Raw genomic sequence first — 63,294 nt, 5'->3', positions numbered from 1 at the left:
TCGCTTTCGAGAGCTTTTGTTCCCTGAACGCTTTCCATAGGGTTCTGGAGAATGGGAATGAAAATGGCGGCCTTCCAATCTCTGGCTGGAGGAGCTGAGAGCTCGGGGCCCCACTCCTCAGTGTGCCCTCAGAGAAAAGTGCTCAATCACTCACGTCTCCCTGGCCTCCGGCTGTGCTCCGAACTCACCCAGTCTGTGACCAAGCGTCTCTGTCTCTGGCACACAGCCCCACCTGGAGTCTCCGAACCCCGAAGATCCCTGAGCTCTTCCAGGGGAGTCTGCCCGGATCTTGTGGGGACCCCACTCACAGAGCAGTTACCTGTGCCACGGATCACAATAAGGTAACCCCAAGTTGAGAGCTCACTCCTCGCTTCCATCTCTGTAGCTGGCTTCCCTGCTCTAATACTTGTGAGCTCTGTGACACTCAGACACCCCCCATCCTTCTGTGACCCCGCGGGACCTGAGGCCACGCTGTCCCCGTGTGGGCTTCACCCTGGCTTGGCCTCTAGAGCGATGTCCCTCAGTGAAGCACTCTTAAAATTTCTGATTTTGTGCTCTGTTGCTCCGCCGCTTGCCAGGAGCCAGCCCCTCCCCCCAAGGTCTATCTTCCCATCGCTTTGGATTCACTTCTCTGCCAGTCCTACCTTTCAGAAAGTGGTCAATTTTCTGCTTCTAGAATTGCTGCTCTTCTCTTTGCTCTCCTGTTGGATTTGTAGTGTTCAGAATTGTTTGATAAGCTATCTAGCTGATCTGCTACCTGATGTCATCTCAGCCCAATACTTCTCCGCCATCTTGAACTCCTCCTAAATATTTATTTTTTTAGAAGGGGAGTGGGGACAGAGGGAGAAGGAGAGAGGGAATCTTAAGGAGGGTCCACAATCACCCCTCCATGGAGCCAGATGTTGGGCTTGACCTGGGGCAGTGTGGGGAGGGTAGCTGATCTCATGACCTTGAGATCATGACCTGAGCCAAAATCAAGTCAGCTGCGTAACCGACAGAGACACCCAGGTGCCCCAAAACTCTATTATTATTCTTCTTTTACAAATTCAGGAACTGAGTCAGACACTGTAAGTAACTTGACCTGGATCATACAGCTAATAAGGCAGAGTCCAGATCTAAATCTGAGCATTCTGACACCAGAGTACATCTTTAAACCACTAAGTTATAGACTTATAAATCACATCCATGTGCCAAGCACCGTTTTCTGAGATATACATATGTATGTATATATGATATGTAAATAAGATTATACAAATTAGTATGTAAGGGCCTATTCAGCCAGAGCGGGCCCCACCCCAGTTGAACTGCCATTTTGTTGTAAAACTTAAATTGACTTTGCCCCCCCCCCCCCCGGGGAACTTACTTAAAAACAAGTCCCGGAAACCAGTCCAGGTAACAAAGTCCAAGTACAAGGGTGGGTCAGACCAGGTGGAGGTATTCAATCAGTGGGGGTGCATACTGTCTCCTAGCTACCAAGAAGTATGGGACCCCGCCCTTTGGGAGCCTTTTGGCACCAATCCTAACCAAGGTGTGATAGGCTGGTTCAAATGTCTACTAGGGTAAATTGTAATTCAATTGGTTGCCTAGCATCACTGTGGAGTTTCCTGTGTGTGTTACAATCTCATTGGCCCCTCTGTGTGGCCAGGCCCAACCACATGGCCTTTGCTCTATAAAAGTTAGTCTGGAAAGCAGGGAGGGGTCGTCCTCTCTATAAGGGGCGGCCCCGACCGGTCTGTTTGATTCCTGATGCTTGGCACGAAATAAAGTTTTGCTTGACCTTCGCTTTGTATCAGTCTCGCTCCTTTAATCATGGACCCATTATTGGGGTACCCTGTTTTGGGGGGACCCAACAAGTATATACCCATTTAATCTTCATGGATACTATAGATCAAGGAAAAAACCAAAAGGAAAGATACTGAGGGTCTGAACAACAAATTTAACAACTTCACCTAATGGGCACTGTAGAATCTTGGACCCAATATTTGGAAAAATATATACTCTTAAAGAACATAAAATATTTACAAATAGTAACCATAAAACATGATTAAAAAATGTTGAAAGTATCAGAATCATATAGACCACATTGTATAATCACAATACAATTAAGTTGGAAATCAATTAAAAAAAAAACAAACCCAAACTCACATATTTGGGAATTTTAAAGCACATTTAAACACACATAGATGGGGGCGCCTGGGTGGCTCAGTGGGTTAAAGCCTCTGCCTTTGGCTCGGGTCATGATTCCAGGGTCCTGGGATCGAGCCCCGCATCAGGCTCTCTGTTCAGCAGGGAGCCTGCTTCCCCTCTCTCTCTCTTCCTGCCTCTCTGCCTACTTGTGATCTCTCTCTCTCTCTCTAATAAATAAATAAAATCTTTAAAAAAAACAAAAAAAAAACCAAAAAAAAAACACATAGATGGAAAAATAAAGAAAAGTAGAAAAATTTTAACTAAATAATAAAGAAAATACAACATTTCAACACTAGGGAGATGCAACCAAGGTGGCACTTAAAGAAAAGGTGTATAGTTTTAAATGCTTATTTTAAGGAGAAAAAAAGAAAGTTTGAAAATTAATAAACCAGGCATTCAATTTAAGAAGTTAAGAAAATTACAATGAGATAGAAGGAAGGGAAATAAGAAAGAAATAACAAATATAAAAACATAAATGCATAAAATAGAATTCATTCTCAATTAGAATTAGCTAATTCTAATGTTCAACCTCTCTTAGAATGAGAAAATGAAAAGAACAAGAAAAATGACTATCACACACTTTCCTTCATGTTTAGTGTTTTTCTATATTAAGATCCTTAAGCAGATTTTACGAAAGGATGAGAGACTACTTCCTTTTTAAATGGTATTTATTTTTTTCTCACTATTCAAGTAACACATTTTCAAATGAAAATTTGAAAATATAGAACAATGTAGAGAAAAGAAACACAAGTCACAATCCGACTATTAGGGGATAATTATTAACTACTAACACTTAGATATTGTTCCAGTCTTTTTTGGTCTGTATCTGAAGATTTGCTCGTGTCTACATGTAATCGTATTATTAAAAAATTGATCTCACAGTGCACACATAGATTTGTATACAGCCTTTTTCCCTTAAAACTGCATTAGCGGATGTTCTTTAAATAAAAAATGTGGGGTGATTCTGTTAATATTAAATATACTGATACAAATACTCTACTGTATTTGGCTGCAACCTGTTCTTAGACAATGTTTCCAATTCTGGGGTGGAGTTGTTCAGCTGACATCTACTCATGGTCCACTCAGGGTATGGTGCCGTATCGAATCTAAACAAGACTGAGACAGTCTGAATGTGTCAGAGAAACTGGTGGGGCTGACTTGTCAGAAGTCTGTTTACCAGAAGGTTAAGGAGTCATTGGGAGAACTAAGAAAAGTGAGTGATGAATATGACAAGTTTATGCGCTTGGTGGAGTAATCAGATACTCTCTGTATTTTAGCATCCTTTCTCAGCCTGTAATTACTTTCCTGACAGCAATGATTGGGTTGATTCATTCCTGGCTTCCTTGAGATCAAATTCTCAAGGAAGAAGGACCACTAATCTCATTTGGATGGTGTTTCACTCTTGGCTAAATCAGAGCTAGTTAGGTGATGATAGGTTGCCCACAGCTTGGGTGCCCATCCCAGTTCTTCTAGCTGGGTCCAGGCATTGAGGTCATCTGATATATAACATGACTTTCTTTCAAGACACTTATATCAGCAAAGGCTGCAGTCAGGGCAGCTTCCTTTAAAGGAGGATGTGGGTAGAGCAGGCACCAAGGATAGAAGCATGTTTCCTTCTTCCCCCAGGCTGCTGCCCAGCTTTGGCACAGAGCAGGTATTGACAGAGCATTGTTGACAGTGTTCATGGAGGAGAGCAATAGGGAAGTGGCAGAAGTGTTATGGTCCAGTGGGCCTATGGTGGAGACAGGTGTTCAGCATAGTAACCATGAAGGGCAGACAGGCCTGGCATGCATATCTAATGTTAAGTGTCTACCACGTCCTACGTCCTAAGGAGGATGGGAAAATATATAACATTGCTGCTGTTCTCAAGGAGGTCATGGTAACTATAGGGTACAGACAGAAAGTTTCTAAATGTTTCACTAAAAATTTTTTTTCTATTAGTGTAGGTATTGGTAACTCCCTATGACATAGGTATTGCCTGGTCAATGATCACTTTCTTTAACCCATTGAGCATGCCCTCGACTGCTCATTTATTTCAAGTCTACCTCTTTTAGCCCACCACACTCATCATCAGGAGTGAGAAAATAAGGCTAAAGTCTCAGTTAGATTATATAAATTTATACAATTTATTTTGTCTTTCTGTCTCAGTACTTTCATTATTGAACAGATTGAAGCATTATTTTATGATGTTTATAGATACTCAAGGTGGAAAAGCATATATTTAAAGATTGGATAAAAGCAAGCATTTTTAATAGTAAAAATGATGAGTTTTAAAATATGTTTTAATTATAAAAATGATAATGAAAACTTGGGAAATAGAGAAAAGTAAGAAGGGTCGCCTATCATCCAGACAAATGACAGTTGACATTTTTCTGTAAATCCTTCCAGATTGAGTTTTCTTCCTAAATTTTGATTATTTGGTGTTTGTCTTAGATGGTTTGTTTATAATGTGAACATAAGTTTGTAATCTGCTTTTTTAATTAACAGTATTTATAATCTTTAAAATATAATTTGTAATGACTGTGTAACATAATTTGTAGTGACTATATAATATTACAACTAATGTATTACCCTTGACTTAATCTTTCCCTGAAAGTTAGACTTTCAGGTATTTGTAATTTTCTAGAATATCAAATAATATTGTATTATTTGTATTTGCATGAAGTTTTATCTTTTATTCTTATTTATTTCCATAGTATAGATTATTGGGAATGGATTTGTTTGACCAAAGAATATGGATATTTCTGAAGATCCTAACACATATTGCTTAGAAAAAATTCCAGATAGAAGGGTGACATAGCTGGCACTTCCAGTGAGGACTATAAATTTTATAAGAGGCTCAAAAAACATCCAAATGGAGAAATCACCATCATTTGAATATTGCCTTAAGGTCTATATAGTAGATATGAGACAGATAGATGGCATATCTTGATAATGGAAAATATTCTTGTTGTCATTCAAATGATTCCAGGCTATAAAAAAAGAAAAAAAAGTGAATGAAGTAGTAAATTTGGCTTGATTAATGATCCACGACCCAAGTATCAACTTAAATTTATAGTGCATACTCAAAATATGATGAATTAGGAACATATCTACTTGAAATTTATAGGAAGGGTATACATTATTTGTTGTTAAATAAAACACAAGCTAATTCATTTGTGATTTCTCTTCACTCTGGACTTGCTGGGTAGTTTTAGCAATTTCAGTCATAACTAAATTAACATCAGTATTTTAGCAGATGAAACAGAAGTAGTTTTGAAGGGATTAAAAACATATTTCTCCACTTTAAAACGAACTACCAATGATTCGATATAAAGCATGATTATTAGGTTAATGGAAACAGCATTCAGAAGAGAAATTATTTCAATGGGATAACTTTGTGAGCCTTCAATTATCTTATGAACAGTGAAATTCTCAATAAATAGTAAGGCTTCTTTGTGCTTTGGGTTATTTCCACACAGAACACTGCACTGTGGCTCATTCAAAACACTTGTGCTGTTTTCACCATTCAGGACTAAGTACAGATTTTACAATTACTCCATTGATTCAATCTAACTAGGCAAACCAACAGACACATGGGATATAAAAAACATATATATTGAGCTATTAGAGCTTGAGTAAAGATGAGGGCAGTAGGGATGGAATGAAAAAGATGGGAGGCTCAAAACCTTTCAACCAGAGTCATTGGATCTTGGGTAGTGGGGGTAAAATGGAGGAGGTACAGGTGCCACCAGTGGTCTGTTACCTGGATGATAACCGAATAGGTTCCACACAGTATCTTGGATAACTGAGTGACTACTCTGATGAGGCAAACAAGCACCTGAAGTCCACTGAGAGCTATGAGAATGGAAAATAAAATGATGTTCCACTCCACTACATGTGCGGGTTCCAGGCACTCAGTCCACATGCTGGAATCTGTAAGGAAACTGAGAGAGAGAAGGGATATAGTCAACAACAAGACCCATGGCCAAGCCTAAATACTTGGTCCAGGTAAGAGGGCTACAGATGTTTGTATGTTTGGGAAATTAATATATATGATTAATATATATGATTGAAATACATAATATTATTCAATATGAATTAAAACATTTTGAAAAATTCAGATACATATATGGAGTATATAGCATGCACAAAGCATTGGGCTATGCTTATTTTATTTTATTTATTTATTTCAATGACCTTGGATGGTGTTACCCATGCTATACCATCAGGGACAACACAGATAGAACCAGGCAGCATGAGCAGCCAAGTACAGGGTGAGATCAGGGGGCATGACCAGGCACAGGCATTTGTGGGGAGCCAGGAGAAGATGTAGTGTGCACTGAAGAAGAGTCTAGGAAGGCAGCCTTAACTTAGAGGGCTGGTGATGCAGTTAGCTGTTGAGGAACCCAGTCCCGGATCACAGAACACCTCACACTGGCATTGTATCTGCCAGCACCTGTAGAGACAGCTCTAGAAGCAGCAGGGCCCAGAAAGAGATGTAGGAGAGGTCCATCGGATCCTTCCCAGTCCTGTCCTATGCCCAGAATTCTAATGGTATAAATGGAGGGAGTGTCTGGACCACTCCCTAGTGGCATAGGACAGAACTGGGAAGTCCATAGGCTCAGTCACAGGCATGGCTACTGCTGGGGATCCTGAATCTGGTCCATTCAACAAGCATTTGTTGGTCTTTGCCATGTGCCAAGCACAGCCTTAGGTGTCAGGCCTACCTATTCTGGGCTGTATAAATCACGGTAGGGCTCTCAGAGTACACAACATAGTGAGCAAATATATACAGATACCAGTAAGACGGCCTTACAATATAAGGAAGTAAATGCTGTGATGGAGCTCCATAAAGAGGTTGTGGAGAAAGGGAGTATCAGAAATAGCATCTCCATTCCTTCCAGACCCTGCTAGTACATTTACTACTTTGTGGTTTACACGAAGAATAAATAAGTGCCACAGCCCAGGAGAAAAATCAACACCATGGAGGTCATCTCACTTCCAAGTGTTGGCTGATCCGTGCAGAGCGTGTACTTGGAAATCTAGAGTAAGGATCTCGAAGGGATTGCTTCCCTGGTGGCTTAGGCGGAGTTCGAGTATGAGGATGTATGGAGTCGGTCTAGGGAAATGGTAACAGGAAATTGTATCTGTATCAGGCTTTACAGGTTCCAAAGCATTCTCACACACCTTTCACTGAATATTCATATTAACCCCTAAATAAATAAATAAAATCTTCAAAAAATAAAATAAATAAAATAAAATAAAATAAAATAAGCATAGGGGCGCCTGGGTGGCTCAGTGGGTTAAAGCCTCTGCCTTAGGCTCAGGTCATGATCCCAGGGTCCTGGGATCAAGCCTGGAATAGAGCTCTCTGCTCAGCAGGGAGCCTGCTTCCTCCTCTCTCTCACCTGCCTCTCTGCCTACTTGTGATCTCTGTCTGTCAAATAATAGACAGACCACACTTCCAAACTGGCCACACAGCAAGACTGGGGTATTAGAACCATTCAATTCCCAGGCTCCAGTAGCTGCCAGATCACAATAACTACAAAGCTTCGCTCTGAAATTCAGGAGAAACACAACTTTCATTTGGATATCTCCGCATCAACCTCAAAATAGTGAATGCATATGACATTAGAAGACTGGCAGCGGTGCCTAGGTGGCTCAGCTGGTCGAGTGTCTGCCTTCTGCCCAGGTCATGTTCTCAGAGTCCTGGGATCCAGCCCTGTGTTAGGCTCTCTGTTCAGTGGAGAGCCTGTCTCTCCCTCTGCCTGCTGCTCCCCCTGCTTGTCCTCTCCCTCTCTTGCTCTATCTCAAATAAATAAATAAAATCTTGAAAAAAAAAAAAAAAAAGACTGCTCCCCCCCCCCAAAAAAAAGAAAGAGAGAAGGAAAAGCACTGAACAGAGATCTATGTAGGCAGAAGTTGGTCTGAGTATTCCCACATAGAACCCCAAAGTTATCATGGAAAATTATCATAAGCATGAAGCCAGGTGTTTCTGGCTTTCTGAGCCCCTTGATTTGGAGAATTATTTCTTACCGTCCTGCAGTGCCTTCAAAGACGTACTCCCAGCCATCAAGAGTGCGGCAGTATGGACCCTGAACAAGGCCTAGAGCAGATATGACCAGGCAGTATCCAGAGAAAGCAATTCCAAGGGCAGAAAAGATCATCGACAGCAGTGTCTAAATTAAACATAGAAGAAGGAGGTCAGAAAAAAAAAGAAGGAGGAGGAGGAGGTGGAGGTCGGTGCCACAGAATGAGACAAGGGGATATTGTGGATAAATGATCAGATAGGTACCTTCCCCTACTTGTCCAAACCTACTGCATGCAGTCTGTGTGAATGTCCACAGAAAAACAAACATTTAATCCAAACCCATCTGATCTTTAAAATAAGTTTTAAAATGCCTTTTTGTGTGGAATTCCACAGAAATACTAGTTAATTGACTACATTTCTTCCTTTCTTCCGGAATTTCAGTATCAAAATAATGATCAAACATTAATGCAGGGAAGGGGTGTGACTGATCAATCTGTATTTACCAAAGACGTTATTTTCTAGGTCAGGTGGGTTCTCTAAGAATCAGAAGCTAGGACCTTGACTTTTCTCATGTGAAGATGATATGTGGATACCTTCACTTACAGGAATATGAGGGGAAGCATCAGGTGTTAGCCTATATGGCCATATTTATGTTCATGTGAGGAAGGGATTGATGGGGAGGAAGGTGTTTGCCTTGGAGGAGAGAGAACAAGCAGTGTTCCCAGGCAGATGGGTACAAGCAGAATTATAAGGTAAGTAGATTAGTGTGATCTAAGAGAGGGTTCCCACGGAGCATTAGAGAGAAGTTTATGAAGACCAGATAGACATGTTTGCTAATGCTGGGGAAATGGAGTTGTTGGACGCCACCCAGCCCTCGAGTTACTTACAAAGTTAGTGCAACTCGTACCTGCAGGTAGAAGGTGGCTTTGAATGCTGGCTCAAGGAGGGCTGACTTCATCCTTCAGGACAAGTAGCTCTTCCCCCCCATAACCTTTTACTACATTCTTTTTCAAGTCTACTGAAAAGTTGAACATATGGTGTAGTATACTATAGTCAATGTATCTTTGTATACTTTTTATCTAGACTCACCTGTGAATATTTTATAATTTTTCCTTGCTCTCTCTCTGTGTATATATATATCCATGCACATGTATTTATTTATTAACACATTTTTGTTGCCAAACCACTTGAAAGTAAGGTGTAGACACTGTGATATCTCGCTCCTAAATACATCAGCACATATCTCCCCAAAATAAAGATATTCTATTATTCTGCAACTATGTTTTACTTTTTTGTACAGGATCCAATGAGAGTTTATGCACAGGATTACATCTCTTTTATTTCCTTTGATCTACATTAGCCTTACTGCCTCTTTGTTTTTTAGAATATTAAATTGTTTTTGAACAATCCCAGCCAGTGGTTTTATAGAATGTCCCCCACAATCTGGGATTTTCTGATTGTTTCCTCACAACTGGACTTGGGTTAAACATTTTGGCAAGAACACCTGATGGGCATGAGAACATTAGGGGCCTCCCACTGTTATTGGTGATGCTTTTGACCTCTTGGTTAATAAGGTGGTATTCTTCAGGTCTATAAACATACATTTTTCACTTTGCAATTAGTAAATAATTTGTGAGGTAATACTTTGAGACTGTGTGATATTCTATCCCCCAAAGACATTTCAACCGATGAGTTTACCATCCACTGATGGACCTCATATCCATTGATCACGAATTATCACAATGACTGGTTGCAGGGTGCTGCTTATCTCATTCTATCATTTCTTCTGCATTTATAACATTAATTTTCTGCACAGAAGAACTTCCATTTAGTTTCTCTCTTTCTCTCTTATTGTGTACTCATGGATTTTCTAATTCAATGTGTTATAATTCATAACTGTTATTATTCTCTTAGATGCTCATTTGGTCCAAATATGGCCAGTGAGACCATCCTGCCAAGTCAATTCCTGTGTCCTTCGAGATACCCCTATCATTCCTTGAATACTTCCTTGCTTCCCGGCACAAAATGTACCAAGCCCATTTTGAATTTATAAAGAACCAGAATAGCTCTTTTTCCAACAAGCCATGTACTTGGTTTTTGAACAAGGAACTGACATGAGCCAATATATAATTTGGAAAGATGGTTCTGGCAGTGATGGCATGCCAGCTAGAAGTAAGAGAGCCCAAAATAAGGGTTCCATGTGGAGACTTCAACTTGCGGTAACAACAACATGTCCAGGAGGAAAAGACATTGGGTAGGAAATAAGTACCTGGAGATAGACTGAAAAAAGAAAATTCCAGAGTTTGGGACTGGAACACAAAGGACAGAAATAGGGATGCCAAGAAGGGTAATTTGCTTTGGGAGACAATTTAATTTAGTTTTAGAAATGTTGCTTTCAAGTGAGAGTAGAACAGCCAAGTTAGTTGACAATAAATTCAAAACTTGACACCAGAAAAACTGAGAACAACAAACCTGTGATTTTGGGGACAAAAAGTGATCTTACATTATATATATCTCAAATAATTTAACATTATTTTACTGATTATAACATTAATACATGTTCATTATGGAAAATCAGAAAAAAAATATTTTAAAAATCTGGGGGCACCTGGGTGGCTCAGTGGGTTAAAGCCTCTGCCTTCAGCTCAGGTCATGATCCCAGGGTCCTAGGATTGAGCCCCACATCAGACTCTGCTCAGCAGGGAGCCTGCTTCCTCCTCTCTCTGCCTGCCTTTCTGCCTACTTGTGATCTCTCTCTGTCAAATAAATAAATAAAATCTTTAAAAAAAAAAAAACTGAAGAAGAAAAGAACAGGTCTGCTTTTTTTCCTATTGGATATTAATTCATTGGCATCTTCATATATGATTAAAACATCTTTCAAATTATATATCTCGTATTGATTTTAATAGCATGTTGCCCCATCATACGATGAGACAAGCTATATTTTTAACAGATTACTGTTCGTTACACTTCACAAAGAAAATTTACCTATCCACCAATGCTATCTTCCAAAAAGGAAAAAGGATGTTTCAAAAAGATTGAGCTCCTTGTTTACCAAATATGCTCTTAAGCAGTTCACTGGAAAGATCAATGAAGAATTTTTTGATTTGGTGAAACTGGCAACCATAGCATAACAAATATGTATTTGTATACATATACAAATTACAGTGTAATGAGTGGATACAGTTGCACAATTGAACCTTGAAATAAATCAGGAATAAGAATCTCTCTGAGTTACAGTTCCATGTTCTATTAAATGTAAAAGAGGTAGATGATTATACTACCTCCATAACAGGGATATTTCAAAGATTAAAGGATACAATGGATATAAAAATTATTTCAAATTATAAATATAATCACAATATCATCTCTTATTCCAAGCGCCTCTATTTGGCTGGTAGCTGTTTTCCAGAGATAACAACCCACAGGATTTTGGCAGAAAATGAGACAACACAGAAGAATGAATAGCAAACAAGAAGTTAGTGAGGTTCAGGTCACCCCCAAAACATGGCACTTTAGCATACTGAATATCTTAAACTGAAGGAGCTTGAGAAAATGGCAGAAGCAGGATGGTCACTCTGACCCCTCCCAGCCCCTTCACCCTTTTTCTCTTAAAGAGCTCATAAAACTCTGGTGTGCAAGTTACCCTCTCTGTACAAGGAGAAAAAGGAAGAGATGGGGGCCAAGAAACCTGTGAAAACAAACCTCGTTAAACTAAACCTTATCTTCCTTGTTACTTCTCCAACATTTACTACCCCTAGCCCAAACACCTCACTCTTGCCAATTCTTTACAAATTTGTTGTTGTTTCTTGCTACTCTGGTCACTTCTTCAGGTCTTCATTCTCTCATTAAGGCCCCCATGTATGCATAAAATTCAATAAAATGTATATCCCTTTTTCTTGCTCACCTATCTTTGTCAGTTTAATTTTCAGACTGAGCCAGGGACCCTAAGAGGGTGGAGTAAAACTTTTTTCCTGTTACAATATCTGGCACCCAACACGGGGCACCATAGCTCGGGACACCTTCCTTGGTACAGGAGCTACGGTTAGAGATCCTGGATCTGGGAGAAAAGCCACAGAAGAATTCTTGCCATGTCAGTTTCTTGGATCTCTGCTTGTGGGGGACTGGTCTAGGTTAGGTGGTAAGAGTCTTTTCCTTTTCAGATTCAGACTGGCGGGGAAAAAACATTTGTAGAGATGAGTTCTTTGGATTGTGACTCTGGTTAAAATTTGGTTTTGAGTTATCCCTTGGTTATTGATCCTTTCCCTACCAGGAACAGCTGTCAATTTCCTGTTTGTCTTTTATTTGTGTTCTGAGAATTTGACTTTCTGCCTGTCAGGCATGCAAATGCCAGTTCTTGAAAGCAGCCAACTGTCAGGTTGTGGTCCCTCCAAAATCTGCCATACAGAAATTTGGGCTACACCCCACTGCAGCTAGGATCCCACCAATTGTCACCAGCTTTCAGGAGGAGTTGTCTAAGTTTCTTTTGCTACCTTGGGGAGTGATCCTGGATCTTGGGAGGGCTGCATCTTTTGCACTCGCTTTGGGGACATCTCTTGCATCCCTGATTAAGTTTTGGTTTTGGTTTCGAGTCATTTGGTTTAAATATTTGAAATAATTTTTTAGGGGGCTGTATGGTCTGAAGTTGGCCAAATTAAAGGTTGATATTCACATCCTGATAGAAACTTCTAAAATTAAGTTCTTCTCTCCTGAGTAAAATGGAGCTCTGTACTCAGAGGGAAAGAAAAAATGTGGAAGGTTTTGTGAAATAATTACAAGAACATTACAAAGACACACTACTGTTAATCTAGAACCGAGAAATATTCGGACTTCCATCTTAGTTGGAAATCTTCTCCCTAATATAAAGAAGCAGATTGAAAATAGTGTAATTAGATGGGTAGGTCAGGATCATTCGGGCTGTGATCCCCCTCTTTGAGGAATTAAAAAACAATTGCCTTTGTCTTACAAATCTAGTCTTTATCGAACTAGAAATGTGTCCCTTAAAGCAATTCAAAGTTCATCTACCTATTCTTACCACTCCCCAAGCCTCCCCTATTCATCTCAAAATATCTGTAGTTGTTATAAAAAATCAGGACATTGGGAAGAGAACTACCCTGTGCTTCAGAAAAAGAAGGAAAACATTAAATAGTTATTATTCTATGCCTCTTGATAATAGATAAATATGCCACCAAATTCCTTCTAAAAGGAAACCTACATTCTCTACGCCCTCTGAGATGCAACTCTTATGGGGCTCCCGCTCTTTGGAATGTAAACATTCTGGGAGATAATTAAAACACAACACACAACTGCTTGAAACTGAAGGGCAAAAAAAGCAGGGTTGGGAGAGGTGGAGGGGTGGGGAGAGGGAGATGGGGGGAGGGGTGGGGAGGTGGGAGGGAGCAGGGGGATGGGAGAGTAGGGGGGTGGTTAAAAAAAAACCAACTGCTATAAAAATTCCCTCGCCAAAATCTAGTCCACAGCCTTCATAAAATTACTTGTCAAGGGCAGATACAAATCTTAAAAGCCTTCTCCACAACTCAGTAAAAAGCTTTAGCCATCCAAGTGGGTAGCCATAACTTGCTCCATAGGCCAGAAACACAATTTGGACTCTTCTATAAACTGGTAAGTTTCTTATCAATGTACCTAATACATGGCTAAAATTTAAAAACAAAGGCCATAAGATCTCTATGTCTGTCTATATGTTTATTTATACCTACATATGTGTGTTACAGATGTGTGATATTTTTCTACCTCCAGATGGTATTACCAAAATAATTTATAAAATCTGTCAAAAGAGTTCTATTCTAATTGGCGTAGAGGTAAATGAGTGCTCATATAAGTTAAGTTTCTTAAACACAAAGACTAATCCAAAACAAATTTTTTAAGTTCACACAATCTGGGATAATCTTTGGTTAAATAAAGCTATTTTAAAAATTGTTGGGAAAAATAAAAAACAAGCATATCTTCAGAGTTGTCAGCATTAAACGTATCATAGTCATACAATTTTATTTCTACCTAGAATTACAAGTCAAACAAACGTAGTATCTCTGCTAGATCTTTAACAGTATAAAACTATCAATTCAACCTATAAACGAAGCATACACTAAAAAATAAATTGCTGAATGTATGTCAAGCACGGCAACTGAGAGAAAGAGAGAAAAAGTATGTATGTTTAACTTTTTGGGTGCTTTGTTTCTACGACATTTGATGCTTGCCTAATATATATGTCACAAAATTTGTCAACAAGAAAAATAACTTAAAATAATGGCTAACTTTGTCTCTTGTGTCATGAAATTTGCATGAGTTATCTACACATAGTTGTTAAGAGCAAGCACATTAAGTATATGGGTGGTAAAAGTTTATAAGTGAATTTTTCAACAATGATTAAGTTTTATAAAATCCATTTTAAAATACCTTCCAAAATCTTTTTGTTAACTTGAAACCTTAAAGTAATACAAGTTGTACTAAGTGAAGTTAAATAATGGTAATTCATTGAATATGTAAGTCATTTCCAAATAAAATAAATGACTGAAACATTGATTAGTGAACATAACCCTATATTTGTCTCTCTTTTAAAGAGGAAGTAAAGATATTTGGGTCTATTAGTAGATATGTTTTGTGCTATACTGAAAAATTGTACAATGAAGAAATGTATGCTTTAGAAATTATGAAATAGCATACTCAAGAATTTGCCAATCAGTGAGATGTTGGTATCTATAACATTCCACAACAGCTTACTTCCTGGTTTTCACCAGAAATTAAAGTTTCTTTTTTTTTTTTTTTTTAAAGATTTTATTTATTTATTTGATTCAGAGGGAGAGAGAGAACAAGAGAAGGAACACGAGCAGGGGGAGTGGGAGAGGGAGAAGCAGGATCCCCACTGAGCAGGGAGCCTGATGTGGGGCTCAATCCCAGGACCCTGGGACCATGACCTGAGTCCAAGATAGATGCTTAATGACTGAGCCACCCAGGCTCCCTCAGAAATTAAAGTTTCTAAGAGTTAAGAATTCCAATTAATGTATGTAATTAAAACTACTTAAAAAAGTGGGGGGTGCCTGGTTGGCTCAGTGGGTTAACCCTCTGCCTTTGGCTCAGGTCATGATCTCAGGGTCCTGGGATGGAACCCCACATCCAGCTCTCTGCTCAGCAGGGATCCTGCTCCCCGCAACCTCATCTGCCTCTGTGCCAACTTGTGATCTCTCTGTCAAATAAATAAATAAAATATTAAAAAAAAAACTCTACTAAAAAAAAGTTAAACTAGTAGAAATAAAAAGGGAACAACTCTGCATACAAGAAAAAAAAAGGAGGCATTTTGGTTAAAAAAAAGTATGAATTACAGAGATGTGTTTTTGTTGAGGGAAAAGGAAACTTTCAGGGGAAACTTTCTCTCCTCTGTCAAGTGAGTCTTGGGTGACCTTAAATTCCATTACAGAGCTCTGCCATTCCAAATCTGGGCAGACTCGTATTTAGCCTTTAAGATGCGCTTTATTTAATTTTAATGAGAATTAATTGCCACCATGTTGTAAAATGCTCCATATTTCTACTTTCTGCTGAAAACTGAGAAACACTGCCCATTTTTGTCATGATAACAATTGGCTGGACTTGGGGCGCCTGGGTGGCTCAGTGGGTTAAGCCGCTGCCTTCGGCTCGGGTCATGATCTCAGGGTCCTGGGATCGAGCCCCGCATCGGGCTCTCTGCTCAGCAGGGAGCCTGCTTCCTCCTCTCTCTGCCTGCCTCTCTGCCTGCTTGTGATCTCTCTCTGTCAAATAAATAAATAAAATCTTTAAAAAAAAAAAAAAAAAACAATTGGCTGGACTTGAGCAGATCCCTCTCTTCCTTAAACAGAAATTGAAATCTAATGCTTACCAGCCTCAGATCTCTCATTTCCATCAGGAGGTTGGCTCCTGGGGCATATAAACTGGGACCCCTATTCTAAAGCCCTACCTTGAAAGAACCAACCAGGGAATCTGGAGAATCCCCTCTCCTGTCCTCCTGCTTTTCCCATTGAGATGCCAGCCATCTCCTTTGATTTGATTATGAGACGCCATCCAGACTCCACTCGTCTGCAGCGTCCGTTTATGCTGGAGATGCTAATAGTGATTCAAGGCAAATTGGACACATTTATTTTTATTATGAACCTAGTGGCACATACGGTTGTTTTCTAGAGATTCCCTGAGAATCAGAAGTTAATGTTTACCTGAATCTATTGTTTCACCTAGGCAGTTTTGAAAGCTTTCCATAAGTATAATACCGGCAGTTACTGGAGGAAAATACATACACCCGCAATGCACATGCACACGCAGGTGCACAGAGCGTCTTTCCGTTCTTCAAATCTTCTCCACCAAGAGCATAATTCTAAATTTAGCAGCTAATTAAGTCTTCCAACGCCATCTGTCATAAAGCTAGACATGTCATCTCAACTGCCCATTAAAATCTGGTTGCCCCTTGGACCAACTAGCTCAGGGTGTCTGGGGGTGGAATTCCAGCTCCAAATTCTCAGATGATTCCAATATGCAGCCACAGCCGGCAGCCACGGCCGGCAGCCACGGCCGGCAGCAGCCACAGCTGCAAGATATGCCTACCAGGCCTCTGGAAAATTCCTTTTAGTTAATACATCACACAATCTCTCTGAGCCACAGGTAATTCATATAAGTATGAGTAACAATGATCTAATTCCCTGGGTAAGAGTGAAAAAAATGTGCTATGCAAATATGATTAAAAGATGATAACCCTGAGGAGGAGAAGGATAGTGATGAAAATGTAGGAGCCCAGCACCTGCCTGCTGAGCACAGGCTTAGAAAATTGGTTGTATTATTCTCTCTTGATTCTATTTAAATTATTTTTGAAGCCCCATTTAAAAAAAATATACATTGTGTATATCCAACACATGGATAAATCTAATCATGCTGACTGACAGAAGCCAGATACAAAAGACAAATTTTGCATAATTCTATTTACATAGAATACAAGCTAATCTATAATGACATAAAGCAGATCAAAGATCAATGTTTTGGGGGTGATAGGAATGTTCTGTGTCTTGATCGTGATGGTGGTTGCCTGGGTGTATTTGGCTGTCAAAACTCATGAAATTGTACAATTTTAATGGATGCCATTTATTGAATGTAAATCAGACCTCAATAAAGTTGAAAAGGGAAAAAAGTAAACTCATATTATTTTCTAACTCTATGTATCTTTAAATCCTGAACTTCTGGAAGAACATCAACAGTAAACAAAGACAGTAAACAAAATAGAAGTTGGATTTTTTTTTTTTTTTTTTTTTTTTTTTTTAGTAAATTCTTGGGCTCTGAGTTAAAAGGGTCACAGAGAGGGGACAACAGTGTGAATATTTTCTCGTTTCTGAGTGAGAAGAAAGAAAGCAGAGCCCACTCAGCCATCCTCAAGGTACTATTGCTCTTACCATGTATTTTTTGCTGCAGTTTTCACTCTGGCAACATTTGTAGTTGTTATCACTCTCCAATGCAAGAAGAACTGTTGCTACTATAAGCATCTGTAGTAGGGAAGAGAGGAAATATCAGAAACAGAATACTAGTCATAATCAGAGCACAGTGATTCTGAGCAGGAACTGTGGGGGCAAGTGGACCTGGGTTCAAAACCCAAAGCTGCCATTTTCTAGCTGTGTCAGCTTGAGAGTCTTTCCCTATAAAGTGGTGTTGGGAACTCACCTCGTTGGGTGGTCAGGAGGTCATGTATGTAGAATTTTGAACATAGTGCTTGATTTAGAGTAAGTGGTTGTTAAATGTTAGCTATTATTGGCATGGTTATCAGTCATCAAAAACTAATGATTAAGCAGTAAATGGTATAGACGTGGGAATACCACCCCGCAGCAAACCTGCATTTCTCACTGACTCAGTTGCAGAGGTCAAAGGAAAATCATTCACCAGACTTTGATGTTTGCCAGCCTTTCTCCATTTACTGCTCTCTGGGAATGCAAGTGAGAGGTACAGTTAATCGGAATTACATGTCTTAATTCAAAGTAAAGTCAGTTTGTTTTGCCCAAGCATTCAAATCATCTCAGGTTCAAATCTTCAAGTGTGTTTTGTCTCTATCCAGCCAACAGACTGGGAGAATTCAATGTATTCTACTTCCTTTTCTTGGTAGCCTAAGGAAAGAGCTCAAGTTCTGTAAATGGGTTTCTTTTCTGTTATAGTTCCTTGTTTGGGCAGGTATGGACCATGAGTTGCTTCTGACAAATTCTCCACCTATCATTTACTCCCAGTGTTCTGGACTGAATCCTGAAGCAGATTTCATTGTTATTTTACAGCATTTCCAGTTTTACAGCATTTACCATTTTACAGCATTACCATTTTACAGCATATTTACAGCATTTCCAGTTTCCAAATTCATCAGCTTTCGCTTGTCTACTTATTTATTTATCTACATCCCTCTTCTTTCTCTTAAAAATATTTGATGTAGTAACAATCATGTTTTGCAGGGATTCCCTGACAATGGAAAATAGAGAACTGATTCTTTTCTAAGTTTTATATTTTACACAGAATATAAACCAGAGTCTTACATTCTCCTCCTTACAACACCACTAATTATCATAGATTTTAGTAGATTCTAATTTAATCTTATTAATGCCTTGCAACCCTTCTATTGATTCCAGTGACATATTGAGGGAAACAATGAAGAGAGAAGGCATAGTACACCAGGTACAGTAGCTAGCTTCATTACAGTACTAGTGGGAAATAATTAGACCTAGACCCTGGAGTCCTGTGTCAAAAGAGAAATACAGGCATCGCTCGTGTTGAAAAAGAAACTGCTTTCTTTTTTTCATTGTGAAATTATAACTGGAATACAGGGCTCAAGCATAATGGAGGAACATTACCCCAAATCCCACCACCCTCACATGTTTTTATGTATATACTCCCAGGGTATTACCACATGTGTATATTTTGCATAGTTGTAATTGTAACTTATTCACAATTTTTTGTATCATTTCTTTTTTGCTGAACACAAAATAATATGCATTTTCCATGTTACTGCATCTTCATAATTATCATTTTCAGTGCCATAAGAAGTGAATGTTCCACAATTTATTTGACCAATTCTGTGCTAGGAAGCTCCTACAAATTACTTACTATTATAAATACTGCTGCCATAAATATCTGTGTATGTGTATCTTTCCTTATTATGGATTATTTCCTCAGAATGAATTTTCAGGTTTAGGATTACTGAGTCGAAAGATATAAGCATTTTCATGGATATTAATACAGCATATTGAAATCTTCTCCAAAAGGTTTGCATTCACTTATAGTACAATCACCAAACATTCATTACATACCTATCTATCACACAGCAACTTCAATAGCGTTATCAGTACTTTAAAGTTAACTAACTTCATGTGCAAAATAGTAACCAAATGAAAACTGCTTTTCATCATAGCTATTCAAATATTATATTAATTAAGCACCCATGAAGATGTAAAGATAAATTGTAATCCATTGTCTTTTATGTCTTTGGTGATATAGTAAGCTTATAGCGCACAATGTGCTGTTTTTAGAAATGATATGATCAGGAAAAGTGTTTTTTCCTCTGACTTGCCAACATGATTTACTATCAGCTTGTTTTTAAAGAGCACAAATTCATCAGGAAAAACATTCTTGGATTCTTTTTTTTTTTTTTTTTCTTGGATTCTTACTGTAAGTAATTAGATCTCATTTCAAAAACACCCCCATTATGAGGGGTATAATATCAGACTATTTAATTATGATCTGGCCCATTCTTCAACAAGTATTTATAATCACAATATTCGTTGGCTATCTAATACATATCAGCCTCCATGCTGGGCACTTCTTTCATGAGATTTTGTTAAATCCCCACAATTACCCTAAAAAGTAAATGCCATCACTCCCATTTTTCAGATGAGAACCCTGAGGCTCAAAGACATCGAGTCATCTGATCAAGGTCTCATGGTACAAATGGCAGAGCTTGTATTTGAACACAAATTTGTCTGAATCTCCCAATCTCTGCTTTTCCCATGTGGTCTCGATACCTCTCCAGTCTAGAGAAATCATGAGGGCAGATAGAAACTATTCTGGAAAATAGCTCTGCCACTGGACATCAGACAGCTTAAACCAACACACAGGGTTCATGAGGACATATTTCGACCGGCTGGCATCTCACAGACTTTCATTAGGTCTAATTTCCTGCACTGCTGAAGTCACATAAATCAACAGCTTATCGAAGACAAAGCTACCCTCCCAAGCTCTCATGGACGACCTGCCCCTTTACTCCCACCCATCTTCCAAATCCTAAACCCGGGATTAGTCCAGTGATTTTTCCATTATTCATTATTTCTGCTAGGAACAAGACAAAGCTTAGTAAAAACACTCCCTTCTGCAACCCAAGTCTCCGAAGTCACACTTACCATGATACCTGAGAAACAGATTCCTTCAAAATACCACACGTAGTTGGTGAGTTTATTGCTGGATGCATAGGAAGTTTGCCCATTTGGGAAATACAATAATATGTTCACAATTATGCTCCAAAGTGCAAGCGGAATCAGCAGACCACTTAGGCAGCCTCCACATTTCTGAGACCCCATTTCACCCTGCTCAGAACCTGCAGGAGATTTCAAGAGTGTAGAATTACATAAAGCCTAATATGTTTCCTACCTGTCCCCCCCCCCTTTTTTTTTTGAGATTACCTACCACGTTCTGGGTCAGAGCCCTTCACTTCATATTCGTGAGAAGCCCAGGGCTCGGACAGAACTGCAGCCCACAATCTCTGGTGAGAAATAGTGGTTTACTGTTTGGAGAACAATAGACAATGATCTAGGGCTGAAGAGCTGAGCTGGTCTTCATCCTGTGCCAAAGGAATGCGGTGTTTTTACTGCATTTTAAAATAAGTCATTTTCCTCTGGATTACAGCACAAAAGCCTTAACCCTGAGCATATTTTAAAGAAGGAAGGTGGGGCAGGGGTGGGGTTGGAATCGAATCTGGCAAATTTAATCCAACGGTGAACAGGGGGGTTAAAGAGGAAACTACCAAGGGAATTTACGCTAGAACAGACTGTGTGGTGTGTTGACTTTAGGCTTCTGCCCTTCCTTCAGGGTTCTTTATTTTGTGCTCACTATTCACCAAGCTTTGTTCCAACTTCGGGGCGGGGGGCACAAAAAGGACAAAGACAGGGACAGGCTGGTGGGGGAGAAAAACAAGACTTCCCTGTGGGTGAGTTTACTGTCTAGGGACAACTTTCCTTCCAAGAGTTCATCTCTGCGATTTCCACCTCTCTGAAAAATAGTAACAGGAAGAAATTCGCATCTCTCCTGCTGCTTAGGAAAATGGGGAAAAGAATTTGGGTAATTTGGTTAAGACTTTATGAGTAAGAAGTTTGAAACAAGGATTTAAGAATTATTGCTTCCAGGGGCACCTGGGTGGCTCAGTGGGTTAAGCCTCTGCCTTCGGCTCAGGTCACGATCTCAGGGTCCTGGGATCGAGCCCCGCATCGGGCTCTCTGCTCAGCGGTGAGCCTGCTTCCCTCTCTCTGCCTGCCTCTCTGCCTACTTGTGATCTCTCTCTCTCTCTCTCTCTCTGTCAAATGAATAAAAATTAAAAAAAAAAAAAAGAATTATTGCTTCCAAATGATTGCCCTGAATCGAAAGAGCTACAGAGCCTCTCCAATTAGGATGATATGAGGAAAGGATTAAGGCAAGGCATCCTTACCCTGCCTGTTTTTTTTTAAGCTTTAATTAATTAACTTATTTGAGAGACAGTGTGCATAGGCGGAGTGGGGGTGGAGGGCAGAGGGAGAGGGAAAAGCAGACTCCCTGCTGAACCCAGGGCTTGATCCCAGGACACAGGGATCATGACCTGAGCTGAAGGCAGCCACTTAACTGAACCACCCAGGCGCTGCCCCCATTCTTGAAATATTTTATTTATTTATTTGAGAGAGATTGAGAGAAAGAGAGAGTAAGATGACACTATTATGTTAAAGATGATGTGGACAACAGTGATAAGGAATGTAAGGGTTGCCTGACTTTGTTGTCATCACTCTTTGTTGGGAAGATCAGAACCCAACTCAATTTAGCTTTCTTAAGTCTCAACTTTCTCATCTGTGAAATGGAAATTTAAAAAAAAATGATACTTTTCCTAGAAGAATAATGTGAGGGTTAACCAAGATTATGTGTGCAAACCACAATGTCAGGTGATAAGTAGGCAATAAGTCGGAACCATTGTTAACAATAAAAAGAGCAGTTATAGGGACATAATTGTCAAAATAGTACAGAGAGCAGAAGTAATGTCTGTTTATTTACTTCTCTTGATACCCGAAGAGTTCTGTGGCATGAGCTCTTAAAATCTTGATCCCAGAAGTATTTACATTAATTTGTTAGTGTCCTCCAGAAAGTATTAATATTCTATAATAAATATACTTTTCATTCAAGGGAATAAAAACTTATTTTATGTGAATAATGTTAAATTATATTATATTCATATTTTTTTCCAAAAAATTGAGGTCCTTGGATCTGATTTCGGATTCAAACAATCAAATCTAGAAACTAACAGTCTTATTCTATGATGGGTTCCAAAGAGATTTCTTGGCACCCCTGGTGACTGTGATTTTTTTTTCCCTAATGTTTTTGAGCAAAGAGCATCACAAAGTTTGGTCATTAGATTTTTTTTCTTGAGGGACATAGAAGCAAACTAAAATCATATTTACCAGAACCCTCGGGATGATAGGGAGAGCAACAGTTTTGACTGAATATTTATTAAGCACCTCTTATGTGCCAGGCACTTTATTCTAAGTGCTGGGGAGAGACAGATCCATGAAGGAGACAGTCCAAAATTCTTGTCCTTATAAAATATAAATATAAAAATATTCTATTGTGGGGAGACTAATAATTAAATATATATATATATATATATATATATATATATATATATATATGGCTTGTCAGGTAGCAATAAGTATGGCTAAAATAAATCAAGAAAAGGGCAACTAGAAGTGCTTAGAGAATGGTGATGGAGACATCATTTCAAAGAGCATGGTCAGGAAAGATCTTAAAGAGAAGATGACATCTGAGTAAAGATCTGAAGAAAGTGGAGAGTGCAAGCCATGTAGGCAACTCAGGGGAGAAACATTCCAGGCAGAGAGAATGGCAAGTGTACAAAAGCCCTGGGTCGAAATGAATCCTGGCGAGGACCACTGTGGTTGGAGCCAAGTGAAGTAGGGGAAAAGTAGTAACACCTGAGATTAGTTTTGAGTAGGAAAGTGACTTCTTGTTGTGAATTGGTTGTAAAGGATCTGGTTGAAAGAAAGGAGATGAGTTCTAAAGTCATTTCAACAATCCATGGCTCAGACCATGACAGTAGTAGCTGAGATGGTAAGAAAACGCTGGCTTCTGTGTGTGTGTGTGTGTGTGTGTGTGTGTGTGTGTGTGTGTGTTTAAGATTTTATTTTATTTTATTTTACATAATCTCTACACCCAGTGTGGGGCTTAAACTCACAACCTGGAGATCAAGGGTCACATGCTCTACTGACTGAGCTGGCCAGGCTCTTTAAGACAGAATCAAGAGTATTTGGTGACAGATTGGATTGAATATAAGAGAAAGAGAGGCAAAGATGACTACATGGTTCAGAGCCCAAGCAACTGGAAGAAAGAAGTTGTCATTAACTAAAATGAGCAAAACAGCAGGTTGAACAGGTTTGGGAGGGGGAAGATGAAGTGGTAAGTTTCAGACATTCTAAGTTTTGAGACACCTATTAAAATCCAAGTGATGTCAATTAGGTAGTTAGATATACAAATATGAAGTTCAGGGGAGAAGTCTTGGGTAGAGTATATAAGAGTTGTCAGCATTTGAATAGTATTTAAAGCCATGAAACACTATGAGAATAAGAGTGTAGACAGAAAAGAGGCCAAGTACTAAATCCTGGGAAGTCCAATGAATTGCGTTTGCAAACTTGATGGGAAGCCAGAAAAGGAGCCTGAGAAGTGGCCAGTGAGTTAGAAGAAAAACCAGAAGCTTATCCTAGAAGTTGAATTTCTAGCTGAGGAGGAAGTAACCAACTGAGTCAAACGCTGCCTATAGAGCAAGTAATATGGGAGGACTGAGAGTTGGCTATTGGGTTTAGCAACATGGATGTCACCAATGACCTTGATAAAGAAACTGGTTGGAGGGCTAGACATGGAAGGCTCACTTTAGTGGGTTCATGAGAGAATGGAAAGAGAGGAGAGGAGCTCTTTTGGAGAGTTTTACTGTAAAAAAGAGCAGAAAAATGAAGCTGTAGCAAAGTGGAAGTCAAGGGAAAAAAATTTTTTTTAAAGATTTTATTTACTTATTTGACAGACAGAGATCACAAGTAGGCAGAGAAGCAGGTAGAGAGAGAGAGGAGGAAGCAGGCTCCCCACTGAGCAGAGCCCGACGACGCGCAGCTCGATCCCAGGACCCTGGGATCATGACCTGAGAGCCGAGGTAGAGGCTTTAACCCACTGAGCCACCCAGGTGCCCCAAGGGAAAAAATTTAATGGGGAAAATTGTAGCATGTCTGTACAATGATGGGACTGTTCTTTTTGAGAGTAGGGGAGGGGAGGTGGGGATTGATAATGCAAGACAGAGAGAGGGGAGAATTACCGGAACCTGTCCTCATTTACATGAGAAGGGATGGGAGTATGTGCACAGGAGGAGCTTGTCTTAGGTACAGCATGGGACCCTCAGTCCTTGGCACAGAAAGAAGGCAGAACAGACAATATTGGATTTGTTTTCTTGGTGAAACAGAGAGAAGGTTGATCAGCCAAGAATGAGAATGGGGGGAGACTGTTAAAGGTTTGGAGAGAGAGGGAAAGGTATGAAACAGTTGCCTAGGATGGTGAATGCTTGGGATCAATGTGGCAGGATTGTTAGCAGACACTGAGGGCCCATTGAGGTCATGAACAAATAGTGAACTTAGGCAGGATGACTGAGTGTTCTTCCTAGTGATGTGCAGGTGCGGAGGTGTGGGTGGAATCGTAAGGAAGCTGCAATCACCAGGACTGGGACTTTGCCAGGCAAGTACCATGAAGAGAGAGCACGAGTGTATCAAGAATATATGTAAGAATATCAAGAATATATGTAAGAGGGGAACCTGGGTGTTTCAGTGGATTAAGCCTCTGCCTTCGGCTCAGGTCATGATCTTAGGGTCCTGGGATCAAGCCCCATATAGGGCTCTCTGGTCAGCAGGGAGCTTGCCACCCCCCCGCCTGCCTCTCTGCCTACTTGAGATCTCTGTAAAAAAATAAAATAAAATAAAGAAAGAAAAAGAATATATGTAAGAGAGTGATTATAATAATAGACCATGGAATGCAGCGTGAGAAAGGCAAGTAAGGACATGAGAGAATATGAGGAGAGTGAAAAAGAGGTTGCATTTGGAGATTGTGTGTCCCAGTGTGGTTGAAGAGTTACTGGTTTGGGGTAGCAGAAAGACAAAGAGCTGGAAAGATAGACTTTAGTGATTGAGAAGTGGGATGCTGGAATTTAAGATTAAAATGTTTCAGAAATTGGGCACCTGGGTGGCTCAGGTCATGATCCCTGAGATCGAGCCCCACATCAGGCTCCCTCCTCAAAAGAGAGCCTGCTTCTTCCTCTCCCTCTGCCTGCTGCTCTGCCTACTTGTACTCTCTGTCTCTGTGTCAAATAATAAAAACCTTAAAAAAAAGTTTCAGAAATTGATGAAGACAAAATCTAAAGGTGTATTATGGGCTGAACTGTATCCCCTCAAAATTCATTATGTTAAAGCACTAATCCTTATAACCTCAGAATGTGACATAATTAAGTTAAAATGGGGCTAGTAGGGTGGGCCCTAATCCAATGTGACTGGTGTCCTTATAAGAAGAAAAATTTGAACACACAAAGAGATACCAAGTGCACCTGGTGCACAGAGAAAAGGCTGAGTGGGGACACAAGAAAGTAGCCGTCTGTCAGCCAAAGAGAGAGGTCTCGAGAGAAACCCAACCTGCCAACATCTTGATCTTGGACCTCAAGCTTCTATTACCTTGAGAAAATAAATTCCTGTTGTTTAAGCCCCCTAGTCTGTAGTATTTTGTTATAGTAGCCCCCACACACTAACAAGGTATGACCATAAAAGTGAGAGGTGAGGTAGGATGTGAGGCCAGAGGATGGAAAAAGGAATTGAGAGGGTTTAGTTGAGATTTTACAAAATTTTTTATTGCTGATACTTTGTACTTTGGAGAAGAGTGACTAAATACTTTTTGTTAAAGTTTACAGAGAGTGGAATCGTTGAGGATTTGCCATCTTCTATCAACACTATGGCTTCTAGTAAATTTCAATACCACTGAGATGAGCAGTCACTCCCAACCAGGGTGTCCCTCAAAGTAATCATGATGAATTGACATCTAATACTCACTAGATATCTTTTTCATGCTAGAAACTGTGCTAGAAGCTTTCACGTATATTAAAACAAAAAATGAGTTCAATGACATTAAGGTGAAAGCGTTATTAATCTCATTTTGCATTTGGAAGAAAAATGAACATAAGAAAAAAAATTTTCAACTTGCCCAAGAACTTGGAGTTAAATCCAAGACTTTTATATTCTTTGGACTCTTCAACTGCCCTTGCCTGATACACTTCTATGTATTAATCCCTTCCTCTTCACTGCAAATAGGTTTTGGATGTGGATATTCTGATTCCTGGGTAGTGGCTGCCTACAATGTTATTTTGGAGACACACTGGTAACCAGATAGGTTAACGAGATAGATGAGTGCTGTCTGCTGTGGACATAGGGTCAGGGAAAGGCAGCATGCATTGCTAATACTCCCCAGTCTTAGTTGACCCCAGAAAGATGTCTCTAGTGATGATTTTATGTCACGGGTAATTATGAAGACTTGAGGTACAGGACAAATTGCCATTTGGAAAACCATTCAGTAAGGGTGATGGTGACAAAAGTAATGAAGAGGATATGACAGGCTGGAAAACCTGATAAAACTGTGGAAAGGGTAGTTGAGTAATGACCTTATTTTGGTGATCCCATTAATGAAAACATCTAATGAAGTCTCCCCAGACAAGGAAAAAAAATTACTTGATTTCATTTCTAAGAAAACTCTTTTTTAACCTGCCTCCTGAAAAAAATATGTATGCTTATAAAGTAGATTCCTGAAGCCATTTGTATCCAGTAAATTCCCAATTTTCTTGCCAATGAATTCTTACTAAATCCGGATTTTCTTGCTGGTCCTCCAGGAACCAGGGAGAGTCACTGGGCTGCTGTGCTTACTGGCCATTTCTGGCCTTGGCTTCCTGTTCTCAACAGCAGAGCTGAGGAAATCCGCAGGATGCTTGCTACCAGGGGACAAGATGACTCAGGAGGAAACACTCCACCTAAAATAGTCTTGGTGTGTAGCCCCTGAGTCACTTTGGAATCAAAGTAAATGTGTGATCCTGGAATTAATCCCACAGGTGATGGGAAGTGGAGAAGAAGGAAGTATCTGGAAGAAGTTTATTCAAAAGAAAAGTCTGCCACAGAGATGAAAATTTAACTGCAGAAAAGGTTACAATTCAGGGAGAAATTTCATCCTAGAAGTTCAAAGTAGATGAATTGCGATTTTCTCCCATGACCATGGGCATAAAGTTGTTGTCAAGGCCCAATCTAGCAACCCACTGGAAGTGGATATTTCCTTAAAAACATGCTAGGAAAGCAGTACTAGAACAGCTGTGTAAACAGAAATGGGCCATTGGGCTACAATAGCCTTGATTTTTGTCTTAATAATTCTTTCTCAAGAATTATATGGCCAAAACATTTATGGTGCTGCTAGATGCTACATTTATCTTGAATTCATGGTAAACATCTAGTGTTTCACCTACTAAAAGAGGGGAAGGAGTATACAACTCAGATTCAAAGCTCTCCAAGCAATATTCTGTATTTGGAATGGCCCCTCAAACCTTTATCTTACCTCCCCTTTTCCCCCTTCATCCTGGTTCTGGTCCTCACAATCTACTTATTTATTGCAACTCTTCCCAATGAGGGCCCAAAGAACTGAACTGCAGTCTATCACTTATTCTTTAAGTGTGTATTGAGAAATTACCATCTAGCAGGAAGACAAAGAACACCCCACCCATTTTTTTTTCCCTCCAGATGCTCGGAATCTAATTGTGGAATAGAAAAGTTCAACAACAGGTTTGTAATACAAAGTTGTCAAATCTCCCAATAGATTTAAACATAGGTGTCTTGAAATTACAGCAAGGCAGGGAACTTGAATGGAGCTAGGGGTTCACGGGAGATTTCTTGGAAGGGCAGGGACACAACTGAGTCATCAAGGCGAAGAAGCTGGTAGCTGGACAAATGCAGACTCAATCAAAGTTAAACATTCACATGGTAGAGAGATGCCATGTGTGAAGCTTGATTGGATCCTGGCTTGGGAAACAACAAGGTGAAATATATTTTGAGGACAATGGAAAAACTATTACTGCAAAGAATATTAGACAATATAAGAAGGTGTTTTAAATTTACTTAAGGTAAAGTAATGATGTAATTATGAAGGAGGTTCTAATTTTTAGGAGATACATACACTTAAAATGTATTTAGCAAATGATTTAGTAAACATCTGAAATCTGAAAAGGTTTAGCAAAAGGAGGAGGAGGAGGAAAAGGAGAAAGAGAAGAAGGAGGAGGAGGAAGGGAGGAGGAGGGGGAGGAGAAGGAGGAGGAGGAAGACAGGGAGGGAAAGAAGAGGAGGAAGAGAAGGGGAAGAAGAAGAATGTAAGTATGGTGGATGGCTAAAGGAATTAAACCTATCAAAACATTAACATTTGTTGAATTGAATCAATGTTCATTCCACTAGTTTTTCAACTTTGTTGAGTTTTTGAAAATTTTCATAAAAAATAGTTGTACACTGGTAGAAGTACACTGGTAGATATTCAGTTGCATAAATACCAACACTACCCAAAATTCAGAGAGTGTATCCATGTTGGGTATTCAAGGTCGAAAATAAGTGCTCTGCCCAAACAACCACATTAGGCTACACAGAAGTGCCGAGTTAGGAAAGAGGGGCCCAGTCTGCAACTTAGAGCCAGTGTCCTGCTACCTGAATAAGAATGAAAGTGGTTGGAAGTGTGGGTGAAGAAGGAGCTCAGAGCTTGAAGAGTCTTGTACATGTCAGGCTGAAGAGTTTGGAATTTATCCTGAGGAAATCAGAGCCACTTAAGAGAGGAGGGCATTTTAGAGGCTCATTTGAGGGATGGATCAGACAGTCTGGAAGGGATCATTGCAGAGACAAGTGCAGTCATTCCATCAGAAATAAAGAAGGCCAGGGTGCCTGGGTCATGCAGTGGGTTAAGTGACCGACTCTTGGTTTCAGCTCAGGTCCCCTTCTCAGGGTCATGAGATCGAGGCCCATGTCGGGCTCTGGGCTTGAGATTCTTTCTCCCTCTCCCTCTGCCCCTCCCGTTCGTGCTCTCTCTCTCTCTCTCTCTCTGTCAAATAAATAAATCAAGCTTTAAAAAATAAAAAGAAACAGAAAGAAGGCCAAATTTGGGGGAGGATGCAAAGCAAGCCACTTTGAAAAAGAGTTTGGCAGTCTCTTATAAAGGTAAATATATACGTACCATACAACCCAGGAATTTCACTACTAGGTATTTACTCAAGAAAACAAAAAACTTAAGTTACACAAAGACTTTGACAGGAACGTTTGGAGAAGCATTATTCGTAATCACCAAAGTTGGAAGTATTGACTAGCAAACGGATAAAATGTACGTTCATAAGCAGAATAGTGTGCAATAAAAAGGAATGACCTACTGAGACGACAACAGGGATGAATTTCAAAAGCCTTATGCTGCGTGAAGGAAGCCAAACTACATACTGTATGATTCTGTGGATATGACATTCTGAAAAAAACAAAGCTAGTGGTACAGGAATTGGATGAGTGGTTACAGCCAGGTGCTGGAGTATGGGAAGGATTTGCCTACCAAGGGGCACATGGAACATTCCGGGGTGATGGGGAAATATTTTATGTTATATTTTTATCATGGTGGTAGCTACATAGCTGCAGACATTTATCAAAGCTATGCACCTACAACGGGTGAATTTCACTGTATAGAAATTGGATATCTCAGTATACCTCACTTCAAACAAAAGAAAAGAAAAAAGGATAACAGGACATGAGGACTGAATGGATAGAGAATAAGAGGAGGAAAAGTGAAAGATGTTTTGGTAATCAAGAAAACAGATATGCTAATACAAGAAGTGGAAATGTCAGAGGATAGTACCAGGATACAGGCAGTTAACTGCTACAAGAATAAAATGAGCGGGGTGCCTGGGTGGCTGAGTGGGTTAAGTCTCTGCCTTCGGCACAGGTCATGATCTCAGGGTCCTGGGATCGAGCCCCACATCGGGCTCTCTGCTCGGCAGGGAGCTTGCTTCCCCCTCTCTCTCTGCCTGCCTCTCTGCCTACTTGTGATCTTTCTCCCTCTCTCTGTGTGTGTCAAGTAAATAAAAAGTCTTAAAAAAAAAGAAAGAATAAAATGAGCAATCAAGTTATAACCAGGAGTAATTCAAAATGTATTAAACTATTTTCATCTAGTTTTATGTCACTACTTTAGCAGCCAACTTGGCACAAGTATGAGGAAAATGTAATTAACTTTAAAAAGTGTATAATGGATTCCCAAGGAGAAATTTCTATTCTAGGGACATAAAAAGTGTGTGTGTGTGTGTGTGTGTGTGTGTGTGTGTGTGTGTGTGTCTGCATGGGTATTCCTATCTCAAAATATTTGATGATAGGGACATCTGGATGGGTCAGTGGGTTAAGTGACTGCCTTTGGCTCAGGTCTTGATCCCAGGGTCCTGGGATCAAGCCCCACATTGGGCTCCCGGCTCAGCGGGAAGCCTGCTTCTCCCTCTCCCACTCCCTCTGCTTGTGTTCTCTCTCTCACTGTGTCTCTCTCTGTCAAATAAATAAAATCTTTAAAAAAAAAACTGACGATAATCTTCTTTGGGTTATGTTTTCCACTGATTTTACATGTTTTTTTTTATTTAGGTGCACCTAGGTGGCTCAGGGGGTTAAGCCTCTGCCTTCGCTCAGTGGGGAGTCTGCTTCCCCCCCTCTCTCTCTGCCTGCTGCTCTGCCTACTTGATCTCTCTCTCTCTCTCCATGTCAAAAAAATAAATAAAATCTTTAAAAAAATTAAAAATGAAAGTTTATTTATTTGAGTGAGAGAGAGAGAGAGCGCTAGTGGTGGGGAGGAGCAGAGGGAGAGGGACAAGCACACTCTGCTGAGCACAGAGCAGACATGGGGTTCAATCCCATGACCCTGAGATCATGACCTGAGTCAAAATCAACAATCCGAAGCTTAGCCAACAGAGCCAACCAGGCACCCCTAATTTTACATGTTTTTTTAAATGATTAAAATGTATGCAAAATGCTTTCTTAATTTTAATTAATAAAAAAACACTAATTTTTTTTTAAATGAAGCATGCATATAATATGGTGGAAGCAGTAAGCCTGGAGATAGTTTGGAGAGAATTTAAGAATGTAGAATCTTTTCCAGGAAGTGATTTTTCAGATAAGATAGGCTTATACATGGGCATATGGACCTCTCAAATAAGAATACTATTATAGTATTTGTGGGAAGAAAAGAGTGGAAATAATCTAATTTTCCATTAATAAGAAACTGATTAAATAAGGGATGGTTTATCTATACAATGGAATACTATGCAACTGTTAAAAATGAGAAAAATCTATGTGTGCTAGTATGCAAAAATGGTTGAATTATTTTAAAAAACATTGTACAGATCTCTCTCTCTCTCTCTCTCTCACTCACACACACACACACACACACACACACTGAACAGCCAAAGAGTATCTCTGGAAGACTATGACCAGAAGCTGTTTCATCTGTCAAGATGAAATTACACAATAATTTGAACAGTGAAGAGTAGTTGGTGGCTGCTGGACACTGGCTGTACTGCCACCCACTTCAACGGCTGGGGCTGCTGGCCAAGTAGGGTCCATGCCCCCTGGGCCCAGGCCTGCAGGGCTCCACAGCCTGGCCACCATGCCCCATATTCGTGCCCGGCATCGTGAACCTAGCCGCCACGGCATGGCGCCGTTTCCTCCCCAGGAAGAGCTGGCTGCTCGCCCTGGTCTTCTGGCTCTCACTGGTCTACTTCCTTCTTAGCCCCTTCAAGCAGGGGGAGGGGGCAGTGAGAGATCCAGACCAGGTTCAAGACCATGAGCAGCCCATCCCGTGGAAAATGTAATTTCAGCTGGGCAGTAGCAGGCCAGCCTGGCCCCCAGTGCTGGAACTCCATTCAAGGGAAGCCCTGTCAGATACATTTGTGAAAGGGAGGATTTGCCAGTGAATGGCCGCTGGAATGTCAACGTCCCTGGCAAAAAACAGTACCACTGTGAAGGCTGCTTGCCCCACAGCTGCTGCAACACTTCCAAGTACTGCGTGCCCTGCTGCCTGCAGCCCAGCAAGCAACTTCTCCTGGCATGCTTCCTCACCTGGGCAGCCGTGCTTTTCCAGAACCTTTTCATGGCGGTTGAAGATCACTTTGATTTGTATTTGGCCAGATGCAGGACCTCATCCCAGGTTCCCAGGGAGTTGATGCTGGCTTCTGACTTGATCTGTTCATCATGACCAGGGTAAAAGAAAAAAGTTAAATTACAGGAGTATCCAGCCCTATACCCACCCACCACCCACACGAAGGACTCAGCATCATTTTGTAATGAGTTGAATGGTGGCTGCACAAAAAGGACACATTCATGTCCTGACCCCTTGGAACCTGTAAATATGAGGCTACTTAGACAAAGTGTCTTTGCAGATGGAATTAAGTTCAGGATCTTGAAATGAGGTCACCTTGGATTATCTGGGTGGGCCCTAAATCCAATGACAAAAGTTCCCCTGAAACACACAGAGGAGGTACGCACAGACGAAGACCTTGGGAGACAAGCAGCCACAAACCCAAGAATGCTGACAGTCACCAGGAGCCTGAAGAGGCAAAGAACAAAGTCTCCCCCAGAGCTCTGGAAGGAGTACAGCCCTACCAACACCTTGACTTTGGACTTCTGGCCTCCAGAGATGTGAGAGAATAAATTCCTGTTGTGCTAAGCTGTGAAGTTTGTGGCAATTTGTTTTGGTAAGCCTGGAAAACTAATAGACATTTTTTTTTTTTTGCATTAATGGAAAAGGGGTTAAGTTTAAAAAAAAAAAAAGGATACTGGAGAAGTCAGTAGGAAGTAGGATTTATTTATTTGTTTGTTTATTTATTTATTTATTTTAAGATTCTATTTATCTGTCAGAGAGAATGAGCACAAGCAGGGTGAGTGGCAGGCAGAGCAGGCAGAGGGAAAAGCAGGCTCCTCTCCGACCAAGGAGCCCAAAATGGGACTCAACCATGACCACAGCCAAAGGCAGATGCCCAACCGACTGAGCCACACAGGCATCCCAAAGTCAGTAGGATTTAAATAACAAGTTGGTTAAGGGGATAAACTGATCCTCGTGAGCCTACTGAGGATTGAAGGGCTGACTCATTCAGGTAGCACAATCAGATTAAAAATGTTTTCTCAAGACTTTTCGTTTTTATGGGGAGTAGGTGTGTGTGTATGAAGGAAATGGAAAATGGGGTGTAGCATGGTTGATCGACTTTCCTTTAATCTTATCTCCTTGATGGCCCCTACTGAACCCAGTCGTAGGGTTAGTCCTGGCTTTCAGAAAATATGTGCCTTGACAATATGGACAAAACCAGATTCTAGTCAGCTTTGAGACTCCAGAAAAGTCATATCTCATGTGGTAAGGCAACTCTTACTGTTACACAGTTACTGGAACTCCAGAGAGGAACACATATTCCTATGGTCAAAAATGTCCCATGAAAACCCTTGGAGGAGACATCAAATTGGAGACTGTTGTGTTTTCTCTGTCAGTCCAGTGCAGCCAGATAGCCGACAATGTTGGGGAAGATTGTTGATTGTTCGGTTGAGCACCAGATGAAGAAGTTAGCCAGCTTTTAGAGGCCATATTATGTGAAAACACTAGATATTTAAACACTGGACTCATGCTTGGGGCAGAGAGGCACTTAGGACCAGAGGAGACTGAATGGACTCCAGTTCCATGCTTGGAGAAGAATGGCAGGTGAAAGCTTGCTTTGCACTTAATGTTGATTTGTCCTGTTTTTTCTCTCATTAGTATACTATTATTGTTACTTTTACTATTCTGCTGAATGCCTATAGTTGAATTTGTGTAACATAATTGCATACATTATAAGACTACCATATAATGGAAGTTTTTCTTGAAACTACTTGCTTTTCTATATGAGAGTTACACCCTCCTTGCTGCTAAAACAAGACTTCAGGGAAATCAGAGTTTTCTTCTCTGATCCTCTCTGAGAATAAAATTTAGCCAGCTGAGCTGTCCGTATGGCTCTGCCAAGGGATTGCCTCTTCTAGCCAAGTTAGGTCTTGCCCACAGTGATCTGGAAGCCAAGTTTCTGAAAAAAATCATAAAATCATTCCTGAAAAAAAAGTGGCTATTTATAAGAAATTTACTGAGTGAGAATAGGGAACTCTGAAGAAATACCTTAGGGCTGAGAAAGAGTATCCAAGAAAGAAATAAACTTGAAAGGTGGAAGCTCAAGTCTAGACCCAGATCTTCTTAGAGAGGGAGAAGACACCTCCCCACCATGATGTAATATTTTGCTGGGTTGCCTCAAGTCGGAGCTGGTTCACAGCTGACAGGCAAGGAATGACAAGCTGGAAATACCTCCAGCGAAGAGCCAGTAGTCTGAGACTTGTGAGAAAGAAATCACTCGCTGGAGGGTGCTCATGGAATTCTCTGGGGGAACTGCCATGGAGAGTGCCATTGAACTTGATGGGAAGCTGGCTGGGCCACTGTGGTCACAGTGGAAACCTGCCAGGAATTGCTTACAGGAGTGTTGCAGAGCTGGCCCAGGAGAAGCCAGCTGGGCCCCTACCATCAGTGGGTTTCCCACATACCTGCCTCGCACCACAGGCAGAAGAACAGAGAGCCCACCAGCACAGGGAAGAGAAGCCCATCTTTCCTCCAAAGTCCCACCAGTGTCCTCTCCTGGGAGAGCTGAACACTGTGGCTGGGGGGCAAGAAAAGATGCTTAATTTTTCAGAAGCAGAGAAATGAAGAGGAGATGGGGGGCTGGAAGGCAATAAATTCCTAAATGCCACAGCTGGTAACTGTGGTATCTGGGGAGAAAAACTGGTTGGTGAGGCTCTGATGTGAGAGAGAAACTCACTTTTCACTGTAAATCTTTGTATTGCTTGATTTGGGGGAGGGACATGAGAAATTTCTTTAATGCATTATCCTGAGTTTCAGACTATAAAATACTAATGCTGTTGATGATAGTGATATGCCAGCCATTGTTCTAAATGCTTTAACTATGTTAACTCACATAACCTTTCTAGCTACTTATTATTAGACCCAATTTTTATACCTGAAGAAACTGAGGCACAAAGAGATTAAGTAACTTGCCCAAGATTAGCTGCCAAGTGATTGAGCTAGTAACTGGTAATCTGGTTGCAGAATCTGTGTTCTTAACCACTACACTATATTAACTTCTGACATTTATCAGTGTTTACTGTGACATGAAACATAATGAACAAGTGAGGTGGTAATTAATACTGCTCATCAGGTAGTTCCCAATTTCTTATTCCCCTTAGGGGTGAGTTGGGTCATATGATTAAAGAGTTACACGTGTCATTTCTAACCAGGCATTTCGTTATTTGGAAGAGAACTTCCACAGCTCTCTTTCTCCTCTTGCACCAGACTGTGTTGACTGTGATAGGTAGAAAGCATGAGCAAGAAATAAAACTTTGATAGAATTTCTAAGACCTTGATACTTTTGCTGATGATTCTTACTGAAGCAAAAATCTAGCTTATTTTTATTAAAATAAAGGATGTGTTTCTAATTATTAAACATGTGTTTTATAAAATGCCAAGTAAGATATATAACTTATCGTAATTTTTTTTTATTTTTAGTTAATATTTTAAAAGACTTTTTGTTTATTTATTTGAAAGAGAGAGACAAGAGTGAAGAGCATTGGGGCGGTAGGGAGGGCAGAGGGAGAGGGAGAAGCAGGCTCCCCGCTGAGCGGGGAGCCCAGTGCAGGGCTTGATACCAGGACCCTGAGAACATGACCTGAGCCAAAAGTAGACACTTAACCAAATGATCCACCCAGGTGCCCCAATTTTAAAAATTATTATTGGAATTTTGAACTTAAGAAAAATTGAAAAAATGAGAATTATACAAAGATCACTATTCTTCAGCTAGACTCATCAATTGCTTATATTTTACTCCCTTTGCTTTATGTTTCTTACATGCCTTTTTTTTTTCTGAATCATTTAAAAGAAAGTTGCAGACAGCATGAAACTTCATTGGAAAAACTTCAGTGGGCATCTTTTTTTTTTTTTTAAGAATTTTATTTATTTATTTTAGAGAGATGGAGCACAAGCTGGGCAGGGGGCAGAGGGAGAGGGAGGGAATCCCAAGCACTAAGTGCAGAGCCTGACTCCGTGCTTGATCTCATGACCCTGAGATCATGACCTGAGCCGAAATCAAGAGTGAACTGACTGAGCCACCCAGGCACCCCTCAATAAGCATCTTCTAAGATCAAGAACATTCTACATGACCACTGTGAAAATCTTCGTTCCTAATAGCATTCACGTATTTACATTCTACAAAATTGTATACATAAAATAGCTTTAGAACCACAATTTTAATATTAATACCAATCATAAATCTATGAAGTGGACTTTAAGCATTTGTAGTCTCCCTTTTCCTTTAGAATTAAGAACATCAAGGATGTGAAATCATTGTACAATGTATAGTACAGAACAGAGTAATTCAAATAACATTGAACATAGTCCTCTGTACATCCTTAGTGAGATATATTCTGAGGACATAAAGGGACTGCCAAGAAATCTTGATAATAACTTGATAGAGATTCATTTGCTTCTTTTTATATTTGATTTTAGTTTTGATTTTTAAAAATCTTTTTATTTATTACATTTTATTAAATTGCTTTATGGATGACTTTTACTTGGTTCAAAAGCAGAACAATATAAAAAAGCATATTCAAAGAAGTGCCACTCATTTCCCTTTCCTTCATTCTCTTCCCACCAACTCCAGAAGCAGATATTAACATTAGTCTTTGTTTTATCCTTCCTGTGTTCCCTTTTTTCCCCCCAAAACACACACATATACTATATATATAATATATAATACATATTCTTATGTTCTCTTATTTTTTATACTTCATTTTTTTCCACTTAATAATATCCTGGAAATCACTCCATATCAGTGTATAGAAATATTTCATATGTTTTGTTGTAACTCTATAGTACTCCATCATATAGCTGCACTGCAGTTTAATTTATTAGTGGCTGTTTGGGTTGTCTCCACTCTCTTACAATTAGAAGTAATATCATAATGAAGAATATTGTACATGCATTCTTTCATATTTGTGGAGGTTTACTTTCAAGGTAGTTTCCTAAAAGTGGTTTTCTTGGATAAATACATAATTATTATTGTTACGTATTGTCCAATTTCCTTCATCAGGGATTGCATCATTTTGTATTCCTACTGGTATTGTATGACTGCTTATTTCCCCAACAGCCTTACCAACAAAGTACATTGCCAAACTTTTGAATTATTGTCAGTCTGACTGGTGAGAAATGATATCCCTGTATGGTTTTAATTTGTATAGTGTTTATTTTATTATTAATATATTTCAACATCTTTTTGCATATATTTTTTAAAGATTTTACTTATTTATTTATTTGACAGAGATCACAAGTAGGTGGGGTAAAGGGGAAGCAAGCTCCCTGCTGAGCAGAGAGCCTGATGCGGAGCTTGATCCCAGGACCCTGAGATCATGACCTGAGCTGAAGGCAGAGGCTTTAACCCACTGAACCACCCAGGCGCCCCTCTTTTCACATATTTAAGAGTCAACTCTAAGGGTGCCTGGGTGGCGCAGTCAGTTAGGCATCTGACTTTTGGTTTTGGCTCAGGTCCCAATCTTAGGGTTGTGGAATAGATCCCCCCAATGGGCTCTGTGCCCAGCATGGAGTCTGCTTTAATTTCCCCCTTTTTCTCCCTCTGTGCCTTCCTACAAGGCTGGAACACTCTCCCTCTCTCTCTCTCTCTCAAATAAATAAATAAATAGTTAAAAAAAAAAGAGGAGGTTGAGTTAAGATGGCAGAGTAGGGGGACCCTAATTTTGTCTCATTCCTAGAATACAACTAGGTATCAAATCATTCTGAACAACTGAGAAATCAGAGATCTGAGAAAAGAAATGCTGCAAGTCTACAAGTAGAAAAGTGATCATAATTTGGAAGGTAGGAGGTACAGACATAAGATGTCTGAACTAGAATTTAAAACAATTATAAAGATACTAGCTGGACTTGGAAAAAGCATAGAAAACTCTAAAGAACCCCTTACTATAGAGATAAAAGAACTAAAATCTAGTCAGGCTGAAATTTAAAATGCTATTTCTGAGGTGCAGTCCTAAGTGGAAGCCAGATAGATGAGGATGAAAAAAGCAGAGGAGTGAATCAATGATATAGAAGATAAAATGATGGAAAATAAATAAGCTGAGAAGAAGATACAAAGAAAACTATTAGATCATGAAGGGAGACTTAGAGAACTCAGCAATTCCTTAAAGGGAAATAATACCCATATTATAGGGGGTCCCGGAAGATGAGGAGTGGGAGGAAGACACAGAAGATTTATTTGAACAAATTGTATCTGAGAACTTTCCTAATCTGGGGAAGGCAATAGACATTCAAGTCCAGGAGGCACAGATATCTCCCCTCTCTGCTAAAATTAACAAAATTAGGTCAACTCCTCAACATATTAGAGTAAAGTATGCAAATTTCAAAGATAAAGAGGAAATCCTGAAAGCAGCTCAGGACAAGAGGTCCTTAACCTACAAGGATAGACACAAAAGGCTGGCAGCAGAACTGTTCATAGGAACATGGCAGGCCAGAAAGGACTGGCATGATATATATAAAATATGGGGAAAATATGTGGCCAAGAATGCTTTATCCTGCAAGGCTGTCACTCAGAATAGGAGGAGAGATAAAGAGTTTCCAGGACAAACAAAAACTAAAGGAATTTGTGAATACTGAACCAGCTCTGCAAGAAATATTAAAAGGGATCCTTTGAGTGGAGAGAGAACCCAAAATTTAAAAAGACCCGAAACAAACAGAGACATTCTGCGGGAACAGCAACTTTACAGGAAATACAATGGCACTAAAGTTTATCTTTCAATAATTACTCTGAATGTAAGTGGACTAAATTCTCCAATCAAAAAACAGAGGGTGGGGCGCCTGGGTGGCTCAGTGGGTTAAAGCCTCTGCCTTCACTCAGGTCATGATCCCAGGGTCCTGGGATCGAGCCCTGCAAATATCTGCTCAGCAGGGAGCTTGCTTCTCCCTCTCTCTCTGCCTGCCTCTCTGCACACTTGTGATCTCTGTCTGTCAAATAAATAAAATAAAAAATCTTAAAAAAAAAAATAGAGGGCATCAGAACGTATTAAAACAACAACAACAACAACAACAAAACAAGACCTGTCAATATGCTGCTTGTTAGAGACTCATTTTAAGCCCAAAGACACTTCCAGGTTGAAAGTGAGGGGTGGAGAACCATTTATCATGCCAATGGACATAAAAAAAAAAAAAAAGAAAGAAAGAAAGAAAGAAAAACCTGGAGTGGCCATCCTTATATCAGACACACTAGAAGAAATGGATAAATTCCTAGAAACACACAAACTACAAAAACTAAGACAGGAAGAAATTTTAAAAACCTAAATAAACCTATAACCAGCAAAGATATTGAATTGGTAATCAAAAATCTCCCAATAAACCAGAGTCCAGGGATGGATGGCTTCCCAGGAGAATTCTACTGAACACCTAAAGAAGAATTAATACCTATTCTTCTGAAATTGTTCCAAAAAATAGAAATGGAAGGAAAACTTCCAAACTCATTCTATAAGGCCAGCATTACCTTGATCCCAAAACCAGACAAAGACCTGACCAAAAAGGAGAATTTCAGACCAATATCCCTGATGAACATGGATGCAAAAAACCTCACCAAGATAACTATTAGGATCTAACAGTACATTAAAAGGATTACTCACCATGACCAAATGGGATTTATTCTTGGGCTGCAAGGGTGGTTGAACATCTGCAAATAAACCAATGTGATACATCACATTAATAAAAGAAAGGATAAGAAATATGCTCCTCTCAATAGATACAGAAAAAGCATTTGACAAAATACAGCATCTTTTCTTGATTAAAACCCTCCACCATGTACTGATAGAAGGAACATAACTCTATATCATAAAAGCCACTTATAAAATATCCACAGCAAATATCATTCTCAAAGGGGAAAAACAGAGCTTTTCCCCTAAGGTCAGGAACATGACAAGGATGTCCACTCTCACCACTGTTGTTTAACACAGTACTAGAAGTCCTAGCCTCAGCCATCAGACAAAAAAAGAAATAAAAAGCATCCAAATCAATAAAGAAGAAGTCAAGCTTTCACTCTTCACAGATGACATGATACTTGAAGTAGAAAACCCAAAAGGCTCTACCAAAAAATTGCTAGAACTGATACAGGAATTCAGCAGGGTTGCAGGATATAAAATCAATGCACAGAAGTCAGTTGCATTTCTATACACTAACAGTGAAGAACAAGAAGAAAGAGATATCAAGGAATTGATACCATTTAAAATTTCACCAAAAAACCCATAAGATACCTAGGAAAAAACCTAACCAAGGAGGCAAAGGATCTGGACTCAGAAAACTATAGAACACTCATGAAGGAAATTGAGGAAGACACAAAGAAATGGAAAAATGTTCCATGCTCATGGGTTGGAAGAACAAATATTGTTTAAATATCTATGCTACCCAAAGTAATCTACACATTCAGTGGAATCGCTATCAAAATACCACAGACATTTTTCACAGTGCTGGAACAAACAACCCTAAAATTTATATGCAACCAGAAAAGAACCCTACTATCCAGAGGACTGTCGAAAAAGAAATCGTAATTCTGGACTTCAAACTCTATTACAAAGCTGTAATCATCAAGACTGTATGGTACTGACAGAAAAACAGCCACATGGATCAATGGAACAGAATAGAGAGCCCAGAAATGGACCCTCAACTCTATGGTCAACTAATCTTCAACAAAGCAGAAAAGAATGTCCAATGGAAAAAAGACAGTCTCTTCAACAAATAGTGTAGGAAAAATTGGACAGCCACATGCAGAAGAATGAAACTGGACCACTTTCTTACACCATACACAAAAATAAACTCAAAATTGTTGAAAGACCTAAATGTGAGACAGGAATCCATCAAATCCTAGAGGAGAACACAGGCAGCAACCTCTTTGACCTCAGCCACAGCAAATTCTTGCTAGACACATCTCCAAAGACAAAAACAAAATCGAGCTATTGGGAATTCATCAAGATAAAAAGCTTTTGCACAGCCAAGGAAATAGTCAACAAAACTAAAAGGCAACTGACAGAATGGGAGAAGATATTTGCAAATGACTTATCAGATAAGGGGCTAGTATCCAAAAATCTATAAAGAACTTATCAAACTCAACACCCAAAACAAAAATCCACTCAAGATATGGGAAGAAGACAAAACAGATATTTCTCCAAAGAAGACATACAAATGGCCAACAGACACGTTAAAAAATGCTCAACATCACAAGGCATCGGGCAAACACAAAGCCAAATCACAATACCTCGTACCAGTCAGAATGGCTAGTAAACAAGTCAGGAAAAAAACAGATGTTGGGAAGATGTGGAGAAAGGGGAACCTTCTTACACTGTTGGTGGGAATGCAAACTGGTGCAGCCACTCTGGTTATCAGTATGCAGGTTCCTCAAAAAGTTGAAAATAGAACTACCCTATGACCCAGCAATTGCACTACCATGTATTTATCCAAAGGATAGAAACAGTGATTTGAAAGAGCACATGCACCTCCAATGTTTATAGCAGCAATGTCCACAATAGCCAAACTATGGAAAGAGCTGAGATGTCCATCAACAGATGAATGGATAAAAAAGATATGGTATATACATGCAATAGAATATTACTGAGCCATCAAAAAGAATGAAATCTTGCCATTTGCACTGACATGGATAGAACTAGAGGGTATTAGGTTAAGGGAAATAAGTCAGTCAGAGAAAGACAAATACCATATGATTTCACTCATATGTAGAATTTGTGAAACAAAATAGATGAAAAGGGGAAAAGAAGGAAAAACAAAATAAGAGGGAAACAGAAGGGGAGGTAAACTATAAGAAAATTTTAACCATAAGAAACAAACTGAGGGGAAGTGGGTGAGGGGAAGTGGTAACTGGGTGATGGGTGTGAAGGCGGGCACTTGATGTAATGAGCACTGTGTGTTATATACAACTGATAAATCACTGAATTCTACCCCTAAAAGTAATAATATAGTGTATGTTAACCAAATTGAATTTAAATAAAAAAAAATTTAAGTCAGCTGTATATCTCTTTCTTGGATTATCTGTTTATGATTTTGTCCACTTTTCTCTCAGGTCTTGAATTTTATTCTTTTTTATTTTTAGGCACTCTTTATGTATTAAAGAGATGAGCCCCAACATAAGTTGCAAACATTTTCCACCAATTTGTGATTTGGCTTTTGACTTTGCTTGTGATGTCATATACCTTGCCAAAAAATTTATTTTTATGTAGTCAAATTTATCAAGACTTTCTGTTGTTGCTTTGGGATCTTGTTTTACAGCTTTAAGAAGTTCTTTCCAAACTCAGTTATGTTTTCTTAGTACTTTCATGCCTTTTTTTTTTTTTGAACTTAGATTACTGATGCATTTGAAATTTATTCTGATCTATGCTATGAGATAAAGCTTTAATTTGTTTTTTTTGAAATGGCTATCCAGTTGTCCTTACACCATTTTTTTAGAGTTAATATTTTTCCTAGTGACCATCTTTATTATTTACTGAATTTCCATATATACTTGGGTCTATTTTGGAATGTCTAGTCTGTTCCATTGGACTCTGTCTTTATTCATGCTATATCTTTTAAAATATTACTCCCCTATTCTTGAAAAATTATTTTTAAAGAGTGTAGTGTCAATGGGACTTGGTGATTAACTGAATATGGAAGTTGAAATAGAGGAAAGTGCCCTGGCTACCCTCAAACTTCTTTCCTATATGCCTTGGGTAGTGGAGTAAGGTTGTTTGCCAAAAGATATTGGGGAGATGATGTACGGAGAGAGTATCATGAAGATGGAAGCCTTGGATCACACCAAATATACGCACAGGAAGTGGAAACCAGGAAAAGGACTGAGAATGCATGTTTGAAGAGATGCATATTAGTTTCCTAAGCCTGCCATAATTACCACAAACTGGGTGGCTTAAAACTAGAGAAATTTAATGTTTCACAATTTGGGAAACTAGAGGTCTGAATTCAAGATGCCGGCAAGTTTGGTTCATTGGACGTTCTAAGGGCCACCCTGTTTCATGCCTATATCCCAGCTTTGGTGGTTGTGACAATCCTTGGCGTTCCTTGGCTTACACTGCATCACACCAGTCTTGGCTCTGTCATACCATGGCTTCAACTCTCTGTGTCTTCACATGGGCTTCTTATAAGAACACCCATCCTTGGGTTTAGAGTCTACTCTAATCCATCTAACTATTTGACTTATTACATCAGTGAAGACCCTATTTCCAAACAAGGTCATATTTGGAGGTTTGGAACAGATATGAATTTGGGGAACACTATTCAAATATTCACTATTTAAGATGGAAGAAAATCAAGAGGTGGAGGTAACATGGAAATCGAGGGAATACTATTTCAAGGTTCAATAGGTCCAGTGCTTTGGGAAGATCTAGTGAAACATGCCCAGAGAGTCATGTTGCTTGCTATCCTGTTGCCCTCCACTATCCAGCCACCACAACTGAAAGCTGCCTTTCAGTTGTCCAGACTGTACTGTGTCCTGCCCCTAAGTCCCATACTTGCCATTCCCATGCCTGAACCCTTTCTCCAGCTGTTTTGGCTGATGGGGCCACCTCATCCTTCAGGTCTCACTTTGGAGCCCCAAAGGGCAAGCTTCATGTCCATCTTAGACAAATGTATATCTTGTCCCTCTCCCTGTGCTTAGCACATGGTAGATTCTTTAAAAATGTATATTGAACAAATAAACATACTTCTAAGTAAATGACACTGTTCAGAGCATGTTACTCAACAAATTTCTTTTTTGTTATTACCATGAAGTGCTATTTTTTCTTGTTAACAATAAATCAAATAGCTTACCTCCTGGTACAGATTTACCTAGCAATATTCGAAGCACTGCTCTAATCGTCCTCAGAAAATGGACTCTGAAATTGGGCATTTCATTGTTAATTTCTCATCACAAAGATGTGGCTCAAAGTTAATTTATACTCCTATAGTTTGTCTATACCAATGTAACTTAGAGTAAATTACAGATGCCAAAACACTGAGTTAAAAAGTGTATTTTATTTCACACTTATATGGTGTTTACTGTGTTCCAGTTACTGTTTTAAGCATTTTACCAATATTAACTCATTTAATCCTCATAACAACGTAATGATGTAGTTATACTATCACCTCCATCTAATGGAGGAGGAAACTGGGGCACAGAAAGGTTAAATTACTTGTCTGAAGTCAAAGAGTTGGTAAAAATTGAAGCTGGGATTCAAACTGGGCAAAGTAACTCTAGATGGACTCTGTGCTATAGGTTGCCTCTCAACATACTTTAAATCTGTCCTTACATGGGCAGTTGCCTTGTTCATATAACCTTTTTCTGCAGCATGAGATGAAGAGATAAGCCTCCAGATTTCTCTAGCAGTCCTTATCTACCAATTCCACGTCTGCACCCAGCTGCCACAACACGGCTCACACGGTTCTGGAAGAACATACAAGAATGTACACGTGCGAGGCAGCCTAAGTCATATTTTGAAAGATGTTAACGTAACCTGATTAAGCCCAAATTGGAGTCACTCATGCTGAGCCTCATGTCAGCAAACCAGATCTTTTAACTAAGTTTCTATGCTCAGCTCTCCCAGGAAAGGAAGGCCCATGTCAACCAATCAGTGCTTGCCTGCTCAGCACAGGCTACCTGACCCAGCTCCTGCTCACTTTGATCTATAAACCCTCTCAAATTGTACAACTATTTGGGGCTTCTTTTTATTTGCTAGCTTGAATGCTGCCAGATTCATGAATCTCTGCATAATTAGTAAGATCATTAAAATTTATTCAGTTGAAATTTTTTTTAACAAATATAAATGTTCTCTAAATTCTCTATAACCTGAAAGGAAATAATTCTGCTAAAACAAACCAACCAACCAACCAAAAACCAAAAACAAACCAAAATAAGAAAACCCATCATTTGTATTTCTAATTTACATTACTAATTAGAACCCTTAATTTGAGTTCCAGTAACTTTTTATTCTCAATAAAATTGCATGGATCCAGGTGCTTTATATTTGCATATATTAACTTTAAAAATGAAACTGTCAGTTATTTTACCAGCAAAAATGGGTTTATTTGGGAATAGCAGAGAACTTTGATTCAGGACATACAAGCTATGCCAAAACCCTAGGCAAGTTCAGAGAATAAAGGATAGGAATGTTCTTTTATTTTTTTTTTAAGGTTTTATTTATTTATTTGACAGAGATCACAAGTAGGCAGAGAGGCAGGCAGAGAGAGAGGGGGAAGCAGGCTCCCTGCTGAGCGGAGAGCCCAATGCAGGGTTTGATCCCAGGACCTTGGGATCATAACCTGAGCAGGAGGCAGAGGCTTTAACCCACTGAGCCACCCAGGCACCCTGAGGAATGTTCTTTTATATAGCAAAGTGGGGATGCGTGGGAGAGGCTATTATAAACAAAAAGCCCATTGGAGTAAATTGGGAGTTCAAAGTATAGTGGCTTTTCATTGGCTCAGTTATGACCATCTGTCATTGGCCTTGTTGTTGCTGGGTAGGAGAAAATCTTTCTTCCTACTGGAGTTGTAAAGTGTAAGACTTCTTCTATTGAGAATGCAAAGGCTGCAGCCAGTGGTTTGGTGTGAGAGCTCCACCTTCTGGCCTCTGACTCCATTTTGAATTATGTTTCCTTTATTCAGTTCCACACATAACAAAAACTCATTACAGTAATTATTTTTCCACAAAAAAGGAACCATTTTACCCTGTAGGCCCACACCCTAGATGGTGTTTTTAAAAAGGTTTATTATGATAAATTATTGAATAGGACAGGAAATAGAGTTCATTGCTGTATTGCTTTTGGAATTGCTAAGAAAATGGTCTCAACCATCACAATTTGGTACAAGGTGTTTGAAAACTTAGCTCCGGATAGCAGAAATGATACAAAATAACAGTCTTTAGTTTCAAAAAAATGCAATGTCTAATCTCTACCAGGTATTTTATTTTATTCTATAGTATTTTATGGTCTACAAAGTGCTTTATTTCATACTTCATTGACCTAAGAACAGGTCTGTGGGTCATGCAGGAAGAACATTCTCATCTCCCTAAATACACACATAACAAAACCGAGATGGGGCAGACAGAATGACCTGCCAATAGTTTCTTGACTGGCCTATGGTGGAACTGTCCTTAGAATCCACCTTTCTTTTTTTTTTTTTTTTAATTATTATTTATTTATTTGACAGAGAGAGAGATCACAAGTAGGCAGAGAGGCAGGCAGAGAGAGAGGGGGAAGCAGGCTCACTGCTGAGCAGAGAGCCCGATGCGTGGCTCGATCCCAGGACCCTGAGATTATGACCTGAGCTGAAGGCAGAGGCTTAACCCATTGAGCCACCCAGGCACCCCTAGAATCCACCTTTCTAACTCCAGCTGTTCCAAACATCCCATGGCTGCTAGCAGAGCGACAGGTCCTGGTACTGTAGCAACTAACAAATGCCTTGTGGGGTTAGAAGAACAGATGCCTCCATCAATTTTTAGCACCAGGTGGTGAAGAGACTCCCTCCTCCCACTAGATGTTTCCAGGACAGCTTCTAGCTCAGAATGCAGATATATAAGGGGAAAGTCATCAGTAAGTGCCTTGGTGGCCTGTGACCCAAGGACAGATCTCCTTACTCTCCACATTCAGCTAGACCAGTGGGTCTCAACCATGGCTGCACATTAATTCATGATTAAAAATCCTGAAGCCCAAAGCATACTCCAGACCAAATGCATCAGACTCTGAGGTTGAAGTCTAAGTATCAGCATTAAGACTCTCCAGGTGATTCTGATATATAGCAAAGGTCAAGATCCAGAGAATTAGAGAAATATGGTAAATCTCATCTGGTCTAAACCATCAGCTCTTTATTAAATGGGTCAATTCTTGATTTGAACATAACAAAAATGCACAGATGATCTGATTAGTCTACAAATTTTTGATTTATTATCATTTTTAAAATAAATCTTAACTTAGAGAGCAATCTTGCTCAGCATTGTACTTTGCTAAAATTATCTAATTTAAACCTCTTCTGAGGTAGGTATTCTCTCCAATTCACAGGCAAGGAAGCTGGGGTACCTGGAGCTTAGTAACAATATGCAAGATTACACAGCTGCTAAGTGTATTGGAATTTAAACCCAAATACCCTTGACTCCAACACTCAGCACACAACTTCTGAGCAGCCCTGCCTGCATGTAATTATTGATTTTATGGGCTGGTTCTGTGCTTGGTTGTTGGCATTCGTTTGTGTCTTATGCCCCTCAAAATCAGCCCTGGCAATGGAGACTGGCTCAGATCTTCCTCCTCTTTGCTCTTATAGCGTCTTGCGATTCTCTCCAGCCAGGAAGGCTCCTTGAGGAAGATGCCACGTTCTGTTCTATATCATTCTATCTTCCATGACCAGAACAATGCTGACATAGTAGGGCTCACACACCTATTGTTTGAATGAATGACACTCTAAGCCACGTGGACTACATCCATTTCACTAGTTTACATGGTCATATTCCCAATACACTAATAAATACATGCTTTGAGAAACCAATACTATGGTATTCAGCTGTAAATCAAATGGAAGTTCATCAAAATCAACTAGAAGTTCCTAGTAGGTAGCATGAGTAAGTTTTCCAGGAGATTCTTAAAACATAAAACAGTTCCATATAATACTGTAGACATTTGAGCTGAAAGGTACCCTAGAGAAAAATGAAATGGCCCCAGTGTTACCTCATTTGAAATTCAGAAATTGGATCCTTCCATTCTTCCCTCTTCCTTCTTTTCAAAAAACACGTTGGCACACCATGGAGTGAAAGAGGAAACAAAACAATGCTTGTGTTCAGTGGTCTGGAGTGCAGTGCTAAGGGGCTCCAGCAAACTTGAAAAAAGATGTAGTTACAGATTTTCAGAAAATCTATAAAATCTACAATATTTATTTTTAGAATGCATTTAATTAGAATAAACTTCTCCCAAAGCTCAAAGTACCAATTCCAAACAAAATCGCTGTCCCTCCACCGAGCCTAGTAACAAAAAGGTCAGTCTTCCTCTTGACCTGCCCCCTCTCCCATCATTCTTTTGGGCTGACGCTGGCCCTGGATCCTTCAATCCCAGTGCTGTCTTTACTTCCCTTGGCCACATGGTGTCACTGTTGAAGACCAGTTGGTTCACGTTCAACTGCTTCCTCTGCTGAGAGGAGCCCTAATTATGACCAGGTCTGAAGGGGCCACAAGGGCTCTTCATGGGCAGTGCCCGCCTCCACCACGGGGCTCTGTCAAAGGCCCATGTGTGGCTTTCCTTTCAACGTAGCTTTCTTAATCTCTACACTCACAGCTAGCCTCTGAAGCTCTGAGTCGAAATGGGTTCCACTGTTTACGGAATTCTCTCCATTGTTTCTCTCTGGTGATCCCCAAGAGGTGGGGTGGCAGCATTATTTCCACCACCCATCCCCCACCCCACTCAACTCCCCAGACATAAAGGGCCTCTCTATATCATCTTCCCCTGGACAACCTAGGCTACTCACCCCTTACTTACTTGTCTTCTATGGTTTAAATTGGTATGTATCCTTTTTAGGGAAAACTCCCTGCAAGAAGTCCACAAAGCTATCTTCTACCCTGACCCATAAGGAAAAGTAACTCGCACTTCTCTCACTAAAGAAGTGAAGAGAGGGTGCCTGCATGGCTCGGTGGGTTAGGCCACTGACCGTAGACTCAGGTCATGACCTCAGGGTGGTGGGTTCATGCTTTGACCCCATGGGGTTCCTCACTCAGCCCAAGGTCCACTTGAGATTCTCTGCCCCTTTCCCTACCCACAGATGCTCTGTCTTTATCAGTCTCCAATAATAAGATAAATAAATAAAATCTTTTAAAAAAGTGAAGAGATACAAGAGAAGATTAACTCACAGGGCTAAGATAAAATAATACCAAATATATTATCATTCTATCATTTTTATTGTTCAGTGAAGTTACAGGTCTGTAATATAATACCTTTGTGATTTTATATCTATATATATATGATCTCCAACCCCCTCAGAGGTGTTTTATCCTTTCAATTCTCCTCCCCTCTTTCAGCCCTGTGCATGTTTTTACCATAATCTGCTTACATATGCTTTGGTCTAATGTCATGTCCATTGAGAAGGGAGTGAACTTATTCAAGTCAGGGGCAGAGCTGGGACTCAGGACCCCAACTCCCAGCCCAGCCGTCTTTCTGCAACACTACCCTGACCCTCCATTTCTGGGAAGACTACCAGGCTGGGAAGGCCAAGGAATAACCTAGTAGCTAGATGGGAGATAGGACTGAGTCAAAGTGAAGGGTCAAGGGAGATGCGTCAATATTTGCTCCCACCACTGAACACAGGTCTTTCTCCAAGAACTGCTGGATTCAAACTGCAGCGGGTCTTTGGAGGCACCTCACTCTGCTCTCTACTTTCCATGTCCCTCTCTCCATGGTGGGTACAAAGTACCCCAGTGTGGGTTTCCCATCAAATCTACTTACAATGAAGCCAGTATCCATCTTATCAGGTCATATCATCCCCAGGCATGGTTGGATCAGCCAGGAAACACGTAGGTCTAGGCTCAAGCAATAGGAATCCTTGCTTATCACCCAAAGGAACATATAGGAATGCAACCCCACAAGCCTACAAGTAGTTAATCAGCACTACCCTAAAGATATAATCACTAGATGTACCTAATGAAATTTCTAATGTATAGAAGAAAGATATTTTTCAGATTCCAAGAATCTTCTCATGGAATAGACCTCCAGGGTACCAGATGTTAAGAAATACCTGATAGCATGACCTCATAGGCTTCCAATCAACAGTGTCCACCTTCTCAGGAGATCCTTGGCACCATTTCCTCCTGAGCCTCTGACTAACAGCACCCACTTTCTCAGGGGGCCCCTCCCCCAAATTTTGCCGTTAAAAACCCCCACTTGCCAGCCTACGGGGAGTTCAGGACTTTTGAGCATTAACTCCCCATTCTTCTGAGTGATGCCATACCAATAAATAGCCTATCTTTCTTCATTGCAAAACTCTGTGTCAGTTGTTTATTGGTTTGCTACAGATGGGGTAGACTACCTTTCATTTGGTTTGGTTAGAATAGCAACCACGTATTATTGTTCTGGCCATCTGGAATCCCTTTTTTCTTTCTTTGGGGAACTGTCCTCTAGCATTCTATGCATTCTTGGCATGTTTGGCCCATCCCAGCCATCCCTAACTACCTACTGGTGTAAACACATGGCCTATGCCCAGACAGTCAAAATATCCCAACTTGGAGGCCACAGCACATTGGTCTTGTGACCCAAGCAAGGCAAGTGGGGCGCATGCCTGGATTTTATTTATGGACATTGGGATAAACAAGCTCTCATTCCTCTGGGTTCACTAATCTAAGATGATAAATCATTTAATTAAGGAATTATTTCACTCAATGTATTGTGCTCATGCATGGCCATATGGAGGAAACTCATCTGCAATGAAAGAAATGAAGCCAACACACTAGGGGATGCAGAGGAATGGGAGAGAGAGTGAGAGTAAGAGAACAAAGTGTATAGACAACACCGTTTGAGGCCTGGAGTCTCTCGAACTCATTGATATCAGCACTGAGTTTCTGTCACATCCAGCTGAGAAAGATCTTTCTGATATATTGACCGTCTTGGATCTTTTGTTTTTCTGTGTGGTATGATAAGAAGTATATTTGGTGATTGTCCCTAATTCCATGCACAGGTCTCCTAAAACCCTTGGAATTTTCTGAGGGATGGGAGTGACTTCTGTTATTTATAATGAGCCTCTTTCCACCACACCTGAGTTTATGGTAATGAGGTGACTTAGGATGAGGCCTCTACATAGCATCAGGATGGGGCTGGTCACCAAAAAGACCAAGTGATTAGAGGGTGGGAACTTTTAGTCCCACTCCCTGACCTTCAGGAAGTAGAAGGGGAGCTGGAGATTAAACTTCATAGAAACTCTTGAACAACAGACTTGGTGAGCCTCCAGGTTGGTGAACATCAAGATGCTATGAGGCTGGTGTGCCCAGAGAGCACATGGAAGTTTTGTGTATACTCCCTACACCTTGCCCTTTGTATCTACCCCAGCTACCTCTCCTGAGTTATATCTTAATAACAAACTGACAAACATAAGTGTTTTCCTGAGTCCTATGAGCCATTCTAGCAAGTTAGCCTACGAGGGAGGGGAGGTTATGAGAACTCCTGAAGTCTGAGAGCCCAGGAGTTGAGACTTGTGTCTGAAGTGGGGGAAGTCTTATGGGACTGAACTCTTAAATCTATGGAATCTGACACTAACACCAGGTAATTAGTATCAAAATTAAATTGAATTGTTGGACACCTATTGCGTGGGCAGAGTATTGGAAAATTGGTTGCTGGTGTTGGAAAACACCCTATACTTTGTCACAATATATGAATGCTGGGTTGCATTTGTTTGAGACTCTACTTTTATAAAAAGAATAGCGCCACCACTGTGTGCTGGGGGCAGGCTTATGAATGTGTCAAATCCCCAGCCATCATATTTGCATTGTCTGCCTTCCTAAAATACATGCTGGGCACATAGTGAACATTCTCACACTCCTTTAAATGGGTAACAATCCTATCCCCAAAGCCCTCCACACACCCCTTCCTACAGAACCCACAACTCTCTCCCTTTTCTCCAAAAGTAACCACTATCCTGACTTTACAGTGGTCATTTCCTTACTTTTCTTCATAGTTTTATCATCCAAGGGCATCCCTAAACTCTATAATCTAGTTTTGCTTTGTATGTGAAGGGGGAATGGGAGACTATGACTGTTGGAATATGTTGTACATCAAAGGAAAGGATTTTACAATGAGCAGTGGTCCTCAAACTTGAGTAAGCACCAGAATCACCTGGAGGTTTATTAAAACACAGATGGTTCACTGGGCTCCACTCCCGTGTAGGCTGATTCTGTGGAGTGAGGACTGAGAATTTGCATTTCAAACCAGATCCCAAGTGATGATGCTGGACCAGGACCACACTTTCAGAATGAGACTTAGGGTATATGAGGATATATCCAGGGCTGCTCTCAATTCATCTTGAATAGCTAAGCTTCTTACTTCCCAAAACACTTTGGAAATCAGGATTTGATGGCTCCAGATTTTTACAATCATCTCTTTATTCTTTTCACTATTCTGGCAGTTGACAATTTGCTTAGCCAGTTTCCTTGTACCAAAACAAAAGAGCCTAGGTGTAAGATCCTATGAGCCCTTGTATTTAGACCATCATCTGGTGCCAAAACACTGCTCTATAAAGGTCAGAAGCCCTAAAGGTGGCTGAGTTCTTCTGGGTAACTGGCCTCTAGAGTTTGGATACATTTCTTTCAAAAGAGAGATTAGTAACATCCTAAGATTCTCCATCTTGCACAGAATCCAGAAGGAAATCTCTCCATCCCCAACCATACAGAATCTTGTCTTCAACATCCTTTCACTCTCATTGCATTTGCCACTCCAGCTAGACTGCTGTATGAATTGACAGGATGAGTTTTGGTGGTAGTATAAAGCTAAAGGAAGACTCAATCTCTTCCAACAGAATTTATATCCCATAAAAAGAAGAGTGCTACACAAGAAAGAAAACTAATGTTTATTTCTGACTTTCTTTTCATTGCTCAATGTGTTGGGTGCTATTCGAGGCAGTCTCCAGGATGGTGCCCGGTAATCCTTACCCTCCCATCTTGTCCCAGTGTTGTTCTGTGTGATCAATAGAATATGGCAGAAGAGACAGTAGGTAACTTTCAAGATTAGGTGTAAAAGCCTACAGCTTCCATCTTTCCATCTTGGGCCTTCTCTCTCTCTCTCTCTCTCTCTCTCTGTCTCACACACACACACACACACACACACACACACACACACACACACATCACCAACTCTAGGATCAGCCAGATGCCTGTCCTAAGCCGCTTAACAGGGAGGGCTACATTGCAGAGATAAGAGCCTTCAGCCAGCAGACCCATGAATGATCTTAAAAGTGGATCCTCCATTTCTAGTCAAGCCTCAGACAACAGTGGACTCAGTTCACTTTGCAGCCTCATGAGCAACGCTGACCTAGAACCTGAGTTAAACTGCTCCTGAATTCCTGGCTGCAGAAACTGTGAGGTGGCGGGGGTGGGGGGGGGGGGAAGGTTTATTGCTTTAAGCTGCTAAGTTTTGGGGTAATCTATTATGCAGTGTTAAATAATAAATACAGGTGCCTTTCCCTAATTGACCCCTATTAACCATCAAACGGCCCCAAGAGACAGTTATTGCTATATTTCACTGAATCTAAGATATCATCCCTTGCAAGGTGTTCTGTGAACCATTAAGAAATGAAATAAATGCTACTTAATGTTGCATTTATGAAATAAGTGTTACTTAAACTGTGACATGCCTTCAGTTGTAAGATGCACGCCAATTTCCATATGTTACAATGTGACAAAAGTGGGTACCTCGGAACTGACGGAATGTGTTACCCGCATTTTGCAGCAAGGATTTCTGCTCACACGCAGCAGAAATGAAAGCTTGCTTTTTCATCCCCATTCTTCAGCTCCGCGTGCAGTAACCACTTAATATGTTTTGAATAGAGAGGTCAATGGTCTGAATGGACATAATCTGACCTCTCGGGCCACGCAGGACTCAGCATGGATCTTGTTTTTCAATGTAGATCAATAAGGGAAAATTTTAAAAGATGTAAATTCTCCTAATTCTCCTTTCAGCCAAAGGAAGGCTCCCCTCTCAGCACTGACCTTTACATTGCCTCTTTAACTAAAGTGCAGATATACTTGTTTGTGGCTCTTTAAAATCAGCCCCGACTGGCCCCAGGTCCAGAACAGCTGACATCAAGTGTCTGTTCTCACATACATTATCTGAGCCAGACAGTATCATTCCCACTGGACATGGGAGGAGAGAGAAGCTGAAAGACATTAAGAAACTTGCTTACAATCATAAAACAGGAAAGTGACAAATGCTGGATGGAGTTCTACCAAGCTGTTCTCACCACCATTCCTCCCACATCAGCAAGCCTTCTCGGAAGCACGGAGTCGTGGCCTTGTCTACTGGCCTTAAACGGTATTTGCAGCAAAGTGGAAAAGGCAGCCAATGCCTGTGAGAGTTTTTCAGTGGCCTCTAAAATGCCTTTTTGATGAATAGCCTACTGTCTTTCATCTTGGAAATACTGAGTGTTTCATCAACATTATCTCATTAGTCCTCATAGCAGCAGACTTTTCAAATAAATGAGTTAATGTTTGCAGAAAGTCCTTGAGATCTAAAGACTAGAAGTGCTGTATGAAGGTACGGTGTTGTCCTAAAGCCTGAACAATTGCCAGAGTCTGTGGAGAGTCTGTTGGAGAGCTAGCCTGTGAAAATGGTGGACTTTTCAAGTCATGGAAATGGAAGCGGGAATGGGGAGGCAGATCCAGCATAGCCGATCCTGGTTTGGAGATGGAGTAAATCTACAAAGCAGAGATACCTGAGGGGATTTCATTGGCAATCTGGTCAATTACTGATGCCCTCTTGATGGGCTGAGAAGGATCTTGGGCCATGTCTGGGCTCCTTGGGAAAGAGTTTGGGAATGGTGAGTGATGTCTGCTATGGATGCAGGACTAGTAAATTTGGAGCATATGTTCCAGAAATTTGCCTGTCTTCCTACAGATCAGTGAGCAACTTTACTATAATCATTTATTGGTTCTAGGGGGGTCCTTTGTTGTTGTTGATTCTTTTGGATTTCCTGCAGAGACATTCATGTCATTTGTGAACAAAAATAGCTTATTTCTTCTTTCCCAATCTGTATATCTTTTATATCATTTTCTGGTTTTACCACATTAGCTAAGACTTTCAGCATGATGTTGAAAAGAAGTGGTGACAAGGGATATCCTTGCTTTGTTCTTGATTTTAGCAGGAAAGACTAGTTATTCACTTAAGTAAGATGTTAGCTAGAGATTTTTGTAGATGTTCTTTATCAAGTTGAGGAAATTCACTCTATTCCTAGTTTGATAAGAGTTTTTTTTTTCTTTTAATCATGAATGGGTATTGGATTTTGTCATCTATTGATATGAGTATGTGATTTTTTTTCTTTTTTAGTCTGTTTATGTGGTAGATTACATTAATTGATTTTTAAATGCTGAACCAGCCTTGCATTCATGAGATAAATCCCACTTAGCTGTCATATATAATTCTTTTTTATACATTGTTGGATTTGATTTGCTAATATATTATTGAGAAAGCTTACATCTATGTTCATGACAGATATTGGGGTATAGTTACCAAGTGATTTTAACAGGCAGCCAGAGTTGAGCTCCTGTTCTAAGGGTTGAAAGAAGAAATAATATGCAAAATTCCTCACATGTTGGGTGGCTACTGAATCCCAGAGCTCTGGATTTGGGTGAGGAAGAGAACGATGAAGCAAGAATTAATGAGACTGATAATGGAATGGAACTACTATTCTAATCTCTATATTTAATAGACAAAATAACAGTCATCTGAGACAAAACTTTATAGCTTATCATGATTTTATATAGGCTCTAATTTGACCATCCAAATCCTGATAGGCAGTTAGAGATGACATTCGCATCTCCATTTTATAGATTAGAAAATTGAGGCTCGGAGAGAAAAAGTGATTTGCCTAAGTTTAATAGCCATAACCCAAACTCAGTATTCCTGAGCAAAATCCAGACCCTTTTTTTGTTTAAAGATTTTATTTATTTATTTGACAGACAGAGATCACAAGTAGGCAGAGAGGCAGGCAGAGAGAGAGAGAGAGGAGGAAACAGGCTCCCTGCTGAGCAGAGAGCCCGATGGGGGCTCAATCCCAGGACCCTGGGATCATGACCTGAGCCGAAGGCAGAGGCTTTAACCCACTGAGCCACCCAGGTGCCCCAACCCAGTGCCCTTTTGATACGGTTCTTCAACTATTCAGATTTCTGTGGATCTTCAGTCACTCAAATATGCTTTTTATTTGATAAAAGTTCAGATAAGGATCCAGTTGTCGTTTAATTCCTTGTGGCATTAAAGGGGGAATGACTTCCAAAGCAAAAAGAAAGAATCCTCAAAAAGGCACATAGAACCACTCACTTCTGGTCTGTGAAAACCATTTAGTTTAGTTTGCTTTACCCTCAGAAGCAGAGGTGATGGGAGAGTAAAAGGTGTGGACCCAAGAAAAGTGTGTGCTCAGGGAAGGTCAAAGGAGCATCTGCAGCCCTACTCATCCTTTCTCTCCACACTCAGGTGCTGTCCTTGCACCTGGCACACCTACAAACTATCAAACCCTGATGTTACCATCTACATATGGGAGCCCTGAAGATATAAACATGAATACTTCTCTCATTATACAAGATGAGACTCACCATTGCCTCTAGCGTGACACCTCCCTGGCCAAAGAAACGCCTAATTGCTCACAGGTTACCTGAGTCACAGGGCACCCTGACCCTCTAGCTGGGGGTGCTAGAGCCTGAATCATCCAACTTGTCTTTGCAGAAACTTGTTACTAACATGTCATTTTGTTTCTGTCTCTTTCCAACCTCAAGCTTTCCCTGCCTCACATCAATGGCGTGTCTTTGCTCCCTATACCTCTACACCCATACCCAAGAGGGCTCATGCGCAAAGGCAGAGGGAAGTTGCTTCTCAATCTTTCTACACACACCAGGGTCCATGCTCACATACAAGCACACCCCATGATAAACACACTGGGACTCAGAAATGGAGTTGGTGGGAGAGCTGGCTTGATGCTGAACTATGGAGGGATGAAATGCCTTATAATTAAGGGATGAAATGCCTTATAATGAAATTCTACTGTCTTTCCCACTCAGAGAGGTCTCCCACTTGGAGACCAAGACAGCTACAGTAGAAACATTCTTCTCCAAGATTGTAACATTGGCAATCAGGACTCCCCACAGAACTTAGGGAACTGGGGCCGTTGAAGGTCATATAATAATCTCTTAGAGAATCAGAGCAAGATCCAGAAGGGTGGTAGCCCTGCAAGCTTTTTCAAGAACAGCAAACATACATAAAGTACATCAGTTTCTGTCCATTGAACAGACAGCAGATGATTATACTGACAAATGCTCTCTTTCAGCCTAAGTTCCTGGTCATCAATGAAAATCTCTGGGGACACCTGGGTGGCTCAGTTAGTTAAATGTCTGCCTTTGGCTTAGATCATGATTCCAGGGTCCTGGGATTGAGCCCCGGGTAGGGCTCCCAGCTCAGTAGACAGCCTGCTTCTCCCTCTGCCTGCTGCTCCCCCTGCTCATGCTCTCTCTCTTTCTCTCTCTCTGACAGATAAATAAATAAATAAAATCTTTAAAAAAGAAAGGAAGAAAGAAAATCTCCTCTAACCTCTATCCTCTATTGTCACTTCACAAGTAGGTCATGTTCCCACGTCTGTGCTTTTCTTCTTATCTGCTATTTACTTTCTTTCCAAAGCTGTAGCCCTAGGCTCTGAGAGTTAAACAATTTGGGAAGTTTTGAGTTAAACAGGTTTTACAACAAGAATTCTCAGAGCTTATGCAATGTTAATGGGTGTGGTGACTCTTCAGGAAGATTTGTGTGCACTATTTCCCATACGTGTTCAAAGAGGTCTCATAGGGCACCTATTTCGTTCAGAAGATGCTCATCAAGTCCCAGGCAGACACTGCTATCTCTTCCTCTGTTATGGGTTGACTTGTATCCCCTCGAAAAAGATATATTGAAGTCCCAATACTTAATACCTCAGAATGTGACCTTACAGAGGTAATCAAGTTAAAAGGAGGTTATTAGGGTGGGTCCTGATGCAATTCAACTAGTGTCCTTCTAAAAATGGGAAATTTGGACACAGAGATGGATATGCACAGAGAGAAGCTTATGCGAAGAGATAAAGGGAGAGGTTGTCCTTTTACAAGCTGAGGAGCCCCTGAGACTTCCAGAAGCTAGGTGAGGAAAGGCCTGAAACAGATCCTTCCCTAGTACCTTCCGTGGGGGCATGGCCCTGCTGACACCTCCATGTTGAACTTCTGGCCTTTAGAACTGGGAAATAAATGTCTCTGGCTCTGAGCTACCCAGTGTGGAGTACTTTGTTACAGCAGCCCTAGGAACCTAATATATCCCTTAGCATCCATTCTTCTAGCTGGGTGATAGGTAAACCAGGTTCATTTTTTTTCTCTCTCTATTCATTAATATTTTTTTTTCTAATTTCTATGATCGGCTTAAAAACAACAAAAATACCTATTCTTCTCCTCTTCTATTGTAATGGAAGTATGCATTTTTAGCTAGGCAAATGGCCAGCTAGACTAGAGCTCACAAACTCTTTCAGTAAAGGTCTAGGTAGTAAATATTTTAGGTTTTGTGGAACAGATGTTTACTTTCACAACAGCCCATTCTGCCATTGTAGCAGGAAGGATACCATAGAGAATATGTCAATAAATGAGCATGGCTGTGTTTTCATAAAAGGTTATTTTAAAAAAACAGGCAGCAGACCCGATCATTGAGCACCTGATGTCTTCTAGATGCTGGGAATATCATGGTGAGTAACATATTCAAGGCCTCTGCCTTGTGGAGCTTGTAAAATCTTGTTTACAGTTGTGTCCTCAGCACCTTGTGCAGGGCAGGGCAAGTAGTAATCAGTCCAGAAATACTGAACCAGTGAGTGACTGACAGGCCCTTGGGTGAAAAGAGATGAGCCAAGCGTTGGGGTGGTAGGCCAGGGGGGATCTCTGGGCTCCTTGTGTGGTTAACTAAAGCCCAATAAAAGAATCTCCACTGGCAATTTGATTCCTTAACAAGGCAAAAGCAAACCAACACCAGAGGGTGCCTTTTTTTTTTTTTTTTTTTAAGTAGGCTCCAGGCCCAGTGTAGCTCTTGAACTCATGATCCTGAGATCAAGATCGCATGCTCTGCCTACTGAGCCAACCAGGCATCCCCAGTGTGTCCTTATATCCATGTACAAGAATGATCATAGCCTCATATTTCCAAAGATACAGAAACTGGAAACAACCCAAATATCCACTAATAGAATCAATGAGTAAATCAACTATATTATTTTCAAATAATGGGACACTATACAGCAAAGGATGAGAACAAGCTACTGCTACAGAAGACAACAGAAGAATATCAAAACCATTGCAAATGGAAACGATCTACCCTCCAACCCCCAACTTGGACACTGAGGACTAAAACTCTACACTGCTCTAGCTTACTGTCTACAGCTTACAGCTTACTGTCTACATTTACTATGATTTTATTATTCCCTAGTCTCCATTAGCACAGTTTACTTACTATTCCAGGATACTCTTGCCCAGGTGAATCACTTTATTGTTCATTATAGAACTTCCTGAAAGACCCATCATCTCTTCAATAGAAAACATCAAGAGTTGACACCTCAAGAGCCTTTGAAACGTTCACCTCAAAATCCTTGCCTTGCTTCTCCCACAGTCCTAAATGATATATTCTTACCAATCCTATTCAAATCTTCACGTTGAAAGACTCACCTAAACCAGAACCAAAATCTCAAATTTAACTCTGTCCTTCCCCCTCCCGCAAAAGCTCATTCTAGGTGGTATTCTCCTTGATGGCAGGAAGCAACACATTCAGCTTTGTCCTCTGAACAGATTGTTCTGGTGATCTTTCAGGAGCCAGCATTCAACAACATAATGTTTAGTGAGAAAAACCAGACACAAAGAGAGCATGCCTTATTAATCAATTTATGTAAAGTTCAAGAACAGACAAAACTAATCTATGATGACAGAAATCAGAACTGTAGTTACTCTAAGTGTGTGTGGCTGTGGTAGGGTACATACTGCCTGGGAGAGGTTATGAGGGAGTTGTCTGAGCACTGGAAGTCCTATATCTTGATCTGGATGGTGATTAGTAAGAATACATGTATGTAAAAATTCACTGAGCTATACATTTTTGTGTGCATTTTATTACCTGTAAAAAAGTAATTTTTATTTTTTTAAGATTTTACTTCTTTGAGAGAGAGATAGAGAAAAAGAGAGCACAGGTACAAGTACGGGGAAAGGGGCAGAGGCAGAAGGAGAGGGAGACGCAGACTCCCCACTGAGCAGGGAGCCTCACTCAGGGCTCAATCCAAGGACTCTGGGATCGTGACCTGAGCCAAAGGCAGACACTTAACCAATTGAGTCTCCCAGGTGCCCCGTAAAAAAGTAATTAGAAAGAAAAGGCTTAAAAAGTTAAAAATTTAACCTACATTGTCAAAGATTACCAGGAGAGCTGTGTAGTTCTAGAATTTCCTTTACCAAGGGGTTGCCTTAAACAATATGGAGTTAGGTATCCCATGAGTTGCTAAGCTGGCTCCCTTGGTTTTGTTTTCAAACCTATAGGTACAGTCTACATCTGAGATGCTAGCGGCCATTGCAATTGGCCTTGAGTCCTGTGTATAAGTTAATAATATTTATATACATGGAACAGAGATGGGCGTGATGAGAATTAGCAAATGAAACATTTGACACAGAGTCTTGCACTCACAGGATGCAACTTGTATATATACACATCTTGAAACAGCCCCTATGTGGGAATGATAGTGTTGCTCCTATAAAAACCAGTGTGTGAAATGTTGCATAAGGGAACTCACCCTTCTGTATTTAAGGACCAAGCTACATGAGTTGAGAGTACATACAGAATTGTGTCATCAAAATTGGGAGAGGGAACAGTGTTGATGGCTTTCATTCCCCTTATTTGTAAGATTCACCCATGTTTTCTCATGTATCCATAGTTTGTTCTTTTTAACTGCTGTAGGGTAGGGAAATGTGATTATATGTGGTGTATGTGTGTGGGGGGGCGTGTGCATGCATGAAAGGGAGAGGATTGTTTAATCAGTTCTAGGAATTAACAAAAAATATCCAGCTTCAGAAAGGTCAAACAGGTTTCTCGAGCTGCAATAATTTTAAAAAGTGTCTATATTGACAAAGATGAACAGACACACAAAATATTTTGTGTTGAGAGGAAGAACCATTTGTACTAGCCTGGGGTGGGTGACAATTTCTCTATGTAGGATGCGTTGAATCATTTCCACAAACCATGCCAGACCATATCTTATAAACCTGTTGTTAACCCTCCCTCTCATCTCAGAAAAGTAAAATGAGGAAAATTCGAGGTGTGCCTACAAAAACCCTGATAAAAGATCGATGCTCAAAATAAAAGCATTTCATCACTTTCATTTTTAAGAATGGAAAAACAGATATATAGTTGATATTTAGAAAAATCTTATTTGGTAGCTAGACCAAGTAGACACCATGGACTTGGATTTCCCAAGCACAGGTGGGAAATTATGGACTCCCTACCATATTTGTAGCCTGTGGTTACTGCCTGCCTCACCTGGCCCATCCCTTTGGCTAATTGCCTGTGCAATTATTCTCCTGTGTTCACTGCAGAATGACTCCTCTGTCCACCCACAGGAACAATGGTTTTCTCCTACGCTTGGGGATTTTCCTTCAAAGACTATAGACCACTCCCTGAATGATTTTAGGAATGAAACTTTCTTTTCTCAAAAGTAGTATGTGTTCACTACAGAAACTTTAATAGGCAGAGATAGGCGAAATGAATCCAGACAAAAATCACCCAGAATCTGACCAATATTATTTCTTAGCACATGTGTATTATAAATATAAATAACATTTTATTGTGCTGACATTTTATCAAAACAGTTCCTTGTTGGACTTTGAAGCCCTTGTTATTTTTCTGGATATAAACACCACTCCCAAAATTATTCCTGGAAACTGAACATCCTTGGTTTGTTTGTTTGTTTAGTTTTTACTTTATAATCATGAACTTAACTCTACAATCTAGCTATTGGAGGGGAAAAAGGAAAATACAGAACCATAGACCTGCAGTGAGAGCACAAAGATTATAGGCTATTTTGAGCAATTGGTGTGAAGAGGTACTCTCCTGAGCTACAGAAGGAATAGTCTGTTAGTTAAGAAAGCACACAAGTCAAATGTATTAGATTTGCCGACAGTCAGAAGTGGTTTTGCCATTCCTGGACCCAAACCCATCCATGCTTCCACAATATTCATGCTCTTTCTCCCTTTGCCAAAGACCACATGCCAACCAGCTAACCACTCTGTCTTGGCTGCGCAGATGAGAAACTGGGAACTGTTTGGGTTGGGTCCAGCATTCGCCACGGACAAGATGCCCAGACCTGTGTGCTTCAGGATGAAATCCTCAACATCAACTTTGTTGCCATAGATAAACCTGCCCCAGTGCCATGATGGCGTATGAGGTCATCACCCTGGCACAGAAATCCTGGAATAATCCTGTGAAAGCAGGAAACTTTATAACCCAATACTTTCTCCCCAGTGCTCAGAGCACAAAAGTTCTCTGCTGTCTTTGGCACTTTGCAAAGTTTTAAACACACACACACACACACACACACACACACACAGGGCTAAAAAAGATATGCAAACCTTATAGAGAGTTGCTTTTCTGAAAAGTTGTAACAAATCGCATACCTGTTCCCACTATAGATAAGTGTCAGAGGAAACATAGAACTCACACACCTACAAGAAACAAATTGTAGTGAAGGTAACACTCTATCAATTTCCTCAGACTTTAATTGGAGAGATTCCATGTATTTAGGTAGTTATTTATAAATTTGGTAACTATGGTGAATGGATATTCAGAGGGAACTAGCTAACCTTCAGGCCATGTGTGCTACTCAGGTGACTCAGAGTCTACAGG

General features: G+C 40.2%; 1 protein-coding gene and 1 pseudogene across 1 annotated transcript; one reads left to right on the top strand and one right to left on the bottom strand.

Moving 5' to 3' along the window:
• Positions 1–2,836: 2,836 nt before the first annotated feature.
• LOC111149700 (transmembrane 4 L six family member 18) lies at positions 2,837–20,948 on the bottom strand. The gene is made up of 6 exons (XM_022506926.1): positions 20,872–20,948; positions 20,593–20,786; positions 17,620–17,709; positions 8,206–8,348; positions 5,933–6,113; positions 2,837–5,159 (listed from the first exon to the last, which is right to left on the bottom strand). The coding sequence occupies exons 2-6, from the start codon at positions 20,767–20,769 to the stop codon at positions 5,145–5,147; spliced, it is 606 nt and encodes a 201-aa protein (XP_022362634.1). The 5' UTR covers positions 20,770–20,786; positions 20,872–20,948; the 3' UTR covers positions 2,837–5,144.
• Positions 20,949–24,301: 3,353 nt separating this feature from the next.
• On the top strand, positions 24,302–32,788 carry LOC111146173 (annotated as a pseudogene).
• Positions 32,789–63,294: the final 30,506 nt, after the last annotated feature.

This window comes from Enhydra lutris, unplaced genomic scaffold, assembly GCF_002288905.1.
Source record: "Enhydra lutris kenyoni isolate GAN:26980312 unplaced genomic scaffold, ASM228890v2 scaffoldscaffold2, whole genome shotgun sequence".
NCBI lineage: Eukaryota > Metazoa > Chordata > Mammalia > Carnivora > Mustelidae > Enhydra > Enhydra lutris.
Note: the sequence above shows the minus strand (reverse complement) of the source record. Positions and strands in the feature narration are given on the sequence as shown.

Excerpts from the sequence above, each read along its gene's own strand:
- LOC111149700 (XM_022506926.1), bottom strand. The coding sequence starts at position 20,769 with ATGGGGTCTCAGAAATGTGGAGGCTGCCTAAGTGGTCTGCTGATTCCG. Across the intron at positions 8,349-17,619 it reads ACTGCAGCAAAAAATACATG|ACACTGCTGTCGATGATCTT; the intron begins GTAAGAGCAATA and ends TGTTTAATTTAG. Across the intron at positions 6,114-8,205 it reads TTTGAAGGCACTGCAGGACG|TTTCCTTACAGATTCCAGCA; the intron begins GTAAGAAATAAT and ends TCTCTCTCTCAG.